The following is a 69,834-nucleotide window of genomic DNA, read 5'->3' on the forward strand; positions in this document are numbered from 1 at the left end:
TTTTTCAAAGAGGTGCCAAATGTCGTCTTCATGTTTTCTAAAATATAAACCTCCACATGAGGTATCAACTATGTCCTTTTGCATGTCGGATAGGCTTTCATAGAAGTATTGGACAACTTGCCATTTTGGAATACCATGGTTTGGACACTTTCTTAGCAAGTCATTCAATCTCTCCCAAGCCTCATGCAACAACTCTCCTTCCCTTTGAGAAAGATCTCTAATTGAAGCGCACATTACATTGGTCAAACTTACGGGGTAAAATTTTTTTTAAAACTCATTTTGCATTTGTGCCCAAGATGTTATTAAATTTACCCATAAAGTGTTGAACCAATGCTTTGCTTTATTTTTAAGTGTGAAAGGGAAGAGGAGTAATTTAAGAACTTCCTCTGGGACATCCATGTACCTTACGGTGGAACATAGTTCAAGAAATTCATTAAGATGCCTATATGGTTCCTCTTCAACCAAGCCATAAAAGAGTGGTGAATGGTCTCGGGCTTGATTTCATATTGATTAGCCTCAAAATTAGGCAACACAATACAAGTAGGTGCATGGTATACATGAAGATTATAATGATCTCGAAGGACCATTAGAGGAATTGGAGTTTTAACTCCGGGATCATGTTGATTAAAAGGTAGGTTTTGCATGAAGCGTGGGCCTAAGTAGCCAAGATTACCCTCTAGATTTTCTATGTGAATGCCTAGAAAGTATGATATAACAAGATTTATACAAGCTTACAAATGACACACAAATCACCACAAAATAAGCAAGCACTCCTCCTTCACAACAAATCAACAATCAACAAACTTCCTCCACATACAATGTTCCAATACTCCCATGCTTCAATAACAATGCAAAGAAAAGTAAATTGCCTCCACGCGGGCTCACGATTTATTTAAGAAATTTAAAAACTAGCCTCCACGCGGGCCGACGATTTAATTAATGGATTAAGTAAGAAAAAGTTCACAAAGGTCCTTTAGCACTTCAACTCCAAATTTAAAGCTTAGCTTAGCAATTTTTTTAAAATTTTTAGCATTTTTCCTTGCTTGCTTAGCTCCTTTGCTTGGATGCCCATTTGCTTGCCTACTAGCTCAATGCCCCTTGTCAAAGATGAACAAACACAATAAGTAACCTAAAGAAAAATAAAAATAAAGTAAAGACACAATCAAAAGAGTACTAATTCCTAATGAATTCCACAAATATGACATTGCCTACTCCCTGGCAAAGGCGCCAAAATTTGACGAGGCCGCTTGTATACACCAAATTAATGTAGTGAATTAGCGGTTCAAGAAAAGCCTTTTAGATAAAGTTTAAATTTATAAAAACCACTACCAACACTACTACTAAAGTAGCAAGAGTGAGTAGGGATTGTCCCAAGGGATTATACGTGTTGGAATTCAACTTCAACTCTAGCGTACCAAATGATTGCAAAAGATAGAGATTGGTTTGATTAAACTAAGATGTAAGGAAATTAAAATACAATTAAAATAAACTAAGTTGAGATAGGGAATTAAGAGATATGAAGAGAGGACTCAGGGTGTTGGAATCACCACTAAGCTCATGTAATTAACCACTTGCTTTCCATTAATGGGGAATACATTGTTGTGAACAAAATGCGACTACCAATTACAATATTAAGCATGGACCATCTAATTTATGTATGAATTGTCTACCTAAACTAAGTGTAGCACAACCCATCAATTTTAGGCATAACCCATCTAAGTAACAACAATTGTAACACACATCAATCTAGAGAATCATGGAATTTGCAATATTAAGCACGGACCATCTAATTTATGTATGAATTGTCTACCTAAACTAAGTGTAGCACAACCCATCAATTTTAAGCATGACCCATCTAAGTAGCAACAATTGTAGCACACATCAATCTAGAGAATCATCGAATTTGTAATAATAAGCCATGGAATATCTAAGCAAGCATAGATTGTCTATCTACCTACAAGTATGAATTAAATTGTAGAATAGCCCATTAAGCATAAGTATAAACCATCAAATTAATTGACAAACACATTCAATGAAAACCCATGCTTAGCCATCACTAAATCCTTAATTAATCACACATAGACATGCAACCAATATAGAGAATCTAGTGTAGAGATTAATTCCTAAATAATCACACATAAGACAACATGTAATCAAATAGAGAATCAATAAAAAGAATTAATCCATATGAATCATGTAAGAAATAATTCCCAACTTAATCACACATAGACATGTAAATAAACTAGAGAATTAATAGGAAGAATTAAACAATAGAAATCATAGAAATATACCAAGATTCATTAAATTCACAAGGCTAGAATACTAATCACAACAATATATATAAATCCCCAAAAATAGAAATACAAGGGTTTAGATTACACAAGACTTAGGTCTCATCCAAGCCCTAAGTGTAGATCTAGCCAATCATGGAAGAGGTGGATGTGGTCATGGAATCAAGCTCTAAATATGTCTCCATCTTCTTCTTCCTCTTCTTCTTTAATGCTCTAGAGATGGAGAGAGAGAGTGGTCTAAAGATGGATCTTGAGATGTGCCTCCACTTCCCTCTTTTCTTTTAACCCTAATCTCTAACCTTGCTAGAGAGATAAATATAAAATATAATGTAAAAATAAAAAGATAAAAAAAGCTCCTTTACAAATGGGTCACTTCCCTTTATATAGAAGGTCTTTTTCTTAGTCACTAAGTCAGGAATATAGCCCCAAAAATATCTAATCCCATACTATGTGATAGGTGGACTTTTATGCGCGCACAGAATAAGACAGCTCGCTGCCAGCTATGTTCGATCGATCCAACTTTAATTTTCTATCGATCCAACTTTCAGCAAAAGTTTAATCGATCCAACTTTGATTTTCGATCGATCCAACTTTGATCGATCTCACTTTTCTGATCGATCTCATGATCGATCTCACTTGGCAGCTTTTTAGGATCAGCCTCTTTTTGCTCCAAATCAGCCTCCTTTTGCTCTGAATCCTCTCCAAGACTTAGTTTGACTCCAAAAAGGCCTTAAGAAACCATTTTTAGCCCATGTAAACATTATTGACCTAAAATAGACAAAAACACAAATAAGTACTAAAACGGGTAAATAAGATAGATAAAGGTCCTAGAATACTCAAGCTTAAGGGGTTTAAAAGTGTACTTTTCAGCGCTCATCAATGACCAGCCAAATCAAGAACCAAAGCATGCGACCAAGTACAGAATTCATTTTGGTTCCCTTTCGGATGAGGTAAATTGTAACATGGTATTTGTTTTACCTTCTATCTTTAAAGCATGGATAGAGCCAATGGTGAACAGGGATGTTAAGTCAGCCAAACTTAAAGAGAAGGCTGAATCATCATAAATCAAGAATGACTTGAAGAGCTCATCGGCCGGGGTAGGATTGGCCTCTAAAGGCCAACCAACTAAGTCCGATAAAATCATCTTTGAAAAACCACCTCTAGCCATCACATAATAGTTGAGGCCATTGTATGTTAAAGTATGGGTTGAAGGTCAGCCAATCAATAGGGTATTGGTTGACAATGGTTCAATGCTAAATGTCATTCCAGTAAGTACTTTGAAGAAATTGGGTAAAACCATGGATGATGTGGTTCCAACCGACGTGGCCATCAATGGTTTTAATGGAGGATCTAGTAATACCAAAGGTATTCTGCTTTAAAAATTACTATTGGTGGCAAAACATCCTTTACGGCCTTCTTTATCATTAACTCAATCGTGGCCTATAATCTCCTTTTAGGCCAAGATTGGATTCACCCTAATATATGTTTCCCATCAACATTGCACCAAATGTTGATTTTTTGGGATGGAAATGAGGTAAAAATTGTTGAGGCCGATAATAAACCCTTTATAGCCAGGGTGTATTCGGTCGAGGCTGCACTTTATGATGAAACTATTGTACCTATCAAATTTGTAGGCATTAATAGGATAGGTCAACCAGCAGCAGCAACAATGAAGAAAAACCTGGTAAGTACTGATATTGAAGAGCTATTGACAGAAGTAGTTCGGCCGAAAATTGATATTTTCAGGTCGACCATCAAAGAAATTGAAGATGTTTCTGATGGATCACATAAATAAAGAAGAAAAGAAGCGGCAAGCTTTCAGGGCCGCTTGCATAAGACTAAAAACATATTTGGCTGAAAAGAGATTGGCCAAAGAAGAACAGTTATATGAAGAGGTATCGGCCGTGTCGGTCGATATAGTTGAAGAAGGTTTTGAAAAGTTGGATGCAATCCAAATTGAAGATCTGAAGTCAGCCACTTCCAGGTTAGAAGATAATAAATCTGAGGTTCAAGATCCTTTATTTGAAATTAATGTTGGTACTGAAAAAGATCATCGGCCATTACTTGTTAGTAGTTTGCTTGAGCCTAATTTCTAGGCCGATTTGATCAAATTATTAAAGGAATATAAGGATTGCTTTGCTTGGAGTTATGAAGAGATGCCTGGCCTATCACGGGAGTTAGTAGAACACAGATTGCCTATCAAGAAAGATTTTCAGCCTTATAAACAACCACCAAGGAGGATGTCCTTGGAAGTGATGTCCTTGAAAGACTCCTTAAGGCGGGATTTATCTGAACGGTTAGGTATGTTGAATGGTTATCTAATGTTGTTCCTATAATAAAGAAGAATGGCAAACTTAGAATTTGTGTAGATTTTCGCAATTTAAATAATGCCACTCCAAAAGATGAATATCCAATGCCAGTGGCTGATTAACTTATTGATTCGGCTGCTAAGCATGAAATATTGTCTTTTATGGATAGCCATTCAGGTTATAATCAAATCTATATAGTCAAAGAGGATATTCCTAAAACAGCTTTTAGATGTCCTGGGTCAATTGGTACTTTTGAGTGGATTGTAATGCTATTCGGCCTAAAGAATGTAGGGGCTACTTATCAAAGGGCAATGAATTCAATCTTCCATGATATGTGATCGTGTTTAATTTTACCACTCGCAATAGGACGATAGAATAGTGCTATAGAAAGAGATGTCGAACCCACAGGGAGATGAGATTTATTTCAGTCTTTAATTTCGTTTTATGGTTTACAGGTAACTTGGTTGGAAAGTTTGTTGGTTGTCACGATTAAAAACAAACTAAAAGTAAACTAAAATATTAAACTAAGTAATTAGAGAAAGAAAATCTTAGGGCTTTGACTTCACCACAATCATCATATACGATCAATCGAATCAATTTTGGGATTTTAACCAATTATGTTTTCAAATGAATTGAACTTAATAACATTTGTTTAACTTGGATTTTAAAGAAAAATGTTTTACAAAATTCAGTTAACTATAACCTATCTGCAGTTAGTGCGAACTATCCACCTACCTACTTTAACTACTATATAAACAATCCACCTTTCCTAAGCATAGACTATGAAAACATTCTTTTGCAAAAAACGTTAGAATACTATTATATGACCTATATTCTTGTGTCCGGCAGGGCTCTGTCAGATACCGCACAACAAGATAAGTTGAGAATAGACAATAAACCATTACATCTAAGACAATGGAATAACAGTTTATAATCTACTAAAGCATGAAAACCAATTGAGTTGTCTCAATTGTTCATAGTCATATAATCAAGAAAACAATATATATTAAAATAATCTCAGAGTTAAAACAATCAAACCATAATATCATATTGGGTTACATCAGTACCCTAAGAGAGTGATTAGCTACTCATGACGATGTCGGATGTCATCTGTGTTGGAGTTGTCTCCATCATCACGGACGACACTTCTCTTCTCAGGATCTTCACTTTCAAGGTTGTAGGAACCCTAAAAGTCATCACGCTACCAGCCTTCTGAATAACACCGTAAAAGGAACTTAAAATTTTGGACCTCTTCTATCAAGGCTTACACCTTCTTTTATAGAAGACAATAATGATCTTGTGGGTTTTTAGGTCTTTTGGCCCATTTGGGATGAGATACGGCTGATAAAAAGAGCAATCCCGTACTTTAAATCTGACATATCACAGAAGGCTCGAGCTTTAGGAACAAAGGCTCGAGCTTTAAGATTCAGGCTTGAGCTTTAGGAACAAAGCTCGAGCTTCTTTAGATTGATGCTCAAGCTTCAAGAATTGGTGCTCCATATTCACTTTGACACTTAGCCAATTTTCTTCAACTATTTTTCGAAGCTTCTTTTTCTTCAACACTTAGAATATTTTGGGATTGAAATCTTTTAACATTACTCGATCCAAGCTTCATGGACTCGAGCACTAGGTACCAGGCTCAAGCATTTGGGACTCCAGGCTCGAGCTTCAGTGGATAGTGCTCGATCCTGAAGGTGAGGCACGAGACTTGGGAGCATAGCCTTTCAATTAAAATCGACTCTTCAACTTTTGACACCTCATGCTCGAGCTTAAGGGTCAAGGCTCGATCACCCTTAAGTAAGGCTCGAGCACCCTAAGTTAGGTCTCGAGCACCAGGGTACAAGGCTCGAGCTTTAATGCCTTATTGACTTTTCTTTTTCTGTGTTGTGATGCTCGAGCCTCAACACTTGGGCTCGAGCTCTGGGGTTTGAATTTCTTCAAACTTCACCATTTAAGCTCTCGGCTTGCTCTGAATGACAGGCAACAACTCTGTAAGCTTCGATATCATCATAAAGTCTCAGTTTTAACCATTTCTCTGGGAAAGTACCTGTAAACACACATTAAACATAAATTAGTCTAACTATGGATAGAAGTATCAATTTAAGCCTTAACATACGTATATTTAGGGGCTCGAATATGCATATATTCAACGCTTATCATACCCCCAAACTTACATATTGCTAGTCCCTTAGCAATACAGAACTAAAAAGCCGCTTTCGTGGGAATCACGGTTGCATTTAGCCTATGCAACAAGCCTTTAAACCCCTAGGTTACCCTTAGTGGACGAGTTCCACTGAAGATACCCACAAACTTCTCAAATCAGTGCCTTAGTTACACGGTAAGCTTATTCAAGTCCTTTTTCAAATCATATTATCCTTCAACTCATCAATCAGTTAAATATAACAATTACAACCAATTATGTAATCAGGAAAAATTTCAACTTCTAATTTCAATTTAACAGCTATGGTCCCCATATGTAAGTTTAATCCGTCATTCAAATATCTTAACCTCCAAAACACTTTTTGAAAGTGACCCTACAATTCAACGTGTGGCTTACTATCCATACTTGCATTTATTCCTAGCTATTCCTCCTTTCACAGGCAAACTTTTCAAATTCCAACTCCCAATGCATTTATTATTTTTTTTTTTCAAGGTATACATTTTTTCAAAAAGGATTCTGTGCAATGCTCAGGTCTATTAAGCTTTCTAAATTACACTTGTAACGAACTTTCAGCCAATGACTCCCAGACCAGATGGTCTTAGGGCATTAAGTGATAAAGCACCCATCAGGACTTAATTGTTCAAGTAATCTAGGCAACCTAAACTCCTTATGTAACAAGCTTTCAGCCAACGACTCCCAGACTAGATGATCTTAGGGCATTTGGTGTCAAAACATACCCCAAAAGACTTAATCACTCAAGCAATCTAAGTACAGAACCGGAACTTGATCCTTTTCTACTTCTTTTTTTTCTTTTCATTCACATTGGTGAAGAATTTTTTTTCTTTATTGCATACATACCAAACTTTTCTATTTTTTTTTTTTATATGCCTTGGTTATCAAAATCATCAAATCCATCTGTTCATCTCAATTTAACTTGAAACAAAACAAGACTTCTAAAATTTACCCCACATAATTCATGCAAGTGTGAATATGTGCAAAGTGTAGTATTCCAGCGATTAATTTCATTAAACAAGGATCATCCTAATAGAGTGGACCACAAACCATCAATCAATTTTAAAATTTTCAAGAATCCTTGTTCACAATATTTTAGCATACGAACCATATCTAACCAATATCAGAATGCAAATGGAGTATATAACAATCAACAGACTCAAACTTATGCTATATCACATGCTCTCAACTTTATCATGCAAATTGCAAATTTCAAAAATAAAAATTAAAAATCCAAAAATTTATCACCAAACCAAACTTGAAATTATATTACCTTACCCCCAAACTTGAACTGCACAGTGTCCTCAATGTGCAATGAGAACAAAACTAGATAAAGGGTTAGAACAATATTACCATAGGAGCGAGGAATGTCAAAGTAAACCGTCCATAGCATAGGCAAATGTCAAGCTAGGTGGTGCCCCCAAACTTGAATGCAAAAACCTGTCAAGGAAAGCAACTAGACACCACCATGTGAGAGTGAACAAAGAATGAAAGAATATGTAATCACCTCACAAAATCAAACATGTAGAGTCAAGAAACAAGAAATTGTTTTATTTTTGTAAATTTTTTTTTTTTTAAAGCATAACAATCTAATCTAAAAATAAAAGAAAAATACACAAATTAACTAAAAACCTAGAAAAACTGTAAAGAATAGAATAAACTATGGTACAAACATACAAATACTAAGTTTAACGTCGATAGCGCGACAGCATACTAAGTTTAACATCGCTAGCTCGACTGTACACCACTCCTTAGCCTGAATCCCACAATTCAAATGCCTCCCTCATCCCAAAACCAGTCCTATGGGTGATTTTGAAATTCAAAATAGGATGAACCAAGGTGGTTACATCAAGACCCATGAAAGAATACTCAAGCTTATCCGGTGGTAGCTTAGGCTCAAGTTTGTGAGAAGACTCACAAGAAGGACAAGGAGGACTCGAAATCAAAGGAGGAGGATCTTTTGTTGGAAAGATGGTGACTAAATCTTCATCAATGACATCAAGAAAGAAGTATTCATCTTTCTTTGAGGAATATAGAGGGGCATTGAAGATGTTTAATTTGAGCTTTATGTTCCCAAAAGAAATATCCATAGCCCCAGTCCTACAGTTAATGTTGGTATTTGCTGTAGCTAGTAATGGATGACCAAGGATCACAGGAGTACATCGATTGGGATCATAGACAGGTTCTGTATCTAGGACAAAAAAGTCAACCGAAAAATAAAACTTGTCCACTTTAATGAGAACATCTTCAATGATCCCACATGGTTGCTTGATAGATCAATTAGCAAGTTGTAACACTATTGACGTGGGTTTAAGCTCTCCCAAACCTAATTTCTCATACACCGAGTAAGAAAGAAGATTAACACTCGCTCCAAGATCAAGAAGTACTATGTCTATCATATTGTTTCCAATGATACAAAATATGGTAGGAGCACCAGGATCTTTAAACTTAGGAGGAGCGCTATACTGAATGATTGCACTAACCTACTCAATGAGATAGATTTTTTTAGAGACTTAGCTTTTTTATTTTCTCTTTTGGGTGCACAAGTCTTTTAGAAATTTGGCATAGGCTGGGATTTGTTTGACAGCTTTAAGGAGAGGAATATTAACTTTAACTTGTTTGAAGACCTCCATCATGTCTTGAATTTTTTCCCCTTGCTTACTAAAGTAAGAGGGTTCCTTGAGATGTTCAAGATAAGGTGATTTTAGCTCATAAGCTGTCTCAAGTTTGGGAGCAAATGGAGAAGTGACTCCACCTTTAACTCCTGTTGTGGATTGTGGAATAGAATTTGGGGGAACATCTATAGAATGTGGATGTGGAATGATGGGAATCATATGCCTCTCTATGTCTTCCCCTTTTTCCTCAACTTGATTATCAATGATTTTTTCACTCCTCAAAGTGGTGATGGCCTGAACTTGCTCATAATGAATACTTGAAGGATTAGTATTATTAATCATGTAAATTTGCCCTTTTGGGTTAGCCACTGGCTGACTATGCAGTTTTCCTTTCTCTCTACGAGATAGAGTACTCGCAATTTGCCCAACTTGTGCCTCTAGCTTGGTTATGGCTTGAGAATGAGTATGAAGAAGTTAGGTGTTTGCTTTAACTTCAGCAAGAGTACTCATTACTTATTCTTCAAAAACAGATTAATACTTAGGAGGAGTAGGTAGAGGAGCTGGAGTAGCTTGATTCCGAAGTTGTGCTGGAAGATATATAGAAGATTGATTACAATGATTATTTTGGGGCAAAAGATTGGATGAATTTTGGTACTGTCCCTGAGATTGGGGAACAGCATTGCCTTGGCTCTGATTCTGCCATGATAGATTGGGATTATCTCTCCAACCAGGGTTATAGGTGTTGGAATATGGACTGTACCCCTGACTAGAGAATACTGCATTGGCTTGCTCTTGATGATTTTCAGAAAATTGTCCCCTAAAAGGACAAGTATCAGCAAAGTGTGATAGATTTGCACAGATCGAACACACCTCCTTTGGCAAAAAGGAGTGCTGAATCGAACTAAGAGCACTGACAGTTGATAAAACTTTGTCAAACTTTTGATTTAACACCTCTATTTGAGTGGACAGCTCTTTAGATTTCTCAACTTCATAAAGATTTTTAACCTTATGGATTCCAAGTATAGACCTAAACCTAGAGGAAGTAGCATGTTGCATTAAATTTTCACTTAAGGCCTCAAATAGTTCCCAAGCGTCAGCTGGACTCTTACGCAAAAAAACTCCATTACTGGATGCATCTACCATATTTCTATAAGAATCTATAAGACTATCATATAAAATCTGTATTAAGTGCCATTGAGCAATATCATGGTGTGGACACTTTCTTAGAAAATCATTATATCTCTCCCATGCATCATGGAACTGTTCTCCCGGGATTTGGGAAAATGCCATGATTTCTATTCTCATTTGTGTGGTTTTACCCATAGTGTAGTATTTCTTCAAGAACTCCTGTTACAACATGTCCCATGTAGATATGGAATTTGTTAGAAGGGACTGCAACCAAGTTCTTGCTTTGTCCTTGAGAGAGAATTGCAAAAGACGCATTCTGAATGAATTATTGGTAAGAGTGGTCAACTTGGTAGTTGAACACAATTCCAAAAACACATCCAAATGCTTATAAGGATCCTCTGTTGCATACCCATGGAAGGTAGGAAGCATGTGGATCATAGCATGCTTGATCTCAAAATGGGTTGCATCAGCATCCGGAAAAAAAAAAACACGAAGGGAAAGTATATGTGGTAGGAATGAAATGGTCCCTCAATTGTTGTTGTGGAGGAACAGGTGGACCCCGTTCTCCATTACCATTACCATTATTACCTGGTGCATTACGTTGTTTAGCCATGTTATTAGAGGAACTATCTATATTATTCAAATGCTTTTTAAGTTTTCTTAAGTGACTCAAAGTTCTCTCTATTTCAGGATCATGCACTAAAGGTTTTGACCTAAATTGGCGAGTTAACATGCATTCATTCCACTAACCCTAAATAGTGACAAAAATAAAGATTCTAAGTAACAAGAAAAACAGTAAAAACTCATAAAAGTTTTAATAAACTGAAACTTTTTATCCCTTAAGCGTATTTGTCCTCACTGCTAATTTGTACCCGAAAAGAAAAAGAATTAAGGTGAGATATCAAAAAGTCCGAAGACTGGTAAACCAATATAAACTAATTAAAAACTAATCTCCCCGGCAACGGCGCCAAAAATTTAATCGTGTTTAATTTTACCACTCGCAATAGGACGATTCCGTGTAGAATAGTGCTGTAAAAAGAGATGTCGAACCCACAGGGACATAAGATTTATTTCAATCTTTAATTTCATTTTATGGTTTATAGGTAACTTGGTTGGAAAGTTTGTTGGTTGTCACAATTAAAAACAAACTAAAAGTAAACTGAAATATTAAACTAAGTAATCAGAGAGAGAAAATCTTAGGGCTTTAACTTCACCACAATCATCATATACGGTCAATCGAATCAACTCTACGATTTTAACCAATTATGTTTTCAAATGAATTGAACTCAATAACATTCGTTCAACTCAGATTTTAAAGAAAGATGTTTTGCAAAATTCAGTTAACTATAACCTATCTACAGTTAGCGCGGACTATCCACCTACCTACTTTAACTACTCTAACTACTTTGTAAACAATCCACCTTTCCTAAGCATAGACTATGAAAACATTCTTTTGCAAAAAAAACGTTAGAATACCATTATATGACCTCTATTCTTGTGTCCGGCAGGGCTCCACCAGATACCGCACAACAAGATAAGTTGAGAATAGACAATAAACCATTACATCTAAGACAAGGGAATAACACTTTATAATCTACTAAAGCATGAAAACCAATTGAGTTGTCTCAATTGCTCATAGTCATATAATCAAGAAAACATTATGTATTAAAATAATCCCAGAGTTAAAACAATCAAACCATAATATCATATTGGGTTACATCAGTGCCCTAAGAGAGTGATTAGCTACTCATGACGATGTTGGATGTCATCTGTGTTGGAGTTCTCCATTGTCGTGGACGACACTTCTCTTCTCAGGATCTTCACTTTTAAGGTTGTAGGAACCCTAAAAGTCACCACGCTACCAGCCTTCTGAATAACACCGTAAAAAGAGCTTAAAATTTTGTACCTCTTCTATCAAGGCTAACGCCTTCTTTAATAAAAGAAAATAAGGATCTGGTGGGCTTTTAGGTCTTCTGGCCCATCTGGGATGAGATATGGCCAATAAAGAGAGCAATCCCGTACTTTAAATTTGACATGTCACAAAAGGCTTGAGCTTTAGGAACAGAGGCTCAAGCTTTAAGGTTCAAGCTCGAGCTTTAGGAACAAAGCTCGATCTTCTCTAGATTGATGCTCAAGCTTCAAGAATTGGTGCTCGATCTTCACTTTGACACTTAGCCAATTTTCTTTAACTATTTTCCAAAACGTCTTTTTCTTTAACACTTAGAATATTTTTGGGATTAAAATCTTTTAACATTGCTCGATCCAAGCTTCATGGGCTCGAGCACTAGGTACCAGGCTCGAGCATTTGGGATTCCAGGCTTGAGCTTCAGTGGATAGTGCTTAAACCTGAAGGTGAGGCATGAGACTTGGGAGCAGAGCCTGTCAATTAAAATCAACTCTTTAACTTCTGGTGCCTCATGCTCGAGCTTGAGGGTCAAGGCTCGATCACCCTTAAGTAAGGCTCGAGCACCCTAAGTTAGGGCTTGAACACCAGGGTACAAGGCTCGAGCTTTAATGCCTTGTTAACTTTTCTTTTTCTGTGTGGTGATGCTCCAGCGTCAACACTTAGGCTTGAGCTCTAGGGCTTGAATTTCTTCAAACTTCACTATTTATGCTCTCGGCTTGCTCTGAATGACCGGCAACGACTCTGTAAGCTTCGATATCATCATAAAGTCCTGGTTTTAACCATTTCTCTGGGAAAGTACCTGTAAACACACATTAAGCATAAATCAGTCTAACTATGGATAGAAATATCGCTTTAGGCCTTAACATACATATATTTAAAGGCTCGAATATGCATATATTTAGCGGTCATTAATATAATGGTCGATTTATGGAAGTTTACATAGATGATGTGGTTGTGAAATCATCAGCCAAAGAACAGCATTTGGAACACTTGAAAAAGGCCTTTGAAAGGATGAGAGTCCACAAGTTGAAAATGAACCCATTGAAGTGTGTTTTTGGGGTCTCAGCCGAGAATTTCTTGGGATTTTTGGTACACAAACGAGGCATAGAAGTTGATCAGAATAAGGCTAAAGCTATTTTGAATGCTATGGTTCCAACCAACAAAAAATAGGTGCAGAGGTTTCTCGGTCAGGTAGGTTTTCTTAGAAGATTTATTTCTAACCATGCTGGCCGAGTACATGTTTTTTCTCCTTTATTGAAATTGAAGTCACATAAGAAATTCCATTGGGATGAATCCCATTAGAAGGCCTTTCACAAAATAAAAAAGTATCTGGCAAACCCTTTGGTAGTGATGCCTCCAAGGAAGAAATGGTCATTGAATCTTTATTTATCAGCTGTTGAAGAATCAATTGGCAGCATGCTTGCTCAAAATAATGAACTTGGAAAGGAACAGGTTGTTTACTATTTAAGCAGAGTACTAACTGATGTTGAATGCAGATATTCTTCAATTTAGAAACTTTGTTTATCTTTGTATTATTTAGCCTTGAAATTATAAACATATATGCAGCCGATTGATGTTTACATTCTTTCTCAAACTAATGTGATTAAATATATGCTATCAAGACCATTGATCACTGGCCGAATAGGTAAGTGGGCATTGGCCTGGATGGAATTCAATTTTATTTTTGTCCCACAAAAATCAGTTATAAGAACTTCTTGGCCGATCATCCTTCGACTGATATTGATCCACAGGTTTATGAAGAGTTAGAGTCATCAGCCATTTTCCTAACTCCTTGGGTATTGATGTTCGATGGATTAAGCACGGCCGATGGAGCAGGAGCGGGTATTATTATCATCTCACCAGCTGGAAGAAAGACTTCATTTTCATTTTTATTAGATTTTAAATGTACAAATAATCAGGCCGAATATGAAGCACTTATAATCAGCCTAGAAATTCTAATTGAAATGGCTATTGGGGATGTTAAAATTTTAGGAGATTCAAACTTGGTACTTAGTCAAATTACTGAAGATTTCAAATGTTTAAGTTGGCAATTAAGGACATTTCAATCTTTGGCTACTTCATTGATGAATCAATTTGATAATGTTCAATATAAGTTCTGGCCAATAGGACAGAATAAAGAGGCCAATAACATGGCCCAAGCAGCCTCTAGAATCAAAGTACCAGTTGGAATGGAAGATCAATTGGTAAAAATAACACTAAGACCCTTGCCATCGGCCGAGTTAAGAAATTCCATGTTGGCCGATTCATGGGTAATTGATGTAGAAGATCTGGCCGATGATGATTGGAGGATACCATTCATAATGTTTCTCCAAAATCTAAACATCAAGGCTGATAGAAGTATCAAGAGAAGAGCAATCAACTTTCTACTCCTTGATGGGGATCTATACAGAAAGGGCCTTGAAAATCCTACTATAATGCATAAGTAAAGAAGAACCACTTCTGGTTATGGTTGAGGTACATGAAGGTAGTTGTGGAGCCTATCAAGTATGAATTAAAATGTGATGGCTGATTCGAAGGTATGGATATTATTGGCCAAGAATGAGAAAAGATTGCATAGATTATGCAAAAGGATGTCAGGCCTGTCAAAAACATGGGCCGATTCAAAACGTGCCAGCAAAAGAATTACAGCCAATAATCAAATTATGGCTGTTCGAAGGATGGGGCCTTGACCTTATGGGTAACGTCAATCCACCATCAAGCGAAGGCTGGGTGATTGTTGTCACGGATTATTTTACTAAATGGGTTGAGGCCAAAGCTTGTAAAACGGTTAATCAACAAACAATGATTAACTTCATAAAACAACATATTATCCACAGATTTGGAATTCTAGAAACACTAGTTTCAGATAATGCAACAGTGTTTAAGGTAGCTGATGCGTTACAATTCAGCCACAATGTGAACATCCATATGTCAGCCTCTACACCATACTATGCCGAAGCAAATGGTCAGACTGAGTCTTTAAACAAAATTTTAATAGAGATCATTGAAAAAATGATCAAAGATAAGCCAAGAAGATGGCATGAGACTTTATCTGAGGCTCTATGGGCTTATAAAAATTCAAGAAGAACAGGCACAAGAGTTACACCATACATGTTGACTTATGGTCACGATGCTATTCTGCCTATGGAAATGAAGGTTAAATCAGCCAGAGTAGCATTCCAAAATAATCTAACTCCGACTGATTATACTCAAGCAATGTTGACAGAGTTGGAAGACTTGGATGAAGTCAGGATGAATGCTTTGGATCATATCATAGCTCACAAGAAAAAGGTAATGAGGATTTACAACAGAAGGGTAAAACCTAAGTCTTTTGCTGAAGAAGATTTAGTTTGGAAAGTCATTCTTCCAGTGGGTAAGGTGGATGGAAAATATGGGAAGTGGTCTCATAAATGGGAAGGGCCATTCTTAGTTCATCAGGTCCTAAGTGGAGGTGCATACAGGCTGAAGTACCTTAGTGGCCGATTGCATGATTACCCTATTAATGGAAAATACCTTAAGAGGTATGAGCCAACAATCTTTGAAAGGGAAAATTAGAGTCAGTCAGTACCTTTGGCTAACCATGTGTACCTGTATGTAATAAAATTTGGCTTGTTTGTAGGCTGATTTAGTTGTTCAAATTTCAATAAAAATGACATTCTTGTTGAAGTATTGATGTTTGTTTAAAGCAGTAAAAGAGGCCATCTATTTATTAAAGTGTAGAAGGATTACATCATTTGAGTTCATACACTAAATGGCTGCAAAAAAGGTCCCATTAAAATAAAAAAAATATAAAAAATAAAAAATAAAAAAAGAAAAGGTTCACATGTTTGCAAATTTCTTCTTGAAATCGGCCCAAATCACTAAGGACCGATTAAAGGAAACCATGGCCTGTCTATTTGATTCTTCTAATTTAGGTAATTCTTCACGAAGACTTGCATGCTCGTGAGCAAGGTCTTGAGCTTCAAACTGCAATGTGGCAGCCTCAGTAGACAAGATGGCCTTACGAGCATAAATCTAGTCAATCTCTTGTTGGAGGACTTTCTCTCTTTCCTCAAGGCTGATGAATTCTTTGTTCACTTGATCAAAGGTAGAAGCTTGGGTTAACAACTAATCACCAAGAGTATCTTTCCAACTTTTGCTCCTGTCAAACTGATTGATCGATTCATTGGCCTGGAAAATCTCATCAGCTAAAGCAGGCAGTTGAACTTTGAAAGTAGCAATGGTGGCTTGAAGGTCGACTGGGAAATCTGGATATTGGCTGAGTACGGTAAGGACAGCTGTGAGTTCAGTTTCGAATTGAGGAAGATCAACAGCATCTCATTGTAAAATTTTAACCAAAGTCTTTTTGGTTTCTTCCATAGTTTGTACTGGAACATTGGTTGAAGTAACTGGAGTTGCTGCTGAAGATTCACTCTCTTATGTACAACCTGTCAATATGAAGAAGGTTAGATTTCTAAGTTTTGAAATATGGGCAAAATTATAGGTTTCAGGAAGACAATACCTTGGATGATTCGGCCATATCTGTAGCCAAAGGTGGCTGATGGCCGATTACTGGTGAAAGAAACTCTGGTTGAAGAGCTATGTTGTCCCCTTGAGATAAAGCTTTGGCAAGAGGAGTGACTTGAACATTTAAAGGTACCTCAATAGGTTCATGAAATCCTTCAAAGGACTAAAGTTCCTAATTGGGCTATAAACCAACTCAAGAAGAGGAGATTGCTGCAAAAGAAAGACCAATGACATTATTGAAAGTGATGAATGTTGGAAAAACTTATGTAGAATTATCATTACCTCTTTTCCATCTGAGGAATGATCAGAAGGATCATCAGCCACATTAATTACAGGGTCATCGGCCAATTCAATCACAAGATCATCAGCCACATCTTCTGTAGGCTGAGGACTTTCTAGATCCTCCTTAACCTCATTTTTCTTACCCTTGTTAAATTTTGTCCTCCTTAAAGTTCCATGGGCAGTTGATTTCTTTCTCTTTCCCTGAAGAAAGAAATTTTATTAAAGATTATCTCGACCGATAATAATTTTGGCCGAGAATTAGGTATCAATATCGGCCAAGTATTTTAGTAATACGGCCAATATGATTATTTTCGTAGGTTGATAAGTATAAACTTTTGCCTTGCTTACAAGAGGAGCTTCGGGAACTTTAGGGATAGTGGATGACTCAGTTTCTGCAGGCTGATGAGGTTGACTAGAGGAGATTTCGTCATCTTAAAGTTCAACATCTTTTAAGGCTGATAGAGTTTCATTATCTGAATCTAAAAAAAAAGTAAGAAATTTCAGTCTAAAATTTTTAAAATACATATGTTTGAAAACAAAGGAAGATTATACCTTTGAGCAGGCTGGCTGTGACTTTAGCCTTAGCTTTTCTATCTTTGTTAATCCTTGTTGGAGCATCTGTTGGCTGAGAGAAAGGGAGTTTTATGGTTATTTGTTTCTTGCCTTTGGGAGAATCTTTTTGAGGCACTTTCTTTGGAGTAACAGCCCGGGTAATCTTAAAAGCCCCTTTAAAGGCCACATATATGAATTTAAATGACTCTAGGATCTTAATGATAAGGGACTGGCATTCAGCCGTCCTAGTAGAAGCAATATAAAAGGACCACCATTGGTTAAAGCTGGAGTCAGAGGCTGGGTTTTTTGTGAAAGGTTAAAAGTTGAATCCAGCTTGCAAGCTAGAGAACTGGGTGGTAACATTATAAACATAGGAATCATCTGGGAATACCACACGCCGATAGAAGTTTTTAATTAATGAAAGGTAAAGAGGCATGAGAATCATTTGAGTAAGGCCGAATTGCCTGGCAAGCTGACTAGGGTTATAGAATTCAATCCCAACTTTTGAATTCACTGTCCCTAAAGGACCAGTATTGAAATGAAGATCCCTTGAAAGAAGAAAACTGGTCCACATGGCCGAAAGCTCATCAAAAGTATTTTTTGTGGATACTCCTTAGTAAGGAGTCAGCCATCGAGGGCCTTGAAAATAATGGGAAAATGGAAGAAATTGGCTCATAGTTCTTGATGCAATCCGAGCATGTGCACAAAATAATACACAACACTTTGAGTTTGGAAATTAGTGTCAAGTGGACATCATACTTTAAATTTATAAACCGATTAACACCTATACTATGTAGTATGAGTGAGAAGGGATCGTCCCAAGAGATTATACGTGTTGGAATTTAATTTCGACTCTAATGTACCAAATGATTGCAAAGAGAGATATTGGTTGATTAAACTAAGATGCAAGGAAATGAAAATACAATTAAAATAAACTAAGTTGAGTTAGGGATTTAAGAGATGAGAAATGAGGTCTTAGGGTGCATTGGAATCACCACCAAGCTCGTTCACCAAACCACACACTTTTAACTAATTTGGAAAAAACATTTTTGTGAACAAAATGCGACTACCAACTGCAATATTAAGTATGGACCATCAAATTCAATAATGAATTGTCTACCTAACTGACAAATAAACTAAGTGTAGAACAACCCATCAATTCTAAGCATGACCCATCAAACTAGTCAAAATTGTAACACATATCAATCTAAAGAATTATGGAATTTGCAACGATAAGCTATGGAATATCGAATCAAGAATATATTGTTTACCTACCTACAAATATAAATTAAATTGTAGAACAACCCATCAAGCATAAGTATAATCCATCAAATTAATTGGCAAACCCATCTAATAAAAACCATGTCTAGCCATCACAAGATTCTTAATTAATTACATATAGACATGCAACCAACATAGAGAAAGTGGTGAAGAGATTAATTCCCAAATAATCACACATAAGACAATATGTAATCACAAAAAGAATCAATAGAAAGAATTAAACCATATGAATCATATGAGACATAATTCCCAATTTAATCACACATAGACATGTAAATAAACAAGAGAATTAATAGGAAGAATTAAACCATAGAAACCATAGAAATCATAGAAATATACCAAAAATCATTAAATTCACAAGGCTAGAACACTAATCACAAGATATTATTCCCTAAAAAATATGAAAGAAATAGAGGTTTAGATTACAAACTTGGGGCTCATCCAAGCCCCAAGGAGAAGTCTAGCCAATCATGGAGGAGGTGGATGTGATCTTGGAACCCTCAAGGGCAAGCTCCAAACATGGCTCCATCATCTTCTTCCTCTTCTTCTTCTTCTTCTTTAAAGCTCTAGAGAGAGAGAAAGTGTAGATCTAGAGATGTGTTCTTGGTACCTCCACTCTTCTCTTTTCTTCTAACCCTAATCACTAACTTTTCTAGAGAGAGAAAATAAAAATTACAATGTAAAAATAAAATGATGAAAAGCTCCTTAACAAAAATGGTTTAATTCCCTTTAAATACAAAGTCCTTTTCTTAGTCATTAAGTCAGAAATATAGCCCCAAAAATATCTAATCCCGTAACTATGTGGTAGGTGGAGTTCAGGCGCGCAGGAATAAGACAACTCACTGCCAGCACACTTTCGATCAATCCAACTTTTCTTCGATCGATCTCACTTTTCTTCAATCGATCAGAGTTGGTTCGATCGATCTCACTTGGCAGTTTTTCAGCATCAGCCTACGCAACAAGCCTTTTAAACCTCCAGATTACCCCTAGTGGACGAGTGAAGTCTCACGAGGGTTTCCAAAAATGCTACCCACAAACATTAAGCTCATTCTCACAAAAGAGGCACCAATATTGCAAACAAGCATTAGAAGAGAACTACCTCAAGTATGCAATTTTTCAACCATTTCTAAGCAATCTCCCAAAATTTTAACATCAAGCAAGCAAGTATGGTCCTCCACGCATCAAGAAAATGATCATGCAAATCAAAACAACTCTAGAATTCTTTTTGAGTGGACCGGCATCAAGTATGTTGCTATCTAAGCCAACTAAAGAAATGATCACATCCTTACCCTCAAACTAACACACAAATCTAGTACCGATCATCAAGACAAAGAATGGACGTTTTATTAAAGCTTTATTGATCTAGGTGAGCTTATTCTTTTCACTCAATTTTTTTTTTTTTTTTCCAAATCCTAAGGATCAAAGATGGAAGCATAATGCAATGTGTTGATCTATTAAACTTTCTAGCGATCCATGAAGTCGAGCGTTAGGTCAATAACTCCCAAACCAGATGGTTTTAGGGCACTAGGTGTTAAAACACCCCTAAGGACTTACAAGCTCAAATCAACTAGGTTACAAATCAAAACTACCTCCATCTAATCATTTCCCACTTCTCACCTTTTGAGAGAAGTCCTCATTTTTTTATTTTTTTTTATAACTTTTTTTTTTTCCTTTCTTCTTTTTTTTTTCTATTTTTTTTTTCTCTTTTTTTTTTTCTTTTATACTTTTTTTTTTTCAATTATTAACCTAAAGTTTGGGCCATCCACCTTTCGATGCGAGCAATTCAGTGTTTGATGAGGCTAGAATCCCGGCTACTCAATGAAAAGGTTTCAATGCACTACTAGCCCAATTGGGATATAACCAATTCAATAGTCAACAAAGCATGTACCCAACAAATGAATGCTAGTGTGCGCCTGTGCTAGTGTAGAATCATAGAGTGAATCTCAAAACAATCACAAAATCAAGAAGATGTGGACCACAAGTGCAAGTATGATATCAATCTTTCGAAAAATTTACTCCTAAATGACATCCACAAGGCATACAAGGAGTATTAGACTCTCAACTTAATCAATTTTTAAATTCTAAGCAATATAGTCCTTAAAGGATCAAAATCATAGCTAATATCAATCTCAAATCTCAATCATGCATTTAAAGTCCCAAACTTATGTATAATGCAACAAAGTAACCTTACCCCCAAACTTAAAACCGCACATTGTCCTCAATGTGCAATGAGAACAATGGAAAAGATGGAAAAAGTATACCGTGGTGGCAAAACCATGAAGCCCGACAATGATCCATTGGGAAAAAGTGCACCCCGAAACTTGGAATCAACAACCTATTTGAATAACAACACTAGCAAACTCACATCAAAAATCAAATGGGATAAGAATAATCAAATCATGCATTCTAAGATAATATAGCACAATATGAAAGAGAGATATGAGATCAAGCCCAATATAAATCATAAAGTATGCATGACTACACAAAAGGGCACAATGGTGAATTTTTTTTTATATTTTTCATTTAATGAAAGCAAATATATACAAAATGCAAGAAAATTAAAGAATAAAATGCATGAAAAAAAATAAAATAAAATAAAATAAATAAGGTAAAATGCAATGAAAGAATATGTACAATGTAAGAAATGAAAAACAAAAAGTAAGAAAGGATGCAAGAACAAAATAATGAAAAATAAAAATAAAAACTCTTTTTATTTTTTATTTATTTATTTTTTAGACATAACAACTATGAACACACACACAAAAATAAAACAAATAATCATGCAAGGAAATAAGGGATGCAATTTTTTTTTTTTTTTTTTTGAAAGTATGTATAATGAAACAAAATACAAGAATATGTACAATGATTGCTAAGTTTAACATCTCTAGCAAGACGGAATGCCACTTTGAAAAATTATTTTTTTTCTATTTTTTTATTATATTTGGTGTTCACCCCTAGGTGTGCATAAAATAATGCACAACACCTTGAGTTCGGAAATTAGTGTCAAGTGGGCATCATAGTTAAATTTATAAACCGCATAACACCTATACTATGTAGTATGAGTGAGAAGGGGTCGTCCCAAGGGATTGGAGTCGTACTTCAATGTGAAAATGCAACTAGAGTCAGTAGGTCGAGTGATCAACAATGGTTGGTTGGTTAAGTAAACTAGAAAGCAACTAAATTAAACTAAGTGATTGAATATAACAAGAGTAAGCAAGAGAGAGAGAGATCTTGGGGTTTAGAGGTCACCACCAAGCAATGCTTTTTTACACTTCCAATTAGCGACTAATGAGGGTAAAGTGTGTTGCAATATTTGTATGTGTGTGCTTGGTTGATTCAATTAGCAAGGGTGACCAATTTAAGCATACATTGTCTAATCAACATGTGAAAAGCACAATATATCTAGCAATTAAGTATATATTGTCTAAATAGCATGTGAGAAGCAAAACATATCTAGCAAGTCATTAATCTTTTCATTAAGTTCACAAGCCAAACATACCACAAGGTTAGAGACATATACTACTTGCATTCAAAAGTATGGAACATCAAACAACTAGCATGGATTGTCTTCTCATCTAACAATTATGCTATCACTACACTACATTTAAACTAGTGGCATAAAATTAAACTAACTAAGCTAAGGGAGAGGCATAATCCATCAAGAAGTGAGCATGGACCATCTAGAAAATCACAAGAGCATCCTTTTAAGCACAATGTTTTGGCAATCCCTAAATCCATAGCATTAATACATATAGACATGCATCAATTACGCAAGAAATAGAGGTAAACACATGAACATCTATTCTAGCATACATAGACATATGGATAGAATGAAATGATTGATTGGAAGCATTAAACCACATAAATCATTAAATAAACAAGATCTATATGTATAAAAGTGTCAAAACATTAATTACAACAATAATCCCTTATTAATACACAATATTAAGATATAGAAAGCATTCTTAGGGCTAACTCTAGCCCCAAGAGGATGTCTAGCCACTCATGGTGGTGATGCTCCAACCCTCAAGGGCTAATTCCATGGTTGAAATCTGCTCCTTGTTGATGAAGAGTCTTCAATGGTGTCTCTAGCCTCCTCCTCCTCTAAGCTTCCTCTCCAAAAGATGATATGCAAAATTAAATTAGCTCCTCATTGAAAAAACAATCCTTATCCTTATATAGGTAGGTCAAAATTACACTCAAAATGAGCTGGGGTTGTGTACACAATATTCCCTAATGATTGGATAAAGGACAATTTTCAATGAGATGGAATTTTACCTTTTTCGCACTGGAGGAAGTTCGATCAATCAAACCTTGAACTTGGATCGATCGAAGGTAGGTGAGATCGATCGAAGGTAAGTGAGATCAATCAAACTTAGGCTGGATCGATCCAACTGGCTGAGCTTTTTAGAAAAAGACAAATCCGAGATATTTATGGGAGATATTTATGGGAAAAGGGCAAAAGTGGTTAGTGGGAGGACAGCTATGGATAAGATCAATCATTTGGATGAGGACAATGGTGTTCGATCGATCGAAGAATGATGTTAGATCAATCGAACTTTTGGACTTAAGTGCTTTTGGGTCAAGGCTTGGATCTATCTTGAAGTGTTGAGATCGATCAATGTTCGATCGATCGAACCTTGGACTTGGATCGATCGAACTTGCTGTTTTGCTTTACTTTGCTCCTTTCTTCCTCCACTTTGCTCATTTCTTTGTTTAATCTCAGAATTGCTTCAATTAAGCTCTTATTTGGCTGAGTTAGCTTCTTTTTGTGATAAGTGCCTGAAAATGGAAATAATACGAAATCAATCTAAAACGGCAAAGTAAGATAGATAAAGGTACTAGAATGCCTAAGCTTAAGGGGTTTAAATACGCACTTTTCAGTGCTCATCACACCCCCAAAATTAAATATTGCTAGTCCCTGGCAATGAACTAGAAAGAAAAAGAATGAAATAAATAACTATACAAGTATGAATCTAGAAAATAATAAATGGATAACGCCACTTTCGTAGGGAACATGATTGCATTTAGCATATGCAACAAGGCTTTTAAACCCCTAGGTTACCCCTAGTGGACAAGTGAAGTCTCATGAGGGTTTCCAGAAATGATACCCACAAACATTAAGCTCATTCTTTCAAAAGAGGTACCAATATTGCAAACAAGTATTGGGAGAAAACTACCTCAAGTATGCAATTTTTCAACCCTTTCAAAGCAATCTCCCAAAATTTCAACATCAAGCAAGTAAGTATGGTCCTCCACACATCAAGAAAATGATCATTCAAATCAAAACAACTCTAGAATCCTTTTTGAGTAAACCGGCATCAAATGTATTGCTATCTAAGCCAACTAAAGAATTAATCACATCCTTACCCTCAAACTAGCACACAAATCTAGTACCGATCATCAAGACAAAAAGTGGACCTTTTATTAAAGCTTTATTGTTCTAGGTGCGTTTAATCTTTTCACTCATTCAATTTTTTTTTTTTTTTTTTTTTTTTTGAATTTCAATTATTAACCTAGACTTTGGGCCCTCCACCTTTCGGCGCGAGAAGTTCAGTGCTTGATGAGGCTAGAATCCCGGCTACTTAGTGAAAAGGGGTTGTTATCCACCTTTATCAAGAATGAAAGCTTTCAATGCACTACTAGCTCAATTGGGATATAACCAATTCAATAATTAACAAAGCATGTACCCCACAAATGAATGCTAGTGTGCGCCGGTGCTAGTATAGAAGACTAGAGTGAATCTCAAAATAATCACAAAATCAAGATGATGTGGACCACAAGTGCAAACAAGATATCAATCTTTAAAAAAATTTACTCCTAAATGGCATTCATAAGGCGTACAAGGAGTATTAGACTCTCAAGTCAAGCAATTTTTAAATTTTAAGCAATATAGTCCTCAAAATATCAAAATCATAGCTAGATATGGACCAATCATAGAAATATCCCTCAAATACACAAGTCATGCTAAAAATTTGAATTTAAAACTAATACTGTAGAGCACCATTCCCCCCAAACTTAAATTGCACAATGTCCTCAATGTGCAAAGAGAACGAAAGAAAGAGTATACCAATGCAACTAAGCAAGAATGATCCGAAGTGGGTGGCATTGCCCCCCTAAACTTGGGATGAACTATGGTCCTGAAAATTAGCACTTGGATAAACTTATCAGATAACAAAATGGGATAATCAGTGCACAGTGGACATACAAGTGTAAATGGGATAAACAGATAAAGAAATGGGAGAGGTATAAGGGTGGTCCTGGAAATTAGGTAGCACTCTCTCACTGAAGTCACTGTGATGCACCTGATGGAGTTAAAAGGGCAGATGTATCAATAAAAGCATACAACATCCATCATAGATAAAAACAACAATAAAGTGTACTACATCCAGTGTCAAAGCCGACAGACCCGGCTGCAAAAATAATAGTATCACAAGTGTAGTAGACACATAACATAAATAGAGAGCATAAAAAGATAAAGAGACTGGAAGTCTCAGGCAGAGGGAGCTCCGCGGATCTTCCTGGCTAAGTCATCAATGGCAGTCAAGATCTCCATACGGAGGCGAGAAATGTCAACTCGAATGGCAGCCATCACATTCAGACGAAGGGTACTAATGTCAACTCTAAGAGCAACCAACATATCCTCCAAACTCTAGAGGTGCTTCTCTAAGCGACATATCTGGTCATGAGCCTCAGGTGTGGCTGAAGTGGAAGAATTGTTATTCTTAGTCATGGTCTGCAAAAAGGAAATCTTGCAATGGGATTAAATGCTAGAATAATGAATTAAAGGCACAATAGCAACATGTTTGTTAGATAGGATAGACAAAACATATATGATATAAATCCATGCAAGTGATAGGATGTGAAGTATGCCAAGCAATATAAGAATGAAACGCATCCAATGTGGAATATCATAGGCATTGGGCACAGATAGGATAGCATGAAGTGAATACAAGATGAATGAAGCGTGTGTGTGAGATCTGTGAAATTCGATTGATCATAAATAAAATAAAAAAAAAAAGTGAGATCGATCTCACAACTTCGATCGATCTGGGGCACAAGTTCGATCGATCGAACTGTATTATGCGAAAAACGAGAAGTCACAGATCTGTGACTCTGGGAGCACGGGATCCACACAAACATGTTCGTGGGCCCATCAACATAACAATCATCAATCACAATTACCTAAAATGGCTCACATTCCCAAAAATCAAAGCGACTCATTACAATGGTTATGGCATAAAGACGAAAATGGACATAAAAACATGAAAAGCTTAAAATTTCATCTATGGCCAACAATCATCATGAATATGGGAGTGGATCAAACATTTAAAGCATACTGTTAGAAATCATGGTGTGAAATCAATAATGGGGTCTCGGATCTTACCTTGAAGCAAAGAAAGGAGAGATGAAATGAAATGTGAATAGGAAGAAGATCCGAGAAGAGGGAGAGATCGACACCTGGCTCACTATGGAGATCTCGCCGGAGATGGAGGAGATGGTCGAGGATACGGTAACGTAGGAACTAGGGTTTGGAAATGGGGGAGAATGGGATCGTATCCTCTATTTAAAACTGTCACACAAGAGTTCGATCGATCGAACTAGAATTTCAGATCAATCAAAACTGCTTTTTCTTTTTCTTTTTTTAATAAACAAGAAAATAAAATACAAATAAAAATGAAAATGATAATATTTTTGGATTTTTGAAAATTGAAAAGTCAAAACAAAGTCAAACAATGAAATGGAGAATTGAGATCGATCAGAACAAGAGTTTGATCAATCAGACAGAGAGCAAAAAATATGCAGGTTTTTGGTTTAAAAATTTGGCTAAGTGTTGGAACATGAGATTGATCGAACTTGGAAGTTGGATCGATCGAAGAACTTTCAGATCGATCTTGGAATGTTTCAAACGATCAGACAGAGAGCTGAAATATGCAAGTGGATGCAGGCTCAAAATTTTTCTAAGTGTTGAATCATGAGATCGATCGAACTTGAAAGTTGGATCGATCGAAAGTCTCTTAATCGATCTAAGAGTTGGTTCGAACGATGGGACAGAGAGGTGATTTGGATACAGGTTTCTGCAGGGTGAAAAATTTTCTAAGTGTTGGATGCAGAGAGGAGTTCGATCGATCGAACTCAAGTTTAAGATCGATCAAACTTTGCAGAATGCTCAATAATGACATGAAAGCTTATGCAATCCTCACCAAAGTTCCTTGAAATGCATATGAAAACCAAAAACAAGTATCTAGACTTTGCATGAAATGAAATGAAAGATAGAAATGAGGGAGGAATAGGGTTTTGACACCCTATGAATGCCTATGCTAGTCTTTAACGTCTCTAGCAAGACGTTTGGACTCTTTAATCTTGTTATGCATCCCCTCCTTATTGGGGTGATGAATGGTTCTTTGAACTTTTCCCAACAAATGGTTCTTTGAAGAACTTATTAGTTTAAGCTCAAAAGGAGCTCTTGGTTCCTTGTCAATGCAATATTCTATATGCTCATACACCAGGTTAATTAGATGTGCAGCTTCAAAATGTCTTTGAAAGACTTGACCCTCTATGTAAGGTTTCAATCTTTGACCATTAACTTTGAAAATGTTGCCCTTTTTCGAGTTTTTGATTTCAACCGCCCCATGAGGTGCAACAGAGATGATTTCATAAGGGCCTTCCCATTTGGTTCTCAATTTCCTAAGAAAGAGTTTCAGTCTAGAGTTGAAAAGCCAAGCTTTTTGACCGGGTTCCAAAGAATTTTTCATAATATGCTTATCATGAAAGGCTTTGGTTCGTTCTTTGTAGATTTTGGCATTGTCATAGGCATTGTGTCTCAACTCTTCCAACTCACTCAATTGGAGTAACCTATTCTCTCCGGCTTTATCAAGGTCAAAATTGAGCTTTTTAACCGCCCAAAAGGCTTTGTGTTCTAACTCAACCGGGAGATGACAAGGCTTTCCATATACAAGCCTATAAGGAGACATGCCAATGGGAGTCTTGTTTGCCGTCCGATAAGCCCACAAAGCATCATTTAGCTTTCCTAACCAATCCTTCCGGGTGGTGTTAACCGTTTTCTCAAGAATATGCTTAATTTCCCGGTTAGACACTTCAACTTGCCCGCTTGTTTAAGGATGGTAGGGAGTGGCTACCTTATGAGTGACAGAGTACTTAAGAAATAAGTGCCTCAAGAATTGATTGCAAAAATGTTTTCCTCCATCACTTATTATAGCCCTTGGCATACCAAAACGAGCAAAGATATTGGATTTGCTGAATTGAATGACCACGGAGTGGTCATTCGTTTTGGTAGCACATGCTTCTACCACTTGGAAACATAATCAATGGCAAGAAGAATGTATTAAAAACCATAGGACATAGGAAATGGACCCATAAAATCAATGCCCCATATATCAAAGATCTCAACAACAAGTATATTGGTCAAAGGCATCATATCCCTTCTAGACATTGTTCCCATCTTTTCACATCTCTCACTTGATTTACAAAAATTGTAGGCGTCTCAATGAATAGTGGGCCAAAAGAGCCCACTTTGAAGAACCTTCAAGGCGGTCTTCTTTGCACTAAAATGCCCACCACATGCAAGAGTGTGACAAAACACTAGGACACTTGGAATCTCACTCTCTGGAATGCATCTTCTCACAATTTGATCCGGACAATATCGGTATAAGACAGGGTCTTCCCAATAGCAATTCCGGATATTGGCAAAGAAACAATTCTTTTCGTTCTTTGACCAAGAAGTTGGCAGCTTGCCTACTGCCAAATAATTCACAATGTCGGCAAACCAAGGCATTTTTCCATTAGAAATTTGGAAGAGTTGTTCATCCGGAAAAGAGTTACAGATTGGTAGACTGGGGAAAGGCTCTATCGATAACCTAGAAAGATGATCGGCAACCACATTTTCGGAGCCTTTCTTGTCCTTGATTTCAAAATTGAATTCCTGAAGAAGCAAAATCCATCTAATTAGCCTAGGTTTTATTTCCCTTTTTGTCAATAGATGCCTTAAGGCGGCATGATCAGAATAAACGATAACCTTGGACCCTAAGAGATAGGAACGAAATTTATCAAGAGCATATACTACGGCAAGTAATTCTTTCTCGGTAGTGGAGTAATTTAATTGAGCTCCCGAGAAAGTTTTACTTGCATAGTATAGGGCACAAGGAAGCTTACCCACTTTTGGTCCCAAAACTGCCCCCATGGCATAATCAGAAGCATCACACATGATTTCAAATGGCAATGACCAATTGGGAGGTTGCATGATAGGAGCAGATGATAATAATTCACTCAATTTATGAAAAGCGTCTAGGCATGCTTGATCAAAGACGAAAGAAGTTTCCTTGGCAAGAAGATTGCACAAGGGTCGAGCAATTTTACTAAAGTCTTTGATAAAATGGCGGTAAAAGCCAGCATGACCTAGAAAGGAGCGAACCTCTCTCACCGTTGAAGGTGGAGGCAATTCAGAAAATAAGCTCAACCTTCACTTTATCTACCTCTATTCCTCTCTTTGAGATAACGTGACCCAAAATAATACCTTCTTGAACCATGAAATGGCTCTTTTCCCAGCTAAGTACAAGGTTGGTTTCACGACATCTCTTAAGCACTAGATCTAAGTTTTTGAGGTATGCATCAAATGAAGATCCAAAAACAGAAAAATCATCCATGAACACCTCTAGATACTCTTCCACCATATCTGAGAAAATTGACATCATACACCTTTGGAATGTGGCGGGTGCATTGCACAAACCAAAAGGCATCTGTCTATAAGCAAATGTGCCGAATGGACATGTAAAAGTGGTTTTTTCGTGGTCTAATGGGTCGAGGGCTACTTGATTGTACCCCGAATAGCCATCAAGGAAGCAAAATATCATTGCCCGGCCAATCTCTCGAGAATTTGATCAATAAATGGCAAAGGGAAGTGATCCTTTCTAGTAGCGGTATTTAATTTACGATAATCAATGCATACACACCATGAATTGGTGGTTCACTTAGAGATTTCCTTACCCTTTGCGTTCTCAACCACCGTATTCCCCGGTTTTTTGGGAACTACTTGAGTTGGACTCACCCATTTGCTATCGGACTTTGGGTAAATGATTCCCGCATCCAAGAGTTTGACAATTTCCTTCTTAACTACTTCCTTTATGTTTGGATTAAGTCTCCTTTGGTCATCCTTAAAGGGTTTTACATCATCCTCCATAAGTATGCGATGCATACAAATAGAGGGGTCAATTCCCTTAAGATCTGCCACACTCCATCCTATGGCTTCCTTATTTTCCTTAAGCACACTTAAGAGAGCATCTTCTTGGTCTTTTCCGAGACTTGAAGAAATGATAACCAGAAGAATTTCTTTTGGTCCTAAGAATGCATACTTGAGATTGGAAGGTAGAGTTTTAAGCTCAAGAATTGGTGGAGAGACTAAAGATGAGACCGGTGGAGTGCTAGAGAGCGGAGGAAGAGGTTCTATTGGAGTTTTCCAAAATGAAAAATCTAAGCTTCCAACAGATTCCATGAGATTGCTTACCTCATTCATTGAATTTTCATTATCAAATCCACAACTTCCATATATTTTAAGAAGGCAAGAGGCTAGAGGATCATCGGATAAAAGAGATGAAAGACTATCCTCAATTGGTTGTTTCATTACCATTGTTGGAATTGCTTCTTCAACAACCTCATCTAACACATCTACAAGGCAACACTCCTCCTCATCCATGGGATGTCTACTTGCATGGAAAACATTAAGTTTGATCATCATATTGCCAAAAGAGAGGTCCATTATCCCGGATCTATAATTAATTGTTGCATTTGTGATAGCAAGGAATGGTCCTCCCAAGATGATTGGGATGTCGTTAGAAGGATTAGTAACCGGTTCGGTATCAAGAACTACGAAATCAACCAGAAAGTAGAATTTATCTACCTTGACAAGAATGTCCTCAACCATGCCCCTAGGTGTTTTGACGGATCTATCGGCCATTTAAAGTAATTGGACATATACGGAGTAAGGAATCAAGTTAACACTTGCACCTAAGTCAAGAAGAGCTCTACGAATTTCATAAGTTCCAATCACACAAGAAATAGTCGGAGCACCGGGATCTTTGAACTTAAGTGGAGTGTTTTATTGAAGAATGGAGCTCACTTGCTCCATGAGGAACACTTTTTTAGAGCTTGGACCCTTGCTCTTCCTCTTTTGTGTGTAAAGATCTTTCAAGAATTTTGCATAGGGTGGAATTTGCATAATGGCAACCAAAAGAGGAAGATTGATATTGACTTGCTTAAAAACTTCCATCATGTCATGTGTTTTCCCTTCTTGCCTTCCTAAAGGTGAAGTTTCTTTTAAAGCATAAGGGAATGGAGCTTTTGGCTCACAAGACTTTGTAATTTGAGAGGATGATGGAGAAGATTGAGAATTCCAGTTAGGAACACTTTCATTCAAGGAAGTAAGAGTGAGATTAGGAATTGGATGGGTGACAACTTTAGGTTGCACTGATTCACTATCTTCCTTTGGTAGTTCAACCCTATTATCCACTTGCTTGCCACTTCTCAAAGTGGTGATGGCTTGCGCTTGAGCTTGGGAAGAACACCCCGATGTAGGGTTTGCTTCCACACAAAATTGGGCCTTTGGATTCCTCTTGGGTTGACTAGGCAATTTCCCAATTTCTCTTACATTCAATGCATTAGCTATGGTCCCAATTTGGGATTCAAGGTTTGATATAGATTGGGAGTGGGAACGCAACAAGTTGGTATCCTTTTCTAAGCTACTTAAAGCCATCAATACCTTATCTTCAAATGTGGAATTACTAGAAAGTGCTTGAGGATAATGAAAGCCAACTTGAGAATCATGCATTTGAGGATGTGAGAAGTCATTCATTCTTTATTGATGAAAAGAAAAAGAAACAAACCCTTGAGAACCTCCATTTCTTTTATGAGGTAGAATGTATTTTCTTTGGAGATTTTTAGCTTGATAAGGGTTTTCATTCCACAATGGAACATATGCTTTTGAATAAGGGTGAGCAAATGTGGCATTAACTTCTTCAAAGCGTTCATTAACAACATGTCCATGGGGACAATTGAAAGTAGTATGCAAAACACTAGAACATGTCATGCAACGCTCACAAAGATGAGTTGTATGATGAAAAGGAGACACATTGGTAGCCGGTTTTTGATTCAACAAGAATTGATCAAGTTTTTTAGAAAGAGTTTTAACCTCGGCTACAATTTCCCTTGAATTATCAATTTGACACACTGTTACACTTTCCCCTTTTTTTAGTAAAACCATGGTCAAGCCGAGAAGTGTAATATTTGTGCAAAGAATTTTCACTCATTTTTTCAAAGAGGTGCCAAATGTCATCTTCATGTTTTCCAAAATATGAACCCCCACATGAGGTATCAACTATGTCCTTTTGCATGTCGGATAGGCTTTAATAGAAGTATTGGACAACTTGCCATTTTGGGATACCATGGTGTGGACTCTTTCTTAGCAAGTCATTCTATCTCTCCCACGCCTCATGCAACAACTCTCCTTCCCTTTGAGAAAATCCTCTAATTGAAGCACACATTATATTGGTCAAACTTACGGGGTAAAATTTTTTTAAAAACTTATTTTGCATTTGTGCCCAAGATGTTATTGAATTCACCCCTAAAGTATTGAACCAATGCTTTGCCTTATTTTTAAGTGTAAAAGGGAAGAGGAGAAATTTAAGAACTTCCTCCGGGACATTCATGTACCTCACAATGAAATATAGTTCAAGAAATTCATTGAGATGCCTATATGGTTCCTCTTCATCCAAGCCATAAAAGAGTGGACACATTTGAATGGTCTCGGGCTTGATTTCATATTGATTAGTCTCAAAATTAGGCAACACAATGCAAGTAGGTACATGGTATGCATGAAGATTATAATGATTACAAAAGACCATTGGGGGAATTGGAGCTTGAACTCCGGGGTCATGTTGATTAAGAGGTAGGTTATGCATGAAACGCGGGTCTAAGTAGCCAAGATTACCCTCTAGATTTTCCATGTGAATGCCTAGAATGTATGATAGGACAAGGTCTATACAAGGCTACAAATGACACACAAATCACCACAAAACAAGCAAGCACTCCTCCTTCACAACAAATCAACAATCAACAATCAACAAACTTCCTCCATATACAATGTTCCCATACTCCCATGCTTTGATAACAATGCAGAGTAAAGTAAATAGCCTCCACGCGGGCTTACGATTTATCTAAGAATTCAAAAACAAGCCTCCATGCGGGCCGACGATTTAACTAAAGGATTGAGTAAGAAAGTCTCACAAAGGTCCTTTAGCACTTCAACTCCAAATTTAAAGCTTAACTTAGCAAATTTTTTAATTTTACCACTTTTCCTTGCTTGCCTAGCTCCTTTACTTGATGGCTCCTTTGCTTGCCTCCTAGCTCAATACTCCTTGTCAAAGATGAACAAACACAATAAGTAATCTAAAGGAAAAACAAAGTAAAGACACGATCAAAAGAGTACTAATTCCTAATTTATTCTCCAAATACAATGTTGCTTAATCCTCGGCAACGGCGCCAAAAACTATGATGCTCTCCCCTAGGTGTGCACAAAATAATGCACAACACCTTGAGTTTGGAAATTAGTGTCAAGTAGGCATCATAGTTAAATTTATAAACCGCTTAACCACTATACTATGTAGTATGAGTGAGAAGGAGTCGTCCCAAGGGATTGGAGTCGTACTTGAATGTGAAAATGCAACTAGGGACAATAGGTCGAGTAATTAACAAATGGTTGCTTGGTTAAGTAAACTAGAGAGCAACTAAATTAAACTAAGTGATTGAATGTAACAACAGTAAGCAAGAAAGAGAGATATCTAAGGGTTTAGAGGTTACCACCAAGCAATGTTTTTCTACACTTCCAACTAATGACTAATGAGGGTAAAGTGTGTTGCAATATTTGTGTGTGTGTGCTTGGTTGATTCAATTAGCAAGGGTGACCAATTTAAGCATACATTATCTAATCAACATGTGAAAAACACAATATATCTAGTAATTAAGTATATATTGTCTAAATAGCATATGAGAAGCACAACATATCTAGCAAGTCATTATTCCTTTCATTAAGTTCACAAGCCAAACACACCACAAGGTTAGAGACATATGCTACTTGCATTCAAAAGTATGGAACATCAAACAACTAGCATGGATTGTCCTCTCATCTAACAATTATGCTATCACTACACTACAATTAAACTAGTGGCATGAAATTAAACTAACTAAGCTAAGGGAGAGGCATAATCCATCAAGAAGTGAGCATGGACCATCTAGAAAATCACAAGAGCATCCTTTTAAGCACAATGTTTTGACAATCCCTAAATCCATAGCATTGATACACATAGACATGCATCAATTACGCAAGAAATAGAGGTAAACACATGAACATCTATTCTAGCATACATAGACATATGGATAGAATGAAATGATTGATTGGAAGCATTAAACCACATAAATCATTGAATAAACAAGATCTATATGTATAAAAATGTCAAAACATTAATTACAACACTAATCCCTCATTAATACACAAAATTAAGATATAGAAAGCATGCTTGAGGCTAACTCTAGCCCCAAGAGGATGTCTAGCCACTCATTGTGATGATGCTCCAACCCTCAAGGGCTAATTCCATGGTTGAAATCTGCTCCTTGTTGATGAAGAGTCTCCAATGGTGTCTCTAGCCTCCTCCTCTTCTAAGCTTCCTCTCCAAAAAATGATATGCAAAATTAAATTGGCTCCCCATTGAAAAAGCAATCCTTATCCTTATATAGGTAGGTTAAAATGACACCCAAAATGAGCTAGGGTCGTGCACACAATATTCCCTAATGATTGGATAAAGGACAACTTTCAATGAGATGAAATTTTAACTTTTTCGCACTGGAGGAAGTTCGATCGATCGAACCTTGAACTTGGATCGATCGAAGGTAAGTGAGATCGATCAAACTTAGGCTGGATCGATCCAACTAGCTCAGCTTTTTGGAAAAAGACAAATCCGAGATATTTATAGGAGATATTTATAGGAAAAGGACAAAAGTGGTTAGTGGGTGGATAGCTATGGATAAGATCAATCATTTGGATAAGGATAATGGTGTTCGATCGATCGAAGAATGATGTTGGATCGATCGAACTTTTGGACTTAAGTGTTTTTGGGTCAAGGCTTGGATCTATCTTGAAGTGCTGAGATCGATCAATGTTCGATCGATCGAACCTTGGACTTGGATCGATCGAACTTGCTGCTTTGCTTCATTTTGCTTCTTTCTTCCTCCACTTTGCTCCTTTCTTTGTTTAATCTCAGAATTACTTCAATTAAGCTCTTATTTGGCTGAGTTAGCTTATTTTTGGGATAAGTGCCTGAAAATGAAAATAATACGAAATCAATATAAAACGGCAAAGTAAGATAGATAAAGGTACTAGAATGCCTAAGCTTACGGGGTTTAAATACGCACTTTTCAGTGCTCATCAATATTCTCTAGAAAAAATAAATATTTACACAAACAAAGATAAAAAGGTAAGTAAATAAAAATGCAAGAAGTGAAAATGCAAGGAAATAAATAATGCAAATTTTTTTTTTTTTTCACAAGAGAAAAGTAAGTAAATAAAATTAAATAAAATAACAAAAGTAAAAGGAAATAAAAAATAAAATAAAATAAAAATAGAAAGAAGAAAAAGTCAAAAAGTCAAAGGGGTAAAGCTGTTATCGATCAAAGGATGATAAATTGAAACTCGATCGATCCAAGATGTGAAAACCTGCAGACAACTTCGAACGATACACAAAGATCTGAAATATGCAGAGATTCAAAAAATTTCAAAGTATAGAAATAAGATCGATAGAATGGATAACTGGATCGATCGAGAAATAATTGGATCGATCAAGAAGAAAGTTCGCACGATACACAAAGAGCTGATTTCTATAGAGAATTAACTGCAGAGAGGTTTGATCGATCGAATGGACACTTGTAATTGATTGAACTAGCACCAAATGCTTAATTTTGAGATGAAAGTGCAGAAAATCCTATGCTAGGCCCCAATGATGGTAACAAGAATGGAGATTGAAAAATGGATGGAAGAATGTACACAAGAATGAAAAAAAAAAAATGAAATGAGGGAGGAATAGAGTTTTGAAACTCTACAAATACTATTGTTTAACGTCTCTAGCAAGATGTTGGTTCAACTCAATAATCAAAAGAATCAAAAACCGGATATGAAACATCCTTATTGATCCTCTTTTCACTTTTCTCATTTAATGTCCCACTTACAACAATGAAATCATCCTCCAAAACAATGACTTGAAAAGAAATGAAAGAGATGATATTGTTCCTTTCATCCACGGTCTTGAAAACAAAATCAATCATGGCTAGGCTCGCCTCTTTGTTGTGCTCTTGAAACACATTCAAATGATCATCCACTTTGATAATTAGTGAGGCATTGTCTTTCAAAGACTCATTTGGATTAATAAGAAACACCCTCTCTTCATCCCTCTTTTCTTTCTCAAAAATCACCATCTCTTCACCTTCCAAGTTAGCTAAGGAATCCATTAGAGAGTCCACTTCATTTTTGGAGATTTTAAAGTCAAAACCACAATTTTTAGATATTTCAAAAAGGCACTCCTCGAGAGGGTCATTAGAGACAATAGAAGGAAGGCTCTTGATGAGCGCTGAAAAGTGCGCATTTAAACTTGAACATTCTAGGACCTTTATCTATCTTATTTTCTCGTTTTATTCTAATTTCGTGTTATTGCCCTTTTCAGATGCTTATCCCAAAAATAAGTCAATTCAGCTAAATAAGAGCATTAAAGAAGTTAACTCAAGCTGAATGGAAGAAGGAGCATAGTAGAAGCAAAATGAAGCAAAGTGTGGAAATTCAGCAAGTTCGATCGATCTCAGAAATCCTTCGATCGATCTGAAGTTCATCGATCTGGATATTTCAAGATGGGTCCAAGCCTTTGTCCTTATCCACAAGAATCCAACAAGTTCGATCGATCCAACTTATCTTCGATAGATCAAAAATATTCCATCTTATCCACACCTACCACCCCACCTACCACTTTTGTCTCTTTCCCAAAATATCTCAAAAATATCTCAAAGATTTGTCTTTATTCAAAAAGGTGCCACCAAGGATGATCGATCTCTGCAGTATTCGATGGATCTCAGCATAGTTCAATCGATCTCACCATAGTTCGATCGATCGAACCTCCTCAAGCCCCAAAAACAAATAGATTCCAGCTCATTAAAAGTTGGCTAATGTGCAATCATTAGAGGGACCTTAGTGCACGAATCTAGACCATTGGTGTGACATTTCACCTACCTATATAAGGATTTAGAGCCACTTTTAAAGAATAATTGATATCATTCATAACTTGTATATCTCATATCTTATAGAGGAGGCTAGAGACTAGAGAGCTTTTCAAACACCTTTGGGAGTTCTTCCATTCTTCTAGGGTTTCCATCAAGAAGGAGGTCATTCCTACCATGGAGATAGCCCTTGAGGGTTGGATGACTACTTCAATGAGTGGCTAGACATCTACTTGGGGCTAGAGTAGCCCCTAAGTTTGCTTATTAGACTTGGTTCTTTGTATATTTTTAGGGATTTATTTGTAACAAATGTTTTGATCTTGGATTTATATATATATATCTTATGGTTTCTACTTGATGTGTATGGATTAATGCTTTCAATTGATTATCTACGTCTAACTATATTTCTATGTATGCTAGAATGGATGATTCATGTGCTTTTCTTTAGATTTAGTGGAATTTATGCATGTCTATGTGTATAGATGAAGTTAATCTAGAGATGCTTAAAACATAGAGCTTAATTGAACACACTTGTAATTTATTTGATGGTTCACACTTGTTTCTTGATGGATTGTGCCACACCTTTAGTTTACTTAGTTTAATTTCCATGTTTTTAGCGTAGATGTAGTGTAGTTGCTTTAGATTCATTGATAGGTGGACAATCTATTCTTGTTCCTTGGTGTTCCATACTTATGAATGCAAAGGGGGTATGTTTCTAGATAGTTGTGTGTGCATAAATTGTGGTTTCATTGAATGGATTTTGGTCTCATTTGATAGGTTTTGCTTTTCATTTGAATTGACTTGACAATCTATACTTATTTGCCATCTATGCCTAGTTTCAATTAATGTCACACACATACACACACAAGTTACAAGTCAATTTCCCCATTGATATACAATTGCTAGTGTCTAGTGAAGTCAAGCTTAGTGGTGAGTTCTAGTACCCCAAGTCCTCTCCTCTATATATCTTTTTCCTACCTTATTAATCATTGTGTTTTGTTTATTTTAATTCCAATTGCATTGTAGTTTAATCAATCAAACCAACCATCTTTTGATCACTTGACTTACTTACCCTATACATTATTTCCATTGCAAACACGCCCACAATCCCTTGGGACGATCCCTACTCACCCTAGCTATATTTTTAGTTTGAGGTAGTAGTGGCTTTTATAAATTTAAAACTTGGCCACATTGCACACTCACACTCTTAATGCATCTATTTTAAGCGTTAGTGGTGATGACACACCAATTTTTTGGCGCCGTTGCCGGGGATTGAAATTGGCAACGTCGTGTTTTGGAAACAAATAGGAATTAGTACTCTTTTGATCGTGTCTTTTCTTTATTTTCTTCTTAGTTACTTATTGTGTTTATTCTTAATTGACTAGGTGCATTAAGCAAGGGAATCAAGTAAGGGAAACAAAGGAAGCCAAGTGGAGCTAAACAAAGCATTAAGGGCTAAAATCTAAAAAATTGCAAAGCAAAGCAAGGCTTGGAAATTGAAAAATATATTGAAGTTGTTTAAGGACCCTTTGTGAGATCTTTCTAACTTAATCTCTAGTTAAATCGTTGGCCCGCGTGGAGGCTTGTTTTTACTTTCCAAGATAAATCGTGAGCCCCCGTGGAGGCAATTTACCTTTCTTTACATATTGTTTCAAGCATGGGAGTATGAGATCATTGTTTGTGAAGATTTGTTGATTTGTTGTGGAGGCGAAGTGATTGTTACTTGTTTATTGCTTGTTATTTGTTTTGCTAGTACATGTATGGTAGTAGGTCATTGAATCCTACTCTTGTCCCTCTTAATTTTCATCTTGAATCGGTTGTTCGTAATCCTAGGGGAAGAGGTAGTTCTCATCATTCCATTTCATCAATGGAGGAGCAAAACAATGACCATGTGGAGGACCTTGGTTACATACACCAACAAGGCGTCCTCCACCCTGATGTACATCATGAAAACATCCAAGTACCATTAGCCATGCCTAGACCGTTCATTCCACAACAACAAGGCCAAATTCCATTGGGAATGCCTCAACCAATCTTTGCTCCACAACCTCCTATGGTACAAGTCAATCAAGGTGTTCGAGTAGCACCGCCGGTTGCAAATCCTCCTCTTGCCTTAAGAGACCATTATGTGCCTAATGAATATAATGCACCCACTTGCATTCAATTGCCCCCATTTAGAGCATATCACTATGAAATCAAACCACAAACCATTCAAATGCTTCCCAACTATCATGGACTTCCAAGTGAAGAACCTTACAAGCATTTGGATGAGTTTCTTGAAGTGTGTTCCACCGTGAAATACATGGACATGCTAGAAGAAGTTTTAAGGCTTAAACTCTTTCCTTTTACCCTTAAACATAAGGCAAAATATTGGTTTAACAATCTTAGGCCTTTTTCGATAACTTCTTGGGCAGAAATGCAACAAGAGTTCTTGAAGAAGTACTACCCGGTATCAAAGACCAATGCCATGAGAACTTCCATTCGTGAATTTTCTCAAGGGGATAGGGAAATGTTTCATGAGGCATGGGAAAGATTCAATGACTTGCTTAGAAAATGCCCACATCATGACATACTTAAGTGGCAATTAGTTCAATATTTCTTTAAAAATTTACCGGACAATAATAAGGGTATGGTTGATGCATCTATGGGTGGTTCTTATCTTGACAAGCATGAAAATGACGTGTGGCAATTGTATAGAAGTATGAGTGAAAATTCAATGAATAGATCTTTGTCATCTAAAAATGGTAGAAATCTAGGTGGAAGGAAGAATGTTGGCTTATATCAAGTTGATAATTCAAATGACATAGACACCTAGATGAAATCCTTATCTCAAAGGTTTGATCAATTTTTGGTCAACCAAACTTCGGCGAATCAAATGGCTTCCTCCCCTAATCATGTTCATCATCGTGCATCTAATGAATCATGCATGACTTGTTTTAGTGTTTTACATTCTACTTCCAATTGTCCCATGGACATGTACAAAATGGCAACCATGAGCAAGCAAATGCCATTTTTGCTAACCAATGGAATAATCCCTATGGTAATCATTACAATCCAAGTTGGAGGAACCATCCGAACTTCTCTTGGAAAAGCCAAGGAGAGGGCTCAAACCCTTCCCAAGGTGGTTTTCAAGGAAAGTATGTTCCACCTCTAATGCAAGGCCAAAGTTCCCAAGGTTTTAGATCATCATCATTTCAATCACATGGTAATCAATTCTCAAATTCCCATTTTCCTAATCAATCATCGTCTTCTCAAGGAAATTCTAGGAGTCCCGCTTTTGAAGAAAAAGTTTTGATCGCTTTAGGAACCCTAGAGGCAAACACTCAATTGCTTCATTCTCATTCTCAATCCATTGCTAAGCTAAAAACCTAAGTAGGGCAAATAACTAGTACTTTAAATGCTAAAGAGAAAGGGAAAATGCCTTTGAATGCCCCACCAAAGCAACAATGTGTTATGGAGACTCATTCCTCATCAAAAGGTCCTACAATTGAGCATGTCAATGCGGTGACAACCTTGAGGAGTGGGAAAATTGTGGACAACCAAGTGAGTATGTCCAATGAAGAGAGTGAACCGGTGCAACCAAAAGTTGACACCCGTCCCGTTTCATATTTTATTCCTCCTTCATTGCATGTGCATGATCATCATGTTGAGAAAGTGTTGAAAAATGATTTGAAAGATGAATTAAAGCATGATTTGAAAAATTCTTGTGTTGAAGACTTTTCAAAGAAAGATTTTGAGCCAAGAGCTCCATTTCCGGATGCCTTGAAAGGATCCATTTATCTTGACAAACAAAAGACCAAGACCAATGAAATTATTGAAATGTTTAGGCAAGTGAAGATTAATCTTCCGTTTTTAGATGCAATTAAGCAAATTCCGACTTATGCCAAGTTCTTGAAAGATATTTGCACCCAAAAAAGGATGAATAAAATCTAAGCACCAAGAAAAGTGGTCTTGACCGAGCAAGTGAGCTCCATTTTGTAACATAACACTCTCCTAAAGTTTAAAGACCCCGGTTCACCTACTACTTTTTGCATTAGTGGTAACCATGTTATTAATCGGGCTCTCTTAGACTTAAGAGCAAGTGTTAATCTTTTTCCATATTCGGTATATGTCAAATTGGGCTTATGAGACTTGAAACCGATGTCGGTAGTTTTACAACTTGTTAACCGATCCATCAAAATGCCCCGGGGTATCATGGAGGATGTTTTGATTAAGATTGATAAGTTCTTCTTTTTGGTCTATTTCATTGTCATAGACACGAAACCAGTTCCAAACCCCAACAGCCAAATTCCCGTTATCCTTGGCCGTCCCTTCTTGGCAACTTCAAATGCCAACATCAATTGTAGGATGATGATAATGAAAATCTCATTTAGGCATATGAAAGTGAAGTTGAACATCTTTAATCCAACCCCAAATTCAATGGACAAGCATGAAGAAGTGTGTGTTGTTGAAAAATGCATTGGCAAATAAATTGATAAAGTTGAATCTTTATTTGATGTTGAACATTTCCATGGTTTATCTACCAAAGAGAGTCCAAAGAAAGTTGCATTGAAACCAAGTGTTGAAAGGGCATGGAAGCCCAAGAGTTGTTTTGACAAAGGACCATCAATGTCGTTTGAATCAAATCCAATGAGTTCTTTAGGGAACCATTTGTTGGGTGGGGTTCAAAGTGCTTTTCACCCCGTCAATGAGGGGATGCATAACAAGATATTTGATCCGGGTTAAAAGAGCCCAACGTCTTGCTAGAGACGTTAAAGACTTGTAAATGATTCGTAGGGTTTACAACCCTATTCCTCCTTCATTTATATTTTACCTTTCATTTCTTGCGTCGTCTAGATATATTCTAGGTTTATACACATTGTTAAGGACTGTGATTGAGAATGCATGCACTTTCATTCTGAAAATAGGCATTTTGTTCATGTTCGATCGATCTCAAAAGAGGTTCGATCGATCGAACATCCCTCTCTGCATCCAGTCATCTCTCAGTCCCATCGATCTGAAATTTCCTGCATAAATCAGCTCTCTGTGTATCGATCGAAAATTTCTTAGGATCGATCTGAAAGTTCCTAGATCAATCCAACTTTTTCTTGGATCGATGTTCACTCCACACTTAGAAAAATTTTTGAGATCCATGCAAAAGGACTCTCTGTGCATCATTCGAACTTGTCTACAGGTTTTCACCTGTTCGATCAATCGAATTATCTTCTAGATCGATCTTGGATTGATCGATCTGTGTTTCTGTTGACTTTATCTTTGACTGTCATTTTCGATTTTGAATTTTAATATTTCAAAAATACAAAAATATTTTCAATTTTTATTTTATTTCTAAACAAATTCCAAAAACAATTTTAGGAAATTTTTCAAAAATCCCAAAAATATTTTGATATTTTTATTTTATTTTATTCTCAAAATTTTCAAAAATATTTTCAATTTTAGGAAATTTTTCAAAAATCCAAAAATATTTTTATTTTTTTTTATTTTTATTTTAAAAATATTTTCAAAAATTCCAAAAAGATTTTCATTTTATTAATTTTTACCTTTATTTTATTATCCAAAATCCAAAAATATTTTCTTTTTAAATCCATTTTATTTTTATTATTTTAAGTTTCTAAAAAAAATCCAAAAAAAAAATAAATATTTTTAGTTTTCAAAAATCCAAAAATTTCAAAAATACTTTGTCATTTGGAAGCATAGATCGATCTGTGTTCCTTCAAGACCGATCTATGTTCGATCGATCTGAGATTTTTCAAGATCGATTGAACTCGTCGGGACAAGTTTTTAAAATAGAACCCTAGGGTCATTAGATCGATTTCAAAGATCGATCCAAAACCCAAGCTTGCCCCCACCACTGCAAACCACCTCTCCCATCTCTGGCGAACCCTCCGGCGAGTTTCCAAAGCTTCGAATCTTCGTTCCTCATCTCAAATCTCATCTCTCTCTCCCTCGATCCACTTCTCTCCTCGGATTATGTAAGTTTTGGGTTTATTTTTGGAATTTGAGTTTCAAATCATATATTTTTTATGTTTCCATGTTAGATCTGAGCTTCCCATGATTGATTTGTTACCATTTTTTAGTTTTGAGCATGTGTCTATATATGTATATATATCTTTGTATATATTTCATTCCGAATTTGATTTTGGGGGTCACGTGCCAAAACAAGTGACCATTTTTATGTTGTTGAAGAGTTGTGGGACCCACAACCTTGTTTGGGTACCCCCCGTGCCATCCACGTCACAGATCCGTGACTTTTCGAATTTCTCATAGTAGTTCGATTGATCTCAAGTTTTCTCAGATCGATTTGAGAAAGATCGATCTCACTTAAGTCCAGATCGATCCAAGTTGGATCGATCTCATCTTTTCCTGATCGATCGAACATCACAGATTTGCCATTTCACTTCACACACCATCTTTTGTGTTTCATACTATCTTATTTCTGCCCAATGCCTGTGTTTTCCACATTAGATGCATTCCATACTTATCATGTTTAACATGTTTCACTTAGTCACTGTTTTTTTGGCTGCGACATCAGTTGCACAGCTTCATGATTATTATTCTGAGTTGTCTATCTTATTTGACATACATGTTTCTATATGTTATGCTTTAATTCTTTATGCCGGTACTGACTTATTTTGCAAGTGTTTTTCTTTCTGTTTTGCAGGTTATGGCTAGGGTAAAGACTATTGTCCGTAAGAATTACCATCGTAGAGTCAGGCCCAGATTGGAGGAACAGGCAGGACCTTCTCATGTTCAGGACCTAGTTCCGGAGCCAGCTCTAGAGCAGGTTGATGAGGCTGAGCAGACTGAGCAGTTAGAGGAGTCTCAAGAGGCAGTTCCAGCTCAGTCCCCATCAGCCGACTCTATACTATAGTCTTCGGCTTCTGCATCATCTTTTTCAGCTGAGGCTGAGCATGTACCTTCTCCTTCACCACCACTAGCACAGCCAGACCAGGTTCGCGATAGACCTATCAGGAGATACTCATGCCTTCAGGTGGCGCATGAGTCAGTATTCGATATTACCTTCTTTTCTCAGTATCTCTTGACCTGTCCAGCTTATGATGATATTGACCGGAGGGGCATTTCAGCTATTTTGGCCCCAGTTACTTATCCAGTTTACCCACGGCTTGTTTGGTTGTTCTACCAGAACCTTTGGCAGGCCCTAAGTAACCTATCGGAGCTGCATACTACTATTGATGGCCACCCTATCCGAATCACAGTTGATATTTTAGCCAGATCTTCTCGATGCCCTCATGTCTGCCCTCCTGATGTTCATTATCCTATCTTGGAAAGGAGGCCTTCTTACACAGACATAGCCGTGGCACTGACTGGCCACTATGCAGATGGCGAGAGTTTCACCACCCGGACTTATCTGCCCGATGAGCTTTGGTTCTACGATTCGGTACTGTTCCGAAACATATTTATGGCGGACCATAAGTTCCAGAGGCGTTCAGACTTTTTGACTGTTTTATATGGATTCTATATAGGCCACAGGTATCTATGCCGGCACTCTACTGGAGTATCATAATGAGATTATATTCGAGCTACATTAGCAAGGCTAAGCACAGGCGAGCCACTTTCCTCCCATTTGGCCATCTTATCACTCAGATCCTCCTAGATCAGAGCTATCATTTCCATCCGGATGAGTGTCCAGAGATAGGAGCTTGCCACTATGGCAAGAAGGAATAGAACAAGAGCTACAACGCTCTTATCAAGAGCCTGGAGCAGGATGTCATTCTAGTAGTTGATGAGCTTGAGGAGGAGGAGATAGCAGCAGCAGCGAACGATCCAGCAGACGCACAGACGGCTGCAAATGTATTTATAGACATAAATTTAATGCAAGAGCCTCCAGCAGAGGAGGTACCATATCACTCTCCGGCAAGGTCACCACTTCATTCTCAGGAGCAGGTTCAGGATGTACCACAGTTTTGTGATCGAGTCATACCTGAGGCTCCAGTTCAGACACCTGGCCTAGGAGAGTGTATCCAGACTTTGAAGGATGCAGTAGTCTTTCTTCGATCAGATGTGGCTTCTCTTAGCACAGACGTGACTACTCTCCTCTCCGATGTCTTAGCTGCGCTGCAGGGCATATCCAGAGATATCCGGGGATCACGCCTCACTCGCCCTACCTCATCTGGCTGATCTCTATTCCTCTCTTTCATCATTTTATATATCTGTGATACATTACTATTATTTTGATACTGATATATTTTTGCGGCTAGTCTGTCGGCCCTGATACTGTGATATACCATATACTGTTTTTACTTTCCTATTTTATGCATGATCTTTTGGATGTCGTATCTTTATATTAATATATCTGTCTATGATTGACTCCATTATCAGGTGCATCCCAGTGACTTCAGTGAGAGAGTGCTGCCCGAATATTTCAGGACCACCCTTTTTCTCTCTCCTTAGTTCATTTATTGTCCCATTTACACTTGTATGTCTACTGTGCACTGTTATTATCCCTTTTGTTATCTGATTAGCTTTCCTCCCAGTGCCATCTTTTCAGGACCACAGTTAATCCCAAGTTTGGGGGGTTATACCACCCACTTTGGATACTTCTGTGCTAGCCCTTCTTTGCCTTAGCTGCACTGGTATACTCTTTCCTTTGTTCTCTTTGCACATTAAGGACACTGTGCCATTTAAGTTTAGGGGTAATAGGTGTTATTTGCAGTGTTTGTTGTCAATTTCAAAATTTTAAGCATGACTTGTGTATTTGAGGGATTTTTCTACGATTGGTCCATGACTAGCTATGATTTTGATCTTTTGAGGACTATATTGCTTAAAATTTAAAAATTGTTTGACTTGAGAGTTCAATACTCCTTGTATGCCTTGTGGATACCATTTAGGAGTAAATTTTTTAAAAGATTGATATCTTACTTGCACTTGTGGTCCATATCATCCTGATTTTGTGATTGTTTTGAGATTCACTCTAGTATTCTACACTAGCACAGGTGCACACTAGCATTCATTTGTGGGGTACATGCTTTATTGATTATTGAATTGGTTATATCCCAATTGGGTTAGTAGTGCATTGAAAGTTTTCATTCTTGATAAAGGTGGATAACAAACCCCTTTCACTAAGTAGCCAGGATTCTAGCCTCATCAAGCACTGAATTTCTCGCGCCGAAAGGTGGAGGGCCCAAACTCTAAGTTAATAATTGAACTTACTTTCCAAAAAAAAAAAAAAAAAAAAAAAAAAAAAAAAAAAAAAAAAAAAAAAATGATGAAAAAGAAAAAGAAAAAGTTGTAAAAGTAATAAAAAAGTGAGGACTTCTCCCAAAAGGTGAGAAGTGGGAAATGATTAGATAGAGGTTGTTTTGATTTGTAGCCTAGTTGATTTGAGTTTGTAAGTCTTTAGAGGTGTTTGAACACCTAGTGCCCTAAAGCCATCTGGTTTGGGAGTCATTAACCTAACACTCGACCTCATGGATCGCTAGAAAGCTTAATTGATCAACACATTGCACTATGCATCCATCTTTGATCCTTAGGGATAGAAAAAAAAAAATCAAGTGAAAAGAATAAGTGCATCTAAATCAATAAAACTTTAATAAAAGGTTCACTTTTTGTCTTGATGATCGATATTAGATTTGTGTACTAGTTTGAGGGTAAAGATGTGATCATTTCTTTAGTTGGCTTAGATAGCAACATATTTGATGCTGGTCCACTCAAAAAGGATTCTAGAGTTGTTTTGATTTACATGACCATTTTCTTGATGTGTGGAGGACCATATTTGCTTACTTGGTGTTGAAATTTTGGGAGATTGCTTGGAAATGGTTGAAAAATTGCATACTCGAGGTAGTTTTCTCCCAATGCTTATTTACAATATTGGTGTCTCTTTTGTGAGAATGAGCTTAATGTTTGTGGGTATCATCTCTAGAAACCCTCACGAGACTTCACTCGTCCACTAGGGGTAACCTAGGGGTTTAAAAGGCTTGTTGCATACGCTAAATGCAATCGTGTTCCCTACGAAAGTGGCATTATCCATTTATTGCTTTCTAGTTCATAGTCGTATAGTTGTTCATTTCATTCCTTTACTTTGTAGTCCATTGCTAGGGACTAGCAATATTTAATTTTGGGGGTGTGATGAGTGCTGAAAAGTGCGCATTTAAACCCCTTAAGCTTGAACATTCTAGGACCTTTATCTATCTTATTTTCCCGTTTTATTCTAATTTCATGTTATTGCCCTTTTCAGGTGCTTATCCCAAAAATAAGTCAATTCAGCCAAATAAGAGCATTAAAGAAGTTAACTCAAGCTAAATGGAAGAAAGGAGCAAAGTGGAAACAAAATGAAACAAAGTGTGGAAATTCAACAAGTTGGATCGATCTCAGAAATCCTTCGATCGATCTGGACATTTCAAGATAGATCCAAGCATTTGTCCTTATCCTCAAGAATCCAATAAGTTCAATCGATCTAACTTATTTTCTATCGGTCGAAAATATTCCATCTTATCCATACCTACCACCCTACCTACCACTTTTGTCTCTTACCCAAAATATCTCAAAAATATCTCAGAGATTTGTCTTTATTCAAAAAGACGCCGCCAAGGATGATCGATCTCTGTAGTATTCGATGGATCTCAGTATAGTTCGATCAATCTCACCACAATTCGATCGATCGAACCTCCTCAAGACCCAAAAAAAAAAAAATAGATTCCAGCTCATTAAAAGTTGGCTCATGTGCAATCATTGGAGGGACCTTGGTGCACGAATCTAGACCATTGGTGTGACATTCGACCTACCTATATAAGGATTTAGAGCCACTTTTAAAGAATAATTAATATCATTCATAACTTGTATATCTTATATCTTGGAGAGGAGGCTAGAGACTAGAGAGCTTTTCATACACCTTTGGGAGTTCTTCCATTCTTCTAGGGTTTCCATCAAGAAGGAGGTCATTCCTACCATGGAGATAGCCCTTGAGGGTTGGATGACTACTTCAATGAGTGGCTAGACATCTACTTAGGGCTAGAGTAGCCCCTAAGTTTGCTTCTTAGTCTTAGTTCTTTGTATATTTTTGGGAATATTTTTGTAACAAATATTTTGATCTTCGATTTATATATATATCTTGTGGTTTCTACTTGATGTGTATGAATTAATGCTTTCAATTGATTATCTACTTCTAACCATATGTCTATGTATGCTAGAATGGATGATTCATGTGTTTTTTTTTAGATTTAGTGGAATTTATACATGTCTATGTGTATGGATGAAGTTAATCTAGAGATGGTCAAAACATAGAGCTTAATTGAACGCACTTGTAATTTATTTGATGGTTCACACTTGTTTCTTAATGGATTGTGCCACACCTTTAGTTTACTTAGTTTAATTTCCATGTTTATAGTGTAGATATAGTGTAGTTGCTTTAGATTCATAGTTATGAATGCAAAGGGTATATGTTTCTAGATAGTTGTGTGTGCATAAATTGTGGTTTCATTGAATGGATTTTAGTCTCATTTGATAGGTTGGGCTTTCCATTTGAATTGGCTTGACAATCTATACTTATTTGTCATCCATGCCTAGTTTCAATTAATGTCACACACACACACACAAGTTACAAGTCAATTTCCCCATTGATATACAATTGCTAGTGTCTAGTGAAGTCAAGCTTAGTGGTGAGCTCTAATATCCTAAGTCCTCTCCTCTATATATCTTTTTCCTACCTTATTAATCCTTGTGCTTTGTTTATTTTAATTCCAATTGCATTGTAGTTTAATCAATCAAACCAACCATCTTTTGATCACTTGACTTACTTACCCTATACATTGTTTCCATTGCAAACACGCCCACAATCCCTTGGGACGATCCCTACTCACCCTAGCTATATTTTTAGTTAGAGGTAGTAGTGGCTTTTATAAATTTAAAATTTGGCCACATTGTACACTCACACTCTTAGCGCATCCATTTTAAGCGTTGGTGGTGACGACACACCAGCTCTCTTTTACGAGTTCCTCCTACCTCAAGTGTGGTCAACATCTCCTCACTCTCTAAAGTAGCAATGGCCAGGATAAAATCATGATCAAAACAAGGAAAGTCTTCATTAATCATGTTGTACTCTATTGGATTAGCCATTAACTCACTTGCCACTTCCTCCTCTATACAAGATAGAGTGCTAGGCATTAGCTCACTTGCTACTTCTTCATTTTCACTCTCATTATCATCATCTATATACATTGAAGTTCTTGCCATTTTTTCATTTGCCGCTTCCTCCTCCTTTTGACGAGAAAGAGTACTTGCAATTTGCTCAACTTGACCTTCAAGCTTGACTAAAGTTTGAGAATGAGAATTAATAGGTGAATTTTGTGAAATATACACATAAAGTAAAACTAACACTTTTTCTTCAAATCCGGGTGAGTAAGGTGATGGAGGTGGTTCTTCATAAAATGGTGGGGGGGGGGGGGGGGGGGGGGGTAATAGTCACAAGGAGGATAATGAGAATAGTCAAGTCCATAATAAGATGATGCATATTGAACATTGGACTCAATCTCATAAGGATTAAAATATGGTGGAGGGATATAAGGTGAGGGGAAGTAATTTTCCCCCAAACTTAGATCAAACAATGGCTCCATCCACATTCAAAATCCAAATGCAAGGAAAAATTTTGGCCTCCTCACGGGCCGATGCTTGGACAAAGATTTAAGCAATATAATGAGCCTCAACAAGGGCTATCACAAGCATGCAAAAAAGTCCAAAATTAAAATAAAAGAGTTTCAAGAATTGCTCACAACGGTCCTTTAGCAACTTCAAATTTTAATGTTAGCTTTAAGCTCCGATGATTGGTTCAAGTTCCAAAGTTTGCCTTTCTTGTAGTCAAGTACCTTATTGACAAATAATAATGAGAACAAGAGAAAAGAATATACACTGGAAAATAAAAATAAAAAATAGAAGCAATCGAATGAACACTATTGTCTAGTTTAATTCCAACAAAACCATTAATCCCCGGCAACGGCGCCAAAATTATGATGCGACCCGAGCGTGTGCACAAAATAATGCACAACACTTGAGTTTAGAAATTAGTGTCAAGTGGACATTATACTTTAAATTTATAAACCGCTTAACACCTATGCTATGTAGTATGAGTGAGAAGGGATCGTCCCAAGAGATTATACATGTTAGAATTTAACTTCGACTCTAATGTACCAAATGATTGCGAAGAGATATATTGGTTGATTAAACTAAGATGCAAGGAAATGAAAATACAATTAAAATAAACTAAGTTGAGTTAGGGATTTAAGAGATGAGAAGTGAGGTCTTGGGTGCATTGGAATCGCCACCAAGCTCGTTCACCAAACCACACACTTTCAACTAATTTGGGGAAAACATTCTTGTGAAAAAAATGCGACTACCAATTGCAATATTAAGCATGGACCATCAAATTGAAAAATGAATTGTCTACCTAACCGACAAATAAACTAAGTATAGAACAACCCATCAAATCTAAGCATGACCCATCAAACTAGTCACAAAAATAAATTCTCTACCTACCTACAAACATGAATTAAATTGTAAAACAACCCATCAAGCATAAGTATAATCCATCAAATTAATTGACAAACCCATCTAATAAAAACCATGTCTAGCCATCACTAGATTCTTAATTAATCACACATAGACATGCAACCAACATAGAGAAACTAGTGTAGAGATTAATTCCCAAATAATCACACATAAGACAACATGTAATCACAAAGAGAATCAATAGAAAGAATTAAACCATATGAATCATGTGAGACATAATTCCCAATTTAATCACACATATATATGTAAATAAACTAGAGAATTAATAGGAAGAATTAAATCATAGAAATCATAGAAATATACCAAGATTCATTAAATTCACAAGGCTAGAACACTAATCACAGGATATTATTCCCCAAAAAGTATGAAAGAAATAGAGGTTTAGATTACAAACTTAGGGCTCATCCAAGCCCCAAGGAGAAGTCTAGCCAATCATAGAGGAGGTGGATGTAATCTTAGAACCCTCAAGGGCAAGCTCCAAATATGGCTCTATCTTTTTCTTCCTCTTCTTCTTCTTCTTCTTCTTTGAAGCTCTAGAGAAAGAGAAAGTGTAGATCTAGAGATGTGTTCTTGGTGCCTCCACTCATCTCTTTTCTTCTAACCATAATCTCTAACTTTTATAGAGAGAAAATAAAAATTACAATGTAAAAATAAAATGATGAAAAGCTCCTTTACAAAAATGGTTCAATTCCCTTTAAATACAAGGTCCTTTTCTTAGTTATTAAGTTAAAAATATAGCCCCAAAAATATCTAATCCCGCAACTATGTGCTAGGTGGAGTTCGGGCGCGTGGGAATAAGACAGCTCACTGCCAGCACATTTTCGATCGATCCAATTTTTCTTTGATTGATCTCACTTTTCTTCGATCGATCTCTAGTCGATCTCACTTGGCAGTTTTTCAGCATCAGCCTTTTTTTGCTCCAGATCAGCCTCCTTTTGCTCTAGATTCTCACCAACACTTAGTTTGACTCCAAAAAGGCCTTAAGAAACCATTTTTAGCCCGTTTTAACTTTATTGACCTAAAATAGACAAAAACACAAATAAGTACTAAAATGGGAAAATAAGATAGAATAAGGTCCTAGAATACTCAAGCTTAAGGGGTTTAAATTCGCACTTTTCAGCCCTCATCAGTTCTATGCTCACAGCCAGAGGAGAAAAAGGTGAAACAATCCCCAAAGGAGTGAGATTTGGGTACGGCCGATGCATAACTTACAAAAAGTAGTGGGTCATTGGCCGAAGGCCTCACCACAGGCCCTAACTCAGGAAAGTATACTTGTAGCCAAATTTGAAATAGCCAAAGGGGGCCACTATAACGTCCAAAGTTGGAAGTGAGCAAGTTATAAATTCCTCGGTATAAATGGAAAAGCACTAAAGGGGCTAGAGCAAGGAGTTTACCTCTGGAAAGAGCAATGGCCACATGGATGTAATCCTTAGTAACTTGAAAGGCCGGTACACATAAAAGGAACTTGTTCAGCCAGGCCAATAAAAAAGAAATATGCTCGGCATCGTTAACACGAACACGAGGATCCATGGTAGAAGTTAAATACTTACCATAAGAAGACTCGGAAGATTTAGTTCCAGTTTGTTTAGAGGAAAGATAAAGGGTGAATCTTCTTCTACCAACAAGCTGCTCACATCAATCCTAAAAGGCTTGAGGCTGGTTAAAAAGCATATGTCATAAATGGTTGGAGCCATCATGCCACACCTCAAATGTAAGGAGTTAGTGGTGGTCGACCAGTTGAACATAGCTGCTATCATCAGGGCCCTGTCTTGAGCGAAATTTGTTTTACTCAATTGAATGGCATCATAGATACCACAAGCCTTCCACGTGTCTCCTTTCACAGCCCCAACCCGGTCGACCCAATTGATCCAACATCATTGGGAACATGCCACGTCCTAAAATAAAAATATGGCAAACTGCTATTTTCATTAGGAGGGAAAGTTTGAAGAAAAGGAAGTACATCGGCCGAGGGGTAGAAAGGCGAGATGGATGAAGGAGCTTCATCAAGGAAGGCAAGACCTAAACCATTGAAGTCAGTGCGAAGATCAATGAGAGTATTGAGATAATACTTATGAGGAGAAAGGGTTTTTAGGGATTTCTTAATGATGCTGCCATGAGTTGAAGGATTGAAAGGTTGAGGGATTGAGGTGGAATCGGTTGATTTGGTTTTCTTAGGAGTCATGAAAGAGAGAAGGAAATTTTTGTTGTTGTGAAGGGGAATTTCAGAGATATTGACTTAAGACTAAGGAAGAATGATTTCAGTGATTTCAGGGTTCTGCAAGATACGAAGCTAAATAATAGTTAGGTGTAATGATGGATTTATTTAATCACCGCTTTAATTGGGAAACTGATAACCATTAAGGCAGGTGGTTGGGTGGAGTAAGAATTAATTACCAATATTTGAAATTTAAGTTTTGGCCGATACAAATTCCAAAAGCTTCTTGTCATAAATGATAAGAGCATTTGAAATTCAAGGGGCATTTGTTGGCACCAAAACATGGCAGCCACCTCAGCGGTGATGTTGACTAGTGAGGAGTCAACAAGTGCTCAGTTTGTTTAAAATGGAAGACAGCCAATTGAGGAATATTGGGAGAAAATCTAGCGAAGTATGTTCGGCCACCTTATCAAATAAGGTTGTTGTTGAGATTCTAATCAACTCAAATACGGTCATTGATTGAAAAAGAAATACTTGAGATTTAGCTAAAATGAAATCCCTATAAAGTAGGAATTTAGTTGGAAAAGGAAAAGGGATTCAAGAAAGAGGCAGCCGAGTGAGTCATTATATGGATAAGTTTAAAAGCTATAAGTGGCCATTAGGCCATTTAAGGAAGATACAGCTGCCATGTTTATAAGGAAAGAAGTTGTTAAAAACTATCAACTTTCCAGCAACTTTTTAGCAATTTTTCAGCAATGTCTTGGCAACTTGCATGTGACTAAATCAAGGAAGGTTGTTTTAATAAGGATTTCCTATTGAAGCAAGATGAGAAGAGAAGCAGAATAACAACGGGATTTGACTCAGTTCAAATTACGAAAAAAAAATCAAGGAAAAGATGATTTTCAAAGCAAGAAATTAGGAAAATAAGTTAATTTAGAACTTCTATAAATAGAAGTGTTGTATTTCATTCCAATTTGTCTAGCACCAACTACAAAACAACATGAATCAAAAATTCATCAAATGACTCAACGTCATCTTATCTTCAATTATTTTGTACAAATGGCAAATTTCATTCAAAGAATATGAGTTCCAATAACTTATCATTCTTTTTGCAATGTCTAATTATGTTATTTACAATTTATTCATTATTTTATGCAAACGGATTTAAATGACAAATCTTTGATCAGATTCATGTCACTTTAATTCTGCCTATTCATTCCATTGCACCATTACTTTCCATGCAATTTCCATTCAGCCAGTTATTTTAAAGTCAATTTCAATTCAGCCGTTTATATTCCATGCTATTTCAATTCAGCTGTCTTTCTTTACCGTCAATTTAAATTTAGCATGTTCATTTAAATTTTCTTTAGTCATTGCATTTTTAGTTCTTTTAACACCAAGTCCTTGCAAACAAGGCAGAACAAGAACCTTGCTGGGAGTTTTTACTATTCTCTCTCCCACACATTCGCCTGAAGTCAGCTATTGAAAAAAGGGATAGGCTTGTGTTCATTTCATAATTTTGAGTGTTTTATACAAATACTCCGGCACGCCCGCAAGAGTCCATCAACCGGCGTAAGACCAAAAACCACGCGAACAGACTCATTACAAACCTATACAGAACAAAAATAAATAAACATTTAGATATTCAAACATCAAAAGAAAAAGATAAAAACCCTCCAATTTTCTACAGTGAACATTATTAGCTAATGAAGATTGTTTGACACTTTGAGCTTAAACCAACAACACGAAATTCCTCAAAACAAATAATACTGGTTTTATCTATGTAAAATGAGCAAGCTATGGCCCCAAGGAATGGTAAGTAGCCTGAATAAGTGCTTCGCTGCAGTGAGAGGGGGGATTCAAAAAACAAAAAAGAATGGTAAAAGTATTTCTTTCCAGCATTTTCTAAATTTTAATCAAGGCAATCTAGAATTTACTCACCTAAATTGTTCCAATCAGTGGATGAGAGAAATTTAATCCAATAGAAGTGAATAACTGCAGGAGTAATAATTTCGCTTGTAGATGAGAGATTGATGTTCATGAATTATTGATTAATTATCATAATTTCAATGAAAATCTCAAAAGATAAGATCTGTTGGATAAAATTGAAAATCAAATTTCAAAGGCAAAATAAAAAACTGAAATAAAAATTAGGGTAAATGAGATTAGAATTTACCTGCTATACGAGATGATCACAGGAGTTCTTTATGGACTAAAATTGTGCTAAAAGATTCACCATCATCAATCAAATGAAACCATATGCAGATTTGTGAAATACGGACCAAATAGTATAGATCTAAACAACAAAACAAAGAAAATCAGTTGTTAAGTAGTTGAAGTATAAACCTAGAGAGAGAGGGGGAGGGAGGGAAGGAGGGGGGCATACCTCTGCTATTTTGCCAAAACTTAGCGCACTCTCAATCGTCATATCCTGATCTCGCTATCTTGGCAGCAATAACGGGAGGGGTGTATAGCTCTAAGCGTCTACTACGCTTTTTCTCTTCCCGAATCGCCTTGCCTCAAATAAATGGGAGGGTTTACACACAGTAGGAAGATGGAAACGATTTAATTGGGTATTTGGGTGGAAGATTTAGGTGCTAAGATCCTGTATTAGTGGGCATAACGCGGGAAATTTTATTTTTCTGTAAGTCATTGTACGAGGGAAAAAGAATTTTGGCCAATATACAAGACCTAACAAATAAGTCATTAAAATAAATAATGTAAGTCATTAAAACAAATTTGAATAGGCAAATAAGTGTAAACTATTTTTCTATATGTCAATTGTGCGAGGGAAATAAAAATTTTGGCCTGATATACATGACTTAACAAATAAGTCATTAAAATAAATAATGCAAGTCATTAAAAAAAAAAATGAATAAGCAAATAAGTGTAAGTCATGAATATGATTGCGTTTTAACATTTAACGACATGCTCTAGATCATAAGTCTTAAATTAGTACTAACACGACTTGGCTTTTATGCAAGTCGTCAATTACGAGTCGTAAAAATTCAATTTTCTTGTAGTGTTTTATTAATATGCTAAACAGACTAAAACATACAATTAAGGGCGCTTGAATATGAAATATTCGACTCTTATCATTAAGCATGCTTGATGTAACCTCTTTTGGATATGTTATCTTGTGATCATATATTATTTTTGTAGAAGGAAAATGGTTCGGGAACTTATTCTCATCTTTTGAAGTTCCTGAATGATTTCTACTTCTCTCATTCACACTTGTAGCCATTCGTATGGACTCGTGGATGTATGATCCTTAATTAATGCATATGGAATTCTAATTTACAGTTATCATTTATTCTTGTTAAGGTTGCATGCTTCAAATATCGTTAAACTATCAAATGTCGTTGTCAGACTCGCTTTGATGTTGGGATAATACCTAATGGACTTACCGTGCATGCATTTTTCCTTCAAGGTTCACATTTTGGCCTTATATTTGTCGAAACTGGGCTGGGATACTTTCTTTTAGGCTAATTTTGCTCCAAGGATCCATCTGATCGGTTAAATGAGGCCATCTAACTGATTACATGGACTTAGCAGAATGCTATTTTTTGGTTCCCTTGGCCATCTGGTCGGTTAGATGGGGCTATCGAACCGGTTAGAAGGACCTAGGCAGTGTATCTCATTCTGGACCACCTATCTGATCGATCAGATCATGGGATCTAATCGGTTAGATGGTCCTAACTTCTCATTTTTGCCTTAAATGTTTCTTCAAACCTCATTAGTGACCCAGACTTTCACTATATCACTTGTACTTATGTAAAATAACTATTTTGCCCTTGACATTCACTTAATGACCATTTTACCCTCAATAACCATAGTTCCACCCTTTTTATCTTCACTTCCGCACTATGTTAATCGGGTTATCGGGTTGGGTTATGTCATTTTGGTTGATGAACCGAATCATGGGATTTGGGGTATCACAGAACCCATATCATTGTATGGCATCAAGGTGATCCACCTATAGATATTATGCATGATGTTGAATTGAATGTTGCATATCCTAGATTGAATGTTAAGAGAAAAGTTATTACTCCTGACTCATTGTATATTTGGTGTCTATAATTGGATTATAATCAATAAAAATGGAATTCAAAGATTGGTTAAAGACGATTTATTACTTTACGAGGCAAAGGAGCCTATACCAACCTATGAATCTTGTATTAAAGGATAGATGATCCAAAGGGCTTTTTTAGCCAAAGGATATAGACCTAAAGAACAGTAAGAGTTGGTACACACTAACACGTGTGGTTCTATGAACATCTAAGCAAGATTACTCACATTTTGGATATATTTACCTGATGTGACACCAGTCTGAGGCTTTTGGTATATTATAAGAGTATCAAAATGTGGTGGAGCAAAGATTTGGTAAACTTATAAGAATACTTTGATTTGATCGTGAAAGTGAGTACTTCTTAGGACAACTCAAAGACTTTACGATAAATGTGAGTGTTGTGCACCAATTTTCAGCACTAGACTGCCCTCAATGGTTGAGGTCGCAAAAAGGAGGAAAAATATTATGCTTAACATAGTTAGATCTATGATGAGTTATGCTATATTACCTCTTTTATTTTAGAGTTTAAACTTAAAGACAATGATGTACACTTTGAACTATGTCCTGTCTTAGTGTTTCTTAGAGACATCGTTTAAGCTATGGTTTAAATGGAAACTTAGTTTTAATAACATGTGCATATGGGAGTCCAGCATATGTGCACAAGAAATGGACAAGTAAGTTGGAAGCAAGATCAGAGGCATATTTGTTTTTTTTATGGCTACTCTAAAGGTACTAGGGTGGATTATTTTATGATCTCAGAGACTTCAAGGATAATGTTATGAACCACAAACCTAGTAACAGAAGAATGTTAGAGGAGATGGTTGGCACACCAATTGTACCACGGGTGAACACACTGGTTATAGACACTGAAAATTATATGACATAAGAAGTCCCCATTGATGCATCAACATCATTTAGTACACAGATTCCTGAAACTGTACTCCATTGTAATGGGAAAACTATCATCCAATCTCACAAAGTCATGTTTTTAGGTGAGACCTTTAAGGACGTCCCTGGTAAACATGAGTTGGACCCAGGAAGCTACACGAAAGCGTGAACCGGTGTGGATACAAATCATTTGACAAGTTATTATGAAATCAGAGTTCGAATCTATGTATTTTAACAAAGTTTAGGATCTTATAGAACTTCCTAATTGTGTAAAATCTACTAGTGGCAAGTGAACCTATAAGTGGGTACCACACGATTTCGTAGTTAAAAGCCAAAAGGATCATGTGTGTAAGATTGTAAAGGTTCATTTATGGACTAGGGAAAGCTTTACGCAATTGGAACATTCACTTTGATCAGGCAATCAAACTATTGACTTTGAACAAAATGTGAATGAACTATGTGTGTACAGGGTAATATTGTTGTCTTTTTCATTCCATATGTCGATGACATTCTGCTCATTGAAAATGATGTGGAAGCTTTTTTTTTCTATCAGTCAAAAGTTGGTTGTTCAACCAACTTGAAATGAAGGATCTTAGAGAATACATGATTTACTTCTCACATTTTCCATCGAAGCTGAGATCTGTAACAATTAAGGCTAAATTTCTGCCTCCACATACAGTCCCTTAATTGGGAGGCCAAATCTCTGTAACAATTAAGGCAAAATCTTTGCCTCCATATACAGTCCTTTTATATATGTGCATAACATATATGTAATGAAATCCAAAGATAATCTGACGAACAAAGGGGTAAGTGGGTTTGAAACACTTTTCCGCCATTGTAGGCCAAATTATTTTTTTGTAAATATATATGTGTAAAGAAATCCTCGAGCCAACATATATATGTAAAGAAACCATCTACGTTTTGCTCATTTTAACCAGAGCTTTGCTTGCATCGAAGATGCTACCTAGTATTGGTCTTTCTTTAGCATCTCAGATTTAATTTCAAGGTACCCAAGTTTTGTGTTTGTGCGCGTACGTATATGTATTATAAACAAAGGAATGTTAGAGTCACACAATCGATTAATTAAACCTTAAATAAGAACTAGTTTAAGACATTCTATTAATTAAATGTTAGTATGTGAGGGTATTTGAGTAAATCAGACCAACCATTAGCCAATTAAAGCCTGTCACCAATAGAGGTCTGTGTAACAAGGTTTTATTTTTAAGGGAGGTCAAAGTATTTTTTAAAATTATAGGGGAGGTCCGTGTAATTATGACAAACCTCAAGAGATGTAATGTATCCTTAAAACAATTGTATAATAATTAGTCTTATATAATTTTTTTGTGTTCCAATATACTTGGGGCACGGAAACGGGGAGCATATGAAAAAGAAAAAAAAAAGAGTTGTAATTCAATAAAATAAATTAATAAAAAAAAAAGAGAGTAGAAGAGCCATGGGAGAGAAATAAAAGGAGAGAGATTAAAAAAGTACGAAAAAATATAGGTTTAGGACAAAAAACACAAAGAAATCAAAGAATAGAGGTAGAAAAGATTAAGAGATTAGAGATAAAATAGTAATTAAAATCATGTTTCACTTTATGAAAGTAAGTTAATGTTAAGCTTAGTTAAAAAATAAGCCTATTAAAGGAAGTGAATATACGTTATAATACAAAAAGTGTTATATGAGGCTATCTTTTTTTAGTTGGAGGCATTTTATGGGGTTATTTTTTAATTGGAGGCCTTAGACAACCGCCTAAATTGTCTGCAAATAATGCTCTTTTTTTTTTTAATAGTAAGTTTCATGTCATTTAAATTATAATATGATAATTTTAATAATTTTTTTTAAGAAATTTTCATGCTAAACAAATACACATAATTGTTTTTTTTATTTTCTTTTCATTAACTTTACTTTCTTTAACTTTTATTTTATACTATTAATTTTCATCTAACCAAACTGGATTTTAAGTAATTCAAAACCTTAGTGCTGCTTCTAAAGAGTAATAAAAGGTCAATAAGCAGTTTTTTTTTCTTTTAATTAAGGAAAAGGACAATACTTGGGTCCTCCTCTAAGAGGATCAACTTCATCCTCCCTATAGACGAGGACCAATAAAATTTAGACACTTGTTTAAAATAAATAAAATTTGAAGATGGATATTATCCATCCTTCTTACGAAGTTAAACCGGATTTATTTATTTTTTGTGTTATGAATCATGACTCTCTTCTCTCGTAACACTATTTAGCTCTTCTGTTGGTGACTCTTTTCAGCTTGATACACCCGTTGTCACTGCCGCTGCCACTGCCACCAAATCAACAACCCTCCAAATTCAATCAATTAATCCCACCCGTACCCACATCAATCACAGATCCATCACTTCATTCCAAAACTCAGATTAACGGCAAGAAGCGATTATTGTGACGACTCTGGTTTTTAGGCCAGTGCGTCAGTGATGAACCGAAAGGATGATCCGATAACGGATCCGAATGCGGAAGCGAAAACAGAAAACAAGACTCTAAGAAGTCAAAGTGACCTTCTATGAGGTCGTGGAGCTCAACAAGAACTGATGCGGAAGCAAAAGATCAAAAATATGACAAATAAGCCCCCAGGGGCAAAATAGTCATTTCTAAAAACTGCAGATTCGGGTACCACCGAGCACACCGCTGGAAGGACAACGAAAAATTAATCAAAATGGACTCAAGAATCGCATGATTCGGAGTCCGTTCGGAGTCCGGACAAAGGAGAAACGGTATGACGAAGAAAAACAAGCACTTAAGGCAAAAGGTAAATTGGTAAATATCTAGGAAGAACCGGGTGCAACCTAGCACACCGTTAGAAAGACAGCGAAAAATTAGTCAAGTTCAAAAAAAAAATTCACTTGAATCGGAATCCGGACGAAGGAGAAAAGCCCAAAAGAAGAATTAACGTCGCGGCGGCTCGACGAGGGGCCATGACAGCCCCATGCGCACGCCCATGCGTGCGCCCATGCATGCCGTGCGTGCGCTGGGTGCACACATGGCTGGCAGCAGCCCATAAAGCTGCTGTGTGGTTTTTTTTCAGAAAAATCCAGAGCAGAGGCAGAATTTGGAGGCCTAAATGAATTTTTTTGCAAAAACACAAAGAAGAAACCCCCCTCAAAATTGAGTTTTTACATGACACGTGGAGAATTCAAAAAAAAAAAACTCACTACAAAATGGCCAAAATGCCCTCCCAAGAAATTTGGTCAAAAGAGCTAAAAAACTGCTAAAATGAAAACTGGAAGCTGAAACTTCACGAGGGATTTTCGGTACCAAGACGATATTTTCTGAAAAAACACGAAGAAGAAAACCTCCCTAAAATCACGTTTTCTAATCGACCATGTTGAAAGAAGAAAATAAAACTGATGTGAAAGGTCTAGAATACCCCTAGATCAGATTATGCAACAAAACCTTAAAATGAGATCCTAGGAGGCTCAAATTGCCAAGGAAGAGGTTTTTCTTGAAAACGATCATGCACACAAACATAACTTACCTATTTGGACACGCTACAATGGTCCATGGCTTAAAAATACTGCCGATGCAAAATCCGACCCCCCAACGGCCGAAAAGGCAAAAATAGACTTGAAATGGAAAACATGAAAACCAAAATTGACAAATGATTTCAAATTACCGTTTGGCCCTTGGCCACACTTTAAACATGATTTTTGAGACCCTGTGAAAGAATGAAAATGGAATTCCCACACCCGATGCAAAAGTTATGACATAATATCTCATGAATTTTCAATATTTCCATAATGAAGTTTATAAGTAAAAGTGCATAACATACATAATATATGATATTGGCCTCCAGCCTCATTACATACACATCAAAAGAGTGTCAAAAGATGCACTTAAGTGCACATTACATGGCTTAAATAATAAGTACGAGTTTTGTCAAAATAAACAAAAATAAACATGATATGCTACCATGTGCATATTCAATGTCATCAAAAATACTTCAAGACTTCTAGCATGTCTAAAAGTGTTGTGTATCCCACAACAAAGCTTCTTTACCTCCAAAACACCCAGTAACTTTGGGGTGAATAAACAAGTCTAACAAGTTTATTCGTAGGGGACAAGCATGCATGACTCGATTTCTTTAAGATTTTTAGACAACATGAATCATTTCAAAAAGGGATCACGTCACCTAACGTCTATGTTAAAGATTAGACTCAGGGATCATCCTAAGCTATCTTAGATCATTTCTAGCATAAATCACATCATCTATGCAATTCAAACAATATGGAAGCACGTTATACAAAGCAACAAGATAAAGGTTCTTAAAGGTATCAACTTGCAATCTAGAATACAGAAACAACTAAAGTGATCATGCCACCTAACGTCTATATTCTAAGTAAGTCTATGGAATCATCCTAGACCATGTTGAACAATCAAAACACAAATTACAATTTCAATGCAATCTAGCCACATAAAAGCATGTTATACAAGGCAACAAAATACAAATTCTTAAAACTATCAGCTTGAAATCTAAAGCACGAAAACAACAGAAGTGGGTCATGCCACCTAACGCCTATGTTCCAATTGAATCTATAGGATCATTCCTAAACTACATTAGAACATCAAAATACAAATCACAATATCGATGCCATCTAACCAACATTAGAACTTATAATACAACGCGTAAAGCATGGTTTCTCAAGGTAAACATCCTGAAACTTAAAACAAGAAAACAAATAAGAAATGACAAGTCATAACATCATCTAGTTATCAACTTGAAATGAAATGCGAAATCAAATAAAGTGGATACTTGGACGTCACGCCGGATCAAACCGACAATGTGGTTACTTTAGGGTTACTAGCCCATGAGTAACCTCCCTATGTGCACACTAGACTATATAGAGGGACTATTCCCCGTACTAGAACCACGTCTTAGCCGTAGCCAAACAACGACATCCCCAAGTTTCCAAAATCAACAAGTTGTGCAACAACGTATATATCAGCATGTATATACAAGATAATCAACTATCTACCATGCACAACCAAATTTGGAAACCTATACAATACATGCTCTAAGTCCGCAACTAATATGATATGATGAATGTCGAATCTTCAGTGTGCGATTCGTTACACGCTATGCATGAAAGATGTTAAATACGAAATGTGCAAATCATTACACAAGGCAACAATATATTCAATAAGGAAAACATATTCTCATGAGTATAAACATAGCAACTATATTATCCAATGCTCAAAACATAACCAAATGAATATACAACAAGTCCATGTCCAGGATTTTGATATAGAAACGACTTTCAAACACAATTAAATCCATGACTCAATTAGATAGAATTTAATTAAATAAAAATAATTAAATTCCCTAGATTCTAATTCAATTCCAAATAACCTCAAATTAATACATATTAAAGAACATGGCATGGTCATCACCTATATCCATTCTGAAACTCAATTAGGTTATTGGAACAACAAAGTAGAACTCTAATTAAATCATGCTAATTTAATTACCAAGATTCTAAAGTAACTTCAAATGGTCCACAATTAATATATATTAGTAAACAAGTCATGGCCAATACAAATATCAAGTTAAAATCTTAATTAAGCTAATGGGACCACAAAATAAATTTTAATTAATTCTTTTAATTAAAATCTCTAGATTTTCAAACTTAACCAAATGCTCTCAATTTAACATATCTCAGAGAACATGCCAAGGACTAATGTAATATCACATTACAAGTTTATTTCATTCAATTTACGACCATATGAATTAAACTTTCACTAAAGTTAAATATAAAATAAAAGTTACAATTCTCATGCAATTAATCACAATTTAATATATGTGAACAACCATACCAAAGTCTAATTTTCTAGCATGCCACAATTCAATTCCAAGTTGTATATCACCATGAGGATTAAATCTTAAACAAGGGAATTAATTAAATGAAAGGTTTCAAAACCTCACCGAATATTCTAAATCAAATATATGTGAAGCTATCTGGCATGTAGATCAAGAATATCAAGTCGGAATTCAAATGGAGTGAATAATGCACTCGGGGCAAATTAATAATTACTAATTTTCAAAACACCTCTAATTACTTTCAAATTCAACTATGTTGAAGAGCATGCTAAGGCCAAATATAATATGCTATCACATATTGATTTCAAGTTAGTTAAGGCCACATGAATTTATATTTTATTCAAGATAAATATTGAATAAAATCTTCATTTCTTATCCAAATACTCCAATTTTAATATATGTTAATCAACATATCAAGGTATAATATAATGTCAAGTCACAAGTTTAAAACATGCTATAACTCACCAGGAAAATTAAATTTCATACTAAAAAATAAATAATCAAAAATTCTAGATTTAATATCCAAGCATACAATTGAGTTGAATAAGCATCACAAGCATGTAATAGAGCAAGAAAGTAAATTATAACACCCCCTACCTCAATTTGAGATGAAAACCTCAAAGGCCCACAGAAAAAAAAGTGTTCCGAATCCGCCGAAACCGAAGGGTTTTGTCGGAGACAACACGATCTACATAAATCCGAAGCAAGCCCCATGAAAATCACAACTTGACCTCAAACCCAAACTCAAGAAATGGTCGGAAATGAATTCTAATAAGGGGGAATAGTAGAACACGTCGAGGGGAACAAAAAATGTGAAGGCCGAAGACTTTTCACTTAGGAAAAGTAGATCAAAGGAGGAGAGAGAAGGTAGCAGCTCCATGGGCATCCATGGCTGCTTCAGGTCGTGCAAGAGGAGTGGGGAAGATGAAAAATGAAATATCTCATCCCCCTTTTATAGAAATTTCAAAAAATGCCCCGAACGGGCCCCGCCAGGTCCGGAAAAGTGGATTTTAAGCAAACTCGCTCAAACGGCAAAACTCCATGAACGAAAAAGATTCAAAATGAGAAACTATGAATAAAGAAATAAACTGCGTCAAAAACTGAGTCTCAAGCAGAGAGTTATGCCCCGAACAAATTCGGCGGCAACTAGGGCCAGAAACCCTAAAACTGGAGAAAAACGACCAAAACGGAATTCTAGGAGTACACGACTCGACGAAATGTGAAAATGAATCCTGTATGAGGATTCAGGCTCCAAACGAGATATTTTGCAATAACTTTCGTTAATTGCATAATGGCCCCTATAAAAAGGGTTAACTGCGAAACTGCCCCAGAATGAAAATATCTTCCAAAAGATATTTTCTTAGATGCCACTAAAATAAAATATCTTCAAAAGATATTTATGAAAAACACCCCAAGAAATGAAAAAATTCTAAAGAATTGTGCATTCATACCCCTATGGACACCGGGAGCAACCAGAGTACTTTTTTGGAAAAGTAAAGATACGTATTTCGAGAAAACCACTAAAGATGAAGACACACGAAGTCAAAAGCTAACTCCGAACACGAAAAGTGAGGTTACGCCAACAATGTGACAAACGGGGAAAAGACAGAATGGGGAAAAGGACGAAACAGGGAAAAGGACGAAAGGCGCATAGTGTCCGAAAAGTGAAAATGCGAAAATGACTCGGTCCTAAAAGGAAATTGTCAATTCACATGAAAGAGTCTCAGAAACCAATTCTGAGTACTCGAGATGACACTAAGCGACACGAAACAGAGCTCAGAAAAGAAAATTAAATGAAAAAAATTCATTCGTAAAATTTCAGGAAAAATGAAAGGGATGCAAATGACCGGATTGTTACAATTATGATTTGACAGACCCAGTCCGTCGAACTGCAACGATGATCCGATCCCATTAAAGGATAAGTGGAGAAGAGTTAATCCATCGGATGTTGATAACGATGAAGATTGGTTTCATTAATTGCCTCCCCCAATAGAGGCAACCAATTTGGAACCAGTGGAGTTCCAGTGGTTGTTAGGGAGAAAAAAATTGTTTTGAGATATCTCAATCTTTGTAGCAAGCTCCATGTCCAGTGATGGTTGATAGAAGAGAGTCACGCAATGTGAGGACCTGTCCCCTTTTCATTTTTCTGTATTTTCTTTTTTTGTTTATTTTTCAGGTTCAGATCATATAGGACCGGACCGGGTCAAGTGCTCGAGAATAGTTCCCGACACTTCATTCATTCCGTACTTGCATACTTTACCCTCATGTTATTATGGATTTATATTGCACTTTTATGCGATTTTAACTTTGATTACTTGGGGGTTTTTATGCGATTATCTTTTGGGAGATATTTTCATTTGGGGTTTTTGTTCGATTTTTTTTTTATCCTTTGGGGCAATAGTGCGATTATCTTTTGGGATATTTTTATTGAGGGACTTTTGTGCAAATTGTGAAAGTTGGGGACAAGTGTTGTGTATTGATTGGAGACGTGTGTTGGGGTAGGATTGATGGCATGTGGATGACTAGATGGTTGACAAGTGGAGGGTGGAGATGAGTGTGTGAGAGAAAGATAGTGTTAGGCTATGTTTATTTGATTTATATTATCATCCTTATACACCTTTTTCTCCTAGACTTCTTCATATTCCTCACCTCCACAAGGAGAACTCCATTGTTGCCACACTTTAACCTGCATTTCCTTCATCTTCCATTGATCTTTTGGGTTAACCATTGAAGGAAGAAAGCTTGGGGACTCCAAGGTCAACAAAACCTTTCCTTTTGTTTTGGCTTTGGAACTTTTTGCTTCTTGGATTGCTATGGTTGCTTTCTGTAATAAGGTAGGGGGGTAGTATAGCTATAGTAATACCCCTAATTTTAAAAGAATAGTCTCGGTATTTATTTGTTTGTTTTAATTACATTTTTAATTGTTTAATTGATTATTTGGCTAATTGGTTAGGTGTTTAATTGATTTAAGTGTTACTTGATTAATTGTCTATTTGTCTATGTATTATTTGAATTAATTATTGGTATGAATTGAATTGCGTGTATTTGTGTGATGTGATTTATGTGACTTAATTGTGTATTGGTTTGTAATTATGTGGTAGTGAAATGTTTAAATTTTTTATGTTGTTTATTTAATTTTATTTAAATTAAATGATGTGGATTTGGATAGTAGTAGTGGACCAAATAAATGGGTCACATAGACTACTTGGATGGACCTAAATGGGTATTAGTATATTAATATATATATTTTTAAATGTGTATATATATATAGAGGTTATTATTATTATTACTATAATTATATAGTTATATATATAATTATATTTATATTTATAAATGGATATACGTTTATGTAGATACGTGATATTATATGGTAGTATTATTATTACTATATTAGTTGTATTATTTAATTTTCTTTTTCCTTAAGGCAGACTTAGGGTTAAATTAGGATTAGGGTTATATGTTGTGTATAAATACAATAATATAGGTCTGTGGGAGGCTATATTTTATATTACGTGAAATATAATATATAGAGAATGAGAGGTAACAGAGAGAGAGAAAGAAAAAGAACAAAGGGGGGAAAAGAAAGGTGCGGCCAAAGGAGGCCAAAGGAGGAAGGCCAGACCTGAGGAGGAAAGGATAGAGGCTGTTTGTAGTTGTTATCCAGTTCAGTAGCGGAGGATGACCGTAACCAGAGGCTGCCGGCGTTAAGGGATTTGCCAGAGAAGGAAGAGTTGGGTTCTAATTCAAAACCCTTAAGGCAAGTTTTACTTCTATCTCCTTCCCTTTGGTCTATGTTCTATACATGCCTAGTTAATTCTAGGGGTTAATCAGATAATAAATTAACCTTATATGCATGCTTAAACTGAATTAAAACGGAATATATATGTTTATATGGGTTTATACGTATTCTTTGTTGATATTGAAATTTATTGTATGAAACTTAGTTTTAATTCGTGTTTAGGATGTGTATGAACTTTATAAATTTATTGGGATAATCTGGGACTTAGAACAAAAGGTTAGGAACCTTAAAGAAGATGATCGGAATGATCAGAGGATGCCGGAGATGAAGAAGACGGAGGGTAGCAGGAGTAAAGGCGTCTCAACTTAGAGTAGATGCGGCTCCACTCCAAGTGAAGGCGGCTCCATTGGAAGTGGAGGCGGCTCCATTCGAATAGAGGCAGCTCTATTGTGGGCTCCCTTGCTGGGAATTTGCAGAAACAACTTTTAAGGTTGTGTTTTGGTAAATTGGGGTATTCCAATGCTGTGTAGGTAGATTTCGATGATTTAAATGGCTACGATGGACATGCTAAATACCCGGAATGCATAAATTATACAAATATGCTAAAGTTAGAACAATATGAAATTTTAATTAAATTTGCATGTTGTTAATGGTTAAGGAGGATTTAATTGCTTAGTATTATTTTTGCAATGTAAATGGATATTATATGACTTTAATCATGTATCAGCAGCATAATATACTCAGTTAATTATCTGATTTCTATTATGTTTGTTTCTGAATTAATTGATGTCTTATTTTATTTGTTTCATCAATTATTGGATTTTATGGATGATTTAATTGCTTACAATTATTTAGCAATTTAAATGGATGAATATTGACATTAAACTAATTTAGTCAATTAATTGGATTTAAATAGTTTAATTATAGCCTAGAGGTTAAAACAATTTATTTAAGATGCATGTTAATTTGTTATATTAAATGCATGCTTCTTAGAGTTGTTATTTTGCTTAAGTATATGGAAGGATGATATATGTGATTTTAATCATATTATTTTGAATTATTTGATGTACTACTTTATTTGTTACATCATGTATTGGATTATGTGGTTTAATGCATCGGTATGGGACGGTGGCATTCTAGGGATGGATTAACCAAAGAAGTTAAGTCCTACCTATTTTTGTATAAGGGAATGGATTAACTAAAATATTAAGTCCTTATATTCAAGTTAGGTCAGCTGAACAAGTTGAATAACTTATAGAGGATTACTTATAGAGGATTAATTTTAGAGGATTACTTTTTATTGGATAGGATGGTTACTGGATTTTATATATATATGATTATGTTGTCATGATATGAGCTTGAGTCTCAGTATCATGGTTAGGGTGCGTATATTGCCTAGAATGGATAACTAGATATAGTAGACATCTGGGTGCCCTGGTAGGTCTAGGTACTCATGCCCACTTTATGTGCGATTTGTATGTTGCATTCTATTTAGGTTGAGACAGACCTATAGTCTAGTGAGCGTCCTATAGTGTGTATCTATATATGTATACGGACTACTAGTTATTGTTGGATTGACTAGGATATATATGTATATCGGATCTCTGCTTGGACTATAGTAGAGTAGAACTTGTTTATGGGCCTGACTCACCATTATTTTTCAGGTATTCGTCAGGAGTAGGGATTGTTCGTGCTGAGTAAGGATCATCTACTTCACTCTTCCGGATTGTCTATATAGGAGTTTCCTTTATGATTCAGTATCTAGTTGTAGACAGTTGTTTTCTTTTGATTTTTGGTTTGAGATTTTCTAAGGGTCCACACAGTATGGATTCCCAAGTTGTATTATTGGATGATTAATTGTATCAGAATAATTTATTATTTAATGGAATTTTATTCTGAGGTTTCAATTAATGAATTATCATTTTAGTTTTCTTTCAGAAATTTATTTATTTATTTATTTTATCTATTTTGTACTTTGTGTTCGATTATTACTGATTTGTTTTTTATATCCTCGGGTATTCAGGCGTGGGTCTGGCCAACCCGCATCCAGAAATCCGGGGGTATCACAGCTATAAACTAGATTTTTCCTTGTGTTTTGGAGTTTACCATATGTTCTACTTGTATTGTTTGAGTTGTGAGGGATTTACTTTATCTTTACTCTTAACCTAAGCATACTTGTTATCCTAAAGCATGAGAAATGATATCCTTGTGGTTCAATTGTTCATTTGGTTAAGTCATATGATTTAATTTGACTTCTTT

At 36.3% G+C, this 69,834-nt stretch overlaps 1 non-coding gene and 1 pseudogene across 1 annotated transcript; one reads left to right on the forward strand and one right to left on the reverse strand.

Moving 5' to 3' along the window:
* Nucleotides 1-10,589: 10,589 nt before the first annotated feature.
* LOC132272036 (small nucleolar RNA R71) lies at nucleotides 10,590-10,695 on the forward strand. Its single transcript, XR_009469956.1, has one exon. It is a non-coding gene; the product is annotated as a small nucleolar RNA R71 (small nucleolar RNA).
* Nucleotides 10,696-39,837: 29,142 nt separating this feature from the next.
* On the reverse strand, nucleotides 39,838-39,935 carry LOC132272170 (small nucleolar RNA R71; annotated as a pseudogene).
* Between the last annotated feature and the right edge of the window lie 29,899 nt (nucleotides 39,936-69,834).

This window comes from Cornus florida, unplaced genomic scaffold (genome assembly GCF_030987335.1).
Source record: "Cornus florida cultivar Cherokee Brave unplaced genomic scaffold, ASM3098733v1 CherokeeBrave_3.0.0_Hap2_Chr08, whole genome shotgun sequence".
NCBI classification, from domain to species: Eukaryota; Viridiplantae; Streptophyta; class Magnoliopsida; order Cornales; family Cornaceae; genus Cornus; species Cornus florida.